Here is a 72,089-nt window from a genome sequence, read left to right on the forward strand (position 1 = left end):
CCTCCCGATCACAAGCTTTATGCTAATTGGCTGTCAACACTCCAAATCAGGAAGTGATGGCAGCCATCTTGTGCCTCAGTAGAACCGAGGCACAAGAAATCAGTCAAACTAAGGTGCAAAACGCAAAAAGGGGGCAGGGTAGAAACACCCTGACAACCTAGGCCTGCTTAGGGGGTCCCACAATGACCCCAAGGACCCAAAAAATATATATATTTTTTTTAAAACACCGTGATGCGCGCAGGGTGAGCGGATTCAGCAGCGAAAATGAAAAAACAAAGCGCGGGCTCTGGCGCATCATTTAGTTAAAGCCCCCGGGTGGGCCAGGTCCCGGAGGCATGTGAAAAAAATTGTGGCCCCCCCGACTGCCCCGGGGACTGCACCCCTGGGGCTTTTATAAAAATACCACCCCCTGGGGCATTATGAAATGAATGGTGGTGAGCTCACAGACCCCCAGCCCCGGGGACCGCCACCCCCGGGCCTTTAACAAAACAAGGTGGGAGTTCAAAGGCCTCCCAAGCCCAGGGGACCGCCACCCCCGGGCATTAAAAATACATTTGCGGGGGACTCAGGGCCCCTCGCAGCCCCGGGGACCACAAACCCCAGGGCTTCTGTTTCTTTTTTCTTTTTTTTAAAAACCTGTGTAGGGGGTTCGAGCCCCCCACAAGCCCCGGGGACCGCCACCTCCCTGGGGCTCTAAATAGTCAAAATAGGGGGTCTGTTATGGACCCCTAAGCCCCAGGGACTACCACCCTCTGGGGCTTTGTATTAAGTGTCAGGGGGGGTCGCATGGCCCCCCTCCTGGAGCCAATGATGGCCCTGGGGACCACCACCCATTCAGTCAGTAGCCAAGTACTCATGCAGTGACTCAGGCCTTAGCACATGGACTGCTTCAAACCTCTGTCCAATATGCATGCAGTCCTCTAACCACCTACACACTTATCTTTCACACCTTCAATTCCCCAGTCAGTATCCATACGCTCCAGAAAAAACCCTATCACTCCCCATGAACTCCTCTAGTGAACAATTCAGCACCATGTACTAATCCATAAGCTGCGCCAAATCCCAACCACTTATAAATTCACCCAGGCACTCTCCTTGCAGTACTCTAATCATTCAGACAGTACCCAAGTACTCATGCAGTGACTCAGGCTTTAGCACATAGACTGCTTCAAACCCCAATTCACTATAAATGCAGTCCTCTAACCACCTACACACTTTCACACCTTAAATTCCCCAGTCAGTGTCCATACACTCCAGCAAGCATACTGTCACTTCCCTTGCACTCCTCTAGTGACCCATTAGGCACCATGTACTGATCCATTCACTGCACCAAAACCCAAACACTTATACATTCACCCAGGCATTCTCCTTGCATTTTTCTAATCATTCAGTCAGTATCCAAGTACCCATGCAGTGACACATCCCTTGGCACATGGACTGCTTCAAACCCCTATCCACTATGCATGCAGTCCTCTAACCACCTACACATTTTTCTTTAACACCTTCAATTCCCAAGTTACGATCCATACACTCCAGAAAACACCCTGTCACTCCACTTGCACTCCCCTAGTGACCCATTTAGCACCATACACTAATTGATTCACTGCACCAAAACCAAAACACTTATAAATTCACTCAGGCACTCTCTTTGCAGTACTCCAATCATTCAGTCAGTACCCAAGTACTCATGCAGTGACTCAGGCCTTAGCACATAGACTGATTCAAACAACTATCCACTATGCATGCAGTCCTCTGACCACCTACACATTTGTCTTGCACACCTTCAATTCCCCAATCAGTGTCCATACCCTCCAGCAAACGCCCTGTCACTCCCCTTGCACTCCTCTAGTGACTTATTCAGCTCCATGTACTAATCCATTTACTGCGCCAAACCCAACCACTTATAAATTCACCCAGGCACTCTCCTTGCATAACTCTAATCATTCAGTTAGTACCCAAGTACTCATGCAGTGACTCAGGTCTTAGCACATAGACTGCTTCAAACCCCTATCCACTTTACATGCAGTCCTCTTACGACCTACACACTCATATTTCACACCTTCAATTCCCCAGTTAGTGTCCATTCACTCCAGCAAACACACTGTCACTCACCTTGCAATCCTCTAGTGACGTATTCAGCACCATGTACTAATCCATTCACTGCGCCAAAACCCAACCACTGATACATTCACCCAGGCACTCTCCTTGCAGTACTCTAATCATTCAGTCAGTACCCAAGTACTCATGCAATGACTCAGGCCTTAGCACATAGACTGCTACAAACCCCTATTCACTATGCATGTAGTCTTCGAACCATCTACACATGTATCTTTCACACCTTCAATTCCCCAGTCAGTATCCATACATTCCAGCTAACACCCTGTCACTCCTCTTGCACTCCTCTAGTGACCCATTCAGCACCATGTACTAATCCATTCACTGCGCCAAAACCCAACCACTCATAAATTCAACCTGGCTCTCCTTGCAGTACTCTAACCTTTCAGGCAGTACCCAAGTACTCATGCAATGACTCAGGCCTTAGCACATAGATTCCTTCAAACCCCTATCCACTATGCGTGGAGTCCTCTAAACACCTACAGAGGTGTCTTTCACAACTTCAATACCCCAGTCAGTATCCTTTCACTCCAGCAATCACCCTGTCACTCCCCTTGCAATCCTCTAGTGACCTATTCAGCTCCATGTACTAATGCATTCACTGTGTAATAACCCAACCACTTATAATTTCACCCAGGCATTCTCCTTGCAGTACTCAAATCATTGAGTCAGTACCCAAGTACTCATGCAGTGATCATGGCCTTAACACATGGACTGCTACAAACCTCTGTCCAATATGCATGCAGTCTTCTAACCACCCACATAATTGTCTTTTACACCTTCAATGCCCCAATCAGTATCAGTACACTCCAGCAAAGACCCTGTCACTCCCCTTGCACTCCTCCAGTGACCCATTCAGCACCATGTACTAATCCATTCACTGCACCAAAACCCAACCACTTAATAAATTCACCCAGGCACTCTCCTTTCAGTACTCTAATCATTCATTCATTACCCAAATACTCATGCACTGATCCAAGCCTAGGCACATGGACTGCTTCAAACCTCTGTCCAATATGCATGCAGTCCTCTAACTACCTACACACTTATATTTCACACCTTCAAATCCTCAGTCAGTTTCCATACACTCCAGCAGCCACCCTGTCACTCCCCATGCAGTCTTCTAGTGACCCATTCAGCACCATGTACTAATCCATTCAATGCGCCAAAACTCAACCACTTATGAATTCATGGGATCCATTTGAGTTCTTTGAGTGCATGGGAGATGTGATCAAATTTCTTGGTACCAGTGACCATTCTGGCTGCTGCATTTAACGTTGTTTTCAGGGGGATGAGGTGAGATTTTGATGTCCTAGTCAGGGCTGCTACACCGTAATCAATTCTGGAGAGCACTAGTGCTTGGGTGGCTTGTTGAAGGTCTTTGGGAGGGAGGAAGGGTTTGATTTTGTACAGTAATTTCAGATTGAGGAAGGCGCTTTTTGCGGATTTTGAGATGTGTTTTTTCATGTTTAGTTTTGGGTCTAAGGTGATACCTAGGAATTTTACCGAATCTGCCAGGATGAGGTTGCCATTGAGGGCATCAATAGCTTTGAGCCATTCCGCGATTTGTGGGTTCTCATCTTTATTGGAGATGAGGAGTATTTCCGTTTTCTCTTGGTTAAGTTTTAGGTGATTGTTTGAGAGCCAGACTTGTACCTCCCTGAGCGTTGCATTGAGTCTCTGGATGTCAGCAATGGAAGAGGTTTCTAGGTAGAGTTGTGTGTCATATGCATATAGGTGAAAAGGAATGTTAGATTTCTTGAGTAGGGAGGTAAGGGGTTCAATGTAGATGTTGAAAAGCTGAAGGGAGAGCACTGATCCTTGTGGAACACCCCTGCTAACCGGATGGAGGTCGGACTCGAAGTTTTGAATTTGTATTCTTTGTGAGCGGTTGTGGAGGAAGGATGAGAACCAGTGGAGTACTGTCTTTTCTAGGCCTGCCCTTTCTTGTAGAGTCTTGATGAGCAATTTGTGAGCGACTGTATCGAATGCAGCCGATAGGTCAAGGAGGATGAGAAGGCAGCATTGGTGCGAGTCCAGTGATTTGTGAAGATCGTCAATGGCATTAAGGATTGCAGTTTCGGTGCTGCAGCCGTTTCTGAAGCCAGATTGGTGGGGGTCTAGGAGATTAATGTTGTCCGGGTGTTTGATTAGCTGAGGTAGTACACAACTTTCCAGGATCTTGGACAGAAGGGGTACGTTTGATACCGGTCTGAAGTTATTGAGATCATCAGTGTCTAGCCCCGTCTTTTTCAGTAGTGGTGTGACTTGGCCAACCTTGAAGAAATCTGGAATGACTCCTGAGCTCAGGGCGCTGTTGATAATCTTGCACCATAGCGGAGCTAGGGCGAGCTTCATGTCCTTGGTCAATTGAGGGGGAAGTTGATCCAGGGTGTGAGAGGAGGGTTTAGCATTGGAGATTAGGTTGATTATCTCTGTTTCCTGGATGGGGGTGAAGGAGGACCATTGTTTAGGGGTGTTTAAGGAGTCGCAGTTGACTGATTCAGACACCTGGGTCATGGCAGAGGGGATAGGATTTGAGCCAAACGCGAGGTCTAGTTTGGCAATTTTGTTGTTGAAAAAGATGGCGACGTTTTCGTAACGTTCATTGGATGCCTTAATTGAGGATGTTGCTGGCTTAGAGGTTTGCTTCCTGATGATATTGAAGAGTTCTTTGGGTCGGTTTTTAGTGGTATCTAGTGCAGAGCAGAAGAAAGATGTGTTTTTGTTTTTAATGAGCTTTTTATAGTTCCTGCGGGCTGCTTGGAGTTGATCGCGATGAAGGGCGGTGGCATTGTTCCTCTTTCTGAGGCTCTCAGATGTCGTCTTTCTACATTGATGTCGGTGGAGAACCAAGATCTGGATGGAATGCTCCTGGATTTTTTCAGTTTTAAAGGCGCAAGGCTATCTAGGGTGAGTGACATATTGGAATGGTAAAAATAAGTAAGATCAGTAGTTGAGAGGTTATCAGTGCTGTTGGGAATGAGCGAGCTTATTTTTTCTTCTAGTGTCGCTCGGGGATCTGAGCTGTGTCCCTAAACCATTTGGGGGGTCCTGTATGGGGAGTTGAGTTGGGATCGTTTGGTTAATCCCGAAAAGGATGAGGTGATGGTCAGAGCAAACTACAGGGAGGATGTGGTCAATATTGACTGCGTTGCTGCCAGCAATGATTGCATCAAGTGTTGCTCCTCTGTGGTGAGTTTCTTCTGAGCAGTGTTGGGTCAAATTGTTTTCTAGTAGGAGGTTGTTCAGGGATTGAATGAGTGGGTTTTTAGAGTCATTCCATCTTAGATTGAGGTCACCAAGAATTATGTTATTTGAGTTACTGAGAGCACAGTGTGCAATTAAGTCAGAGAGGTGTCCCCCGAATTCAAAGGAATTGCCAGGGGGGTGGTAGAGGAGGTGGCAGATTGCTGGCCTGTTTTCAGATGTCTTGATATTGACAGAGAGACACTCAAAGGTGCTATATAGGCAGGATGAAATTTCCGTGATGGAGATGATGTTCTTTTGAATGATAGCTATACCCCCTCCCCTTTGATCTGGTCGGTCTTTGTTGATCAAAGTGAATGCCGGGGGCACCAGCATGTCCATGTTGGGGTACGAGAGATTGTTGAGCCAGGTCTCTGTGATGAATGCAATGTCTATATCATGGGAGAGGATGGCTTCAGCTAGTTTGGTTGCGTGTTTAGAGGCCGATCTGCAGTTTAGGAGCATGCAGTCAATGGTGGACCCTTCAGTGTTTGTGATCTTATTGAATGGGGCTCTGGGAAGAGAGGTTAGGTGGGCTGGAGGTCTAGGGATTTTCAGAGGAAGGTGCTCTCTTCCGACTGCTGTGATTACTTGAATTGAGGATTTGGGGGAGGAGTTAGGTGGAGAGTCATAGGATGAGGCTTGGTGTGCCACTTCTCGAAAGGAGAGTGCGTTTTTTGCTATTCTGGGTCTACCAGAGCGATTTTTCGTGGCCGGCCTGTTGGTAGAAGGCCAAGGCGGTGCAGGGGCCCCATTAGATGGTGATGCTTGGCGTGCTCGGGATAGGTGAGGGTAGGGGGTGCTATAGGCGGCTGGGTGGGCTTTCGAATTGCGGCCAGGTTGGATAAGGTTTTGTTCAAGCCTTGGATGAGGGTTTCGAGATCAGCGGAGGTTTAGGTGCTGAGACAAGATATCTACAGAGGGTGGTGGGGAGATTGTGGGGGGCGAGGGGGTGGGGACACTGACGTGCTGGCATAACACACCCAACCTCTCAGTCCTGGAAGCAATACACATGCATACCCTTCCTTTCGCTCGCTCACTCGTGTAAGTCCACACCAAATACCACCAAGTCTATGTAAGTTAAAACATTTTATTTTGAATTGACAAGCTCTGTACGTTATAATGCAGCACCAACAGGAAAATCAATAACATTAAAACAATAAACATTGTTACACTTACTTACAGTTGGGAAAAATCATGATAACTGAACAGTGGTGGAAGCACCACCATCCCCTAGGTAGGAATATAGGGGCATATTACCAAGGGTGACAATAGGCAATTATCGCCGATTTAGCTTAGATTTAATTCTATCGCTCTATTAGCAAGCGGTCGCAAACTGATGTTAGCGAAAGCTTTTAGGCGATAGCGAGCGGTTTGGGGCCCGCTTTGCATTTATCGCTAATGACATGCAAAGTGGGCGTACCCAACCGGTTAGCAACTGAAAGCAGTCGCTAACGTCGCTATTGCCTATTAGCAAGGCAGGGGTAGCGATGGAAATATTCCCGCTATCGCCAAAAACCAACGCCTGCTCAGACCAGTTCTTAGCCATGGATAATGCTTGAATATCGCTGTATTCTCAGGGATATTCACCCATTTTGCCGCTACGGCTGGATATTTTAGCACAATGGAGAAAAACTTTGCTCATAGCATTTTTTCTCCGCTAACATATCCAGCGATAGGCAGCAATAAAAAATCGTCGCTAAGCCTATTTAGCGATAAATATCGCTACTTGTTGGTAATATGCCCAATAGTTTATTTACATTTATAAATGAAGATCCTGAAGAATTCTGAGGACCCCTCACCTTAGATGAACTCAGTACTGGTAGTTGTTGCATCATAAGCTATGCAAAGCTCTGGCTCGTAGAAGGGAATCTTCCATCTGTAATGCGAAAAATTTAAAGGTGCGCGTTAGTATATTGCAAGCATTTCTCAGCTGTGCCAAAAAAGTGTAGCATTTATGGATAAGCAATATCGACTAACAGTACACCAGAACTTCATGAAAAAGTCGCTTGTTAATGTTTTGGTTGACCTTGTACGCAGTGCTTAGATATTAGCAGTATGAGGTCATGTGGGCTCAAAGGTGTCTTATACAACAAGCTGCAAAAATAAAAGACACAAAGATAAAATAGTTGCATGGCTCGGGCTAACTAAGCAAAGGCTAGAATGACCCTAGGTACCATATATAACTTCTAGTGTCTACTCTACTACTACCTGATTTGTACTAGTGATGTATGTTGTATACTATTAGCTAATTTTTCAAACTTGCTACTGACAAATAGGGGGAGGTGTATATGACGCCTAAAAAATGTGTAATGTTTTCTAGGTGCACTACTGACCACCATTGCCGGGGCCAGCGGTGAAGGCGACACGGATGGAGAGGATGCGGCAGTTGCCGATGGAGCGGTAGGGGCGGGCCAGCACCAGTGGCGGGCGGCGGTAAGTTTGATTCATAATCCTTAACTTTTAACATTACACTCACTGCAAGGGTGTACTGTATGTATACTGTACTGTTGAGACTTACGGCCCCATTAGGATGGTGGGCGGATTGCCCAACAAGGCCGGCGGTAGTCACCGCCGGCCCGGCAGGGGCAAACCTCCCGCCATCCCTGTAGAAAAGACCCCCTGTCATATTACAATGGCTGGGGGTCCGCCGCCGATAGAAACCGTCCGCCGATTTTACGCACAGTCGACATGTTGACCGGGCAGAAAAGGGTTCAAATGGTGGCTGAAACACTCCGCCAGCCATATAATGTGCATTTTGGAATTTATTTATTTATTTATTTATTTATTTTTGGCATTTATTGAGCGCGAACGAATACCCGCAGGCGTCTCGGTGCTAGATTATTCACATAATTTTCCCAGGACGGAAGGCTCCAATGATTTGGTGGTCAGTATTACTGACTGAATAGCCAGGTCTTCAATCTTTTGCGAAACTGCAAAAGTGAGGGACTTGACCTGTTATGCTGCGGCAAAGTATTCCAAAGTTTAGGGGCCGCGACTAGAAAGCGGCGATCACCCCATGACACAGTTTTAGACCGTGGGAACCACTAATTGGTTAAGAGTGGCAGATCGAAGCTGTCTAACAGGTTTATAGGATATCAACTGGTCCTTAAAGTAATGTGGTCCTTGATCATGGAGTGTCTTGTACACTATGCAAAGTGATTTGAACTTGATCCGATTCCGGATCATCAGCCAGTGATATTTCTTAATTGTGTCTGATATGGCCGAGAACTTGGGTGTTCTAGAAAGCAGACGTGCTGCTGCATTCTGTATTGTCTGAAGCTTATTGGTTACCCTAACCTGGGCATTTAAAAATAGGGCATTACAATAGTCAAGGGACGATAAAACTAACAAACTAACCAATGTTTTTAGCAGCTGCATCTGGCAAAAACGGGATGATTTCCCTAATCATTCTTAATTTGTGATGGGCTGTAGCCGCTACTCTATTCGCATGTGCCACAAAGTTGAGACCCTCATCAAAAATTACTCCTAGGTTCCTGACCTTAGGGGCCGGGCTGGGAGGGACTCCAAAGGCCGAAGGCCACCAAGTTGCTGACCAGCCTGGTGAAAGGGGTCCAAAGATGACCACCTCCGTCTTTCCGGAGTTGAGCTTAAGGCAGTTGGATGCCATCCACTCCCCGATTGCTATCATTCCGCTTTGAAAGCGCTCTGCCACCTGGTATCCATCGCCTTTAATGGCCAAAACCAATTGCGTGTCATCAGCGTATGAGGTTAGGCTCATCCCATATGCTTTGATGACATTGGCAAGGTCCGACACATAGATGTTAAATAGTGTCGGACTTAGGGATGAGCCTTGAGGAACCCCACACGGTAGAGACAGCTTGGCAGATTGGTATGGTCCCAGGATGACAGTCTGTGTTCTGTCGGCCAAGAAGGATGCAAGCAGATCTCTCGCTGTGTGATGAATGCCCATCTTTTCAACACGGTCCACCAAGATCTTATGGTTGACCGTGTCGAAAGCCGCCGATAAATCAAGCAATACGAGTACTGCTGTCCCTCCCTGGTCTCGAATTGCTCTGATGTCGTCTACGGCTTTAATTAAGGCAGTTTCGGTACCATGATATTTTCGGAAAACGAATTGTGTGTCGTCCAATAGAAGATGTTTCTCCACGTGCTCGGATAGTTGTTGGTTCATAGCTTTCTCGGTCACTTTAGCTAAAAAAGGAAGGCTTGCTATTGGCCTGTAATTCTTTAAATCGGCCTTATCCAGATTCGGTTTCTTCAACAAGGGTTTCACCAGGGTGTTCTTTAAGGAATCCGGATATGTCCCAGAGCCCAAGATAGAGTTGCAAACTAAGGTGATGACCGGAATGAGCGTATCCATCACCGGTGGGAGGACTGAAAAAGGACAAGGGTCTAGTGCCGATCCAGTTTTAATGGAAGAGACAATGATCTTTATATGGTCGGTCGTAAGAGCCTTGAACCTAGTCAAAACCTCTTCCGGGGGCATGTGAGAAGAATCTGCTATTGTCGAGTTCAAAGAAAATGCCTGATAGATATCATTTACTTTGGAGAAAAAGAAGTTGGCCAGTGCATCACAAAGTGGTTGTGAAGGAGGTGGGGTAAGATCTGGGACGTTACCTGACAGAGTTTTAGTGATATCGTATAGTTGCCTACTGAAATTTTTGGCTTTATCAATTTGTTCTGAGAAGAAGGTTTTTTTTGCATCAATAATCATGGCTTTATCAACAGTCAATTAATCTTTATATTTGGTCTTACTCTCTATATCATAAGTTTTACGCCAGTGCCTTTCCCTATTCCTGCTTAGTTGTTTTTGCCTTCTTAATTCCTCTGTATACCATGGAGCAGTTGGTGTAGTTCTATTCCTGGATTGGGTTTTAATTGGCACTAGAAGGTTGGTAGCATGGCCTAGCCAGTCGTGAAATTGTCAAGTCGCGATATTAGGTTCGGTGGACAGAGATGGACATGTACTGTCCAGTAACTTTGTTAGTTCAGTATGGTTTATATTCTTCCAAACTTTAAAGGAACCTGGGATAGGAATAGTGACCTTTTTACTCAAGATTTCGTTAATTGTCAGTCTACTGAAGATGGCGTAGTGGTCCGTCCAAGGCATGGGTAAGATATTTGATATCTGTAGACCCTCGACGTTAGAAAAAATACCGTCTAAGGTATGTCCCGCCTGATGGGTGGGAGAGGTGACCATTTGTCTGAGACCCAGTGTTTCCAGGTCTGTAATAAGGGTGGAAGTGTCTTTATCGTTATCTTGTTCCAGGTGAAAGTTCATATCACCCATAACAGTAACTGACTCTTCGGTGGCTAACGACTCCAGTATGGTATTTAGGTTGGCAAGAAAGCCAGTCCTTGTTCCTGGGGGTCGGTATAAGAGTACTCCCTTAAAATTAAAAAGGGAAGTCAGCTTAATACCGAACTGCAGGGCTTTGCATGAGGTAGCTGGAATGGGTAATGTTCTGATGGTAAACCGCTCCCGGGCTATAATAGCCAGCCCACCTCCCTTTTTTCCTGCCCTATCCTGTCGGTAGGCTTTAAACCCATGAGGTACTGCGATTACTAAATCGGAGTCTGACGAGTCGTGCATCCACGTTTCGGTGATAAAGAGGACATCCAAATTGTTATCGGTAATAAGGTCAGCTATTTCCTGACTGTGCTTACACAATGATTGCGCATTGATAAGGGTCATGAGAATATTGACTTCTTTACAATAGGCTTGTGACTTAGATTGACTTATGATGTTGTTTATAGGTATCATACTGTTACAGTGAGGACATGCAAGAGTAGCATTTTCAGATACATTTGTTGGATCAAGCCGTATGCAACGGGGTGTGGGGCGAGATCGAAGCTCCGTCAATAAAGTAGGGGAATAGACTAGCCTGTGAACGGACGACGCTCGACCAGGGGTCTTGGCCCTAGGCCCGGTCCCGGCGCGGACGGGCGCAGACGGGCTTGCCTTTGGCGCGCCTTAGGCGCGCCGCCGCGCCCGCTGCGCGGACGGGGAGGCATGATGTTTTTATACATGTTCAGCCGAGGATTAGAGGAGGGTGGGAGGCGTCCAACAACTGGACCGCAACCCTTTCCTCCCAGCAAGATGGTGGCTGAGGTGGGCCAAGTCACGGTGTCCGTGCCGTGTGAAGAAAGAGGTATTGGTGGCTTCGGTGCGACGCAAATCTCGCACCGGAGTACAGAGGAGTATGAATTAAAAGTGAGCTATTAAAATATATACAATTTTAAAAACACCTACTTCACCAATCGGAGGTCGTGCAAGTGGCCGTGAATAAAGATAGAGCAAAGAGCCCCCGGCTTCCGCCTCAGGGGAGAATTAGCAAATATCACCACAGTTCTGTAATGCGCCCCTTAAGTATCCTAGGAGGGCGGGAGGCGTCCAACAACTGGACCGCAACCCTTTCCTCCCAGCAAGATGGCGGCTGAGGTGGGTCAAGTCACGGTGTCCGCGTCTGAAATCGGCTGCGCCGTGTGAAGAAAGAGGTATTGGCGGCTTCGGTGCGACACAAATCTTGCACCGGAGTACAGAGGAGTACGAATTAAAAGTGAGCTATTAAAATATATACAATTTTAAAAACACGTACTTCACCAATCGGAGGTCGTGCAATTGGCCGTGAATAAAGATAGAGCAAAGAGCCCCCGGCTTCCGCCTCAGGGGAGAATTAGCAAAAAATATTTTGCCTAAATGCCTAAATGCCTTTCTGTGGCAGCATTGTCGCGACAGAAAGGCACGCGGAGTATGTTTGGGGGCCGTTTCGGGCCCCCATGGAGGGTACCTATGGTACCCCCCTGCCGTTCAAAGCACAACTTGGCAGGCACCGCGTGGGGCCTGTCACGTTGTGCTTGGAAAAGCACAACGTGTATTTTTAGCATTGCGGCGGGTGGCACTTTTAGCACCACCTGCCACAATGTTAAGAATATGGGATGTGCCCGCCACTGTGGCGGGCGCATCCTAATTGCCCCCACGGGATACCCGCCCTTATGGCGGGCGGTCCCTTTTAGGGTGAGGATGGCGGGCGGACAAAGTCCGCCCGCCATCCTAATGATGCCCTAAGTAAGAGTTGTTGTGAACGTTTAAAGAGTGAAGACACCCTTTATTTGGCATTAGTAAAGGCATTAGGGGCGGGAGTATTGAGTAACCAATGGCCTCATCTATCTGTGATTTCAACTCCGCTTTGAAAGTTTTATGGAGAAGACTAAAAGTCAGATCCGATCAACTGGTGTTGAACTAAAAAGTGAAAGACGGGTGGAAGGAAGAAGGACGGGCGAGATTTAATATTTATGGCTGACAGAGAGAAGGATACGTGTGATGCAAGCATGCAAATTGCAAAGGTGGCTGATAGTAAAGAATTTGATGCATGGTTGGTTGAATTCCTGAAAAAAATCCTGCAAATGTTAAAGCCCAAGCAAGTAGGAGCATAGATACATACCACAAATGTTATGTACTGTTCTTTATAGTACTACCATGCCACTATGTGTATAATTAACTTGTCTTACTGTTTTTCTAAGAGTATGTTTTACAATTGTCTTGTTTCTTTTTTTGATATACAGCTACTCCTTCCAAACCTGATCGGAAGGAGTTGGCCGCCAAGGCACGGCGCCGCAAGCTGGAGGCAATCCAGCGAGAATATCGGCGGCTGGTGGTCTTGGAAGAGGAGGAGGAGGAGGCTGCAGCACTTGAAACCTCCTCCAGTGCCCCAGGCCCCAGCCACCACCCTCCAGCGGTACGGCGCCACCGTCTGGCGGCCGCCTGCCACCGCATTGCCATCTCTGGTTCCCCCCCTACTGTGCCTGCAACTGCCGCGCTCTAAAGTGCCGCATCGCCCGACTAGAGGAGCATGTGCGTGTCCTCCAATCCCACTGCACATAGAGTCCCTGTCTATTGCCCCTTTTTTTAATTCTTGTTTTGGTGGGTGGGAATTAGGCGTTGGGGTTTTGGACATTTGGACATTTGGACTTTCTCTTTAAGGACATTGGTTGGGGTTAGGGAGAGGGGTGGGTCAACTTTTGTGTTTTTTTTACATAGTTTATTTTTGTTAGGGTTATATTAAATCCATATTTCTAGTTTACATGCAATGTTGCTAATGTTTTGAAGGTGGGGTTACTGTTTTACATCACACTGTTTCCTTGCTGGTGCAGGTCGGCCCATAGCCAGTGTTTGATTTAAATAATTGGTTGACTGTGTAAGACGCAAACAGATAGATGCGACACCCCTCACTGATTGAGTTGTCCTACTAGTACTTTCAGTCTCTCTCCTCTAGTCTATGCATTCTTTATCTGGACTCAAAGGGGTGAGTGAATTCATTGAAAACATGTCCATTATTAATTATGCCTCCCCCAAACTTCTCTTACCTTTGCTTGATGTTTAACTTAGGCACAGCGTTGGCTGCATGGTGATGATGGTTTCATTTTTCTAACATGCCATGATTGGGGTGGTGGTGGTAGTAGTAGTAGTAGACACTGGCAGGGCAGCAGCATTTGCAACAAAAAAAATTAGACAGTCAGTCGCCTTTGAGAGACTGTTTGAGGAGTAGTAGAATGAAGTACAGTACAGACCTTACCGAGCAACATTAATATGCAAATATATTTTACAACAAAACATAATGGTGGTGGGGATAGCCTACTAGACAGATGTAAAATTTAACAAATAAATAAATGATGAAGGGTCCTTGTATTGCTTTATCCAGATTTATTCTTAGTAATCAGGAATTGATATACAGGATATAAGCAAGAATATAATTCAGTAAAGTCTAAGATGAATCCCCACCGGGAGCAACAGACAGCTGCTCAGCCTCAGATGTAATCAACTGTCATTTCAAACATACACACCCAGCACTCTATGTGACATCATAGATCTATGCTGAGGTAATTATAATCAACACTAAAGAAGGACAGAAAGAAAGGAAAAGCAGAATGCAACACATCTTTCCCCTTGAAAGAAACAAAAACAATAAAAACAACAAAATAGAAAAGATAAAAACATCAATAGGTGAAAGTATGAAAGGAAGTAACGTAAATAGATAAGATAAAAACATCAAAAGGTGAAAGTAAGATATGAAGTAAAGTTATCCATAAAATAATAAATCCACATGAATGGAAATAGAAACAACTACAAAATAAGAAAAGGTAAAAATATAAAAAGGTGAAAGTATGAAAGTAAGTACAGTCACTTACAACATAACAAATCCACAAGAATGGAAATATATGGATTTGGTAAATTACATATGAATTCCTCTAAAAGTTCTGGTAGTTCATTTCAATTTCTTTTGTAGTGTCATCACGCGTAGTTTCTTCCGTAATCGTCGCCAGTGTAAAATTTAACAAATAAATAAATGATGAAGGGTCCTTGTATTGCTTTATCCAGATTTATTCTTAGTAATCAGGAATTGATATACAGGATATAAGCAAGAATATAATTCAGTAAAGTCTAAGATGAATCCCCACCAGGAGCAACAGACAGCTGCTCAGCCTCAGATGTAATCAACTGTCATTTCAAACATACACACCCAGCACTCTATGTGACATCATAGATCTATGCTGAGGTAATTATAATCAACACTAAAGAAGGACAGAAAGAAAGGAAAAGCAGAATGCAACACATCTTTCCCCTTGAAAGAAACAAAAACAATAAAAACAACAACAAAATAGAAAAGATAAAAACATCAATAGGTGAAAGTATGAAAGGAAGTAACGTAAATAGATAAGATAAAAACATCAAAAGGTGAAAGTAAGATATGAAGTAAAGTTATCCATAAAATAATAAATCCACATGAATGGAAATAGAAACAACTACAAAATAAGAAAAGGTAACAAATAAATAAATGATGAAGGGTCCTTGTATTGCTGTATCCAGATTTATTCTTAGTAATCAGGAATTGATATACAGGATATAAGCAAGAATATAATTCAGTAAAGTCTAAGATGAATCCCCACCGGGAGCAACAGACAGCTACTCAGCCTCAGATGTAATCAACTGTCATTTCAAACATACACACCCAGCACTCTATGTGACATCATAGATCTATGCTGAGGTAATTATAATCAACACTAAAGAAGGACAGAAAGAAAGGAAAAGCAGAATGCAACAACAGAGTAACAAACTATAGATGTGTTGAGTCACTTGACTAGGCGTACAGCGTAAAAGTTAGTGCTGTGTATGAGGATGACAACAAATCCAATCAATGCCGGCAATTAATGCGGAGGTATATGTTCCTTTGTTAAATAAAAATCACCTCTAAAATATACTGCTCATGGGTGGGCAAGCAGAAGAAGACCATCGCTCTGCCTTGAAATTGAAGTACTGTTGCTTTCGCCACATCCGCCCCAGCAAGCGTGTGATTAATTATTGGTGTACATTTAATTTATTCACACCTCTATAAGTCACACAGCCCGGGGGAAGAGGGTTAGGGTTTGGTAAATGGATGGGAAGGGGGCTTTGGGGAAAGGTTTGAAAATGAAAAACAGACAGTACGCATAGACAAACACCAAACAACAAACTCTGTAGACTACCATAGCCATATCAATATGTTAAGGGAGAAAAAGGAAATGCATGCATGATGATGATTGAAGGAGACCCGGATTACATACACTTCTTGTTCAGTTGTTCCGGGATTAATACTTTTACAGATAGCAAATAAAAAATTTAAATATTGGTAGGGATGAATCATAAACAGAGAGCAAACCTAATGATAATAACAACAACAAGAAGAACACACTGTTGTAAAGACTGTAGACAAAAAAATGAATCAAACTATTACAAAAATTATGCAAGTTGATACTGTTACTGTGTAACAAACACACGAAGAGAAGACCAGGTCTAAGGTGGTGTTGTGTCTAGAGTGGTGAACGTGAATCACACGGAAAAGTGTGTGAAAGAGAGGATTGAGTCTAGCTGGGCCAAGAAGAACCATCAGACCACCCATTTGGCGGTATATCATCATATGGGGTTTATTTTGGTGGTCGCTCCATATACCGCCTATACCATCAAATGACGGTGCAGGAATGTAAAGCGCCACATTTTGGCCCAGTCGTACTCAAAATGTAATCTGGAAATAGTGCAGTGCTAAAGAAAAAGAGCTTGCTAAAATTGACTACCTAGACTGAGGGAAATATGTAGGTGTCAAGATTAAAAGACACGCCTAGTAGTAAGTGAGTGAAACTACATGATGGCGCTGTGCAAAGTGGTCGACTAGTTTCAGCTAGAAGGAGTGTTGACTCCAGCTTTCATCAGGACCTTTAAGAAAAAATGTATGCTACTGCAACATAAAAAAGGGGGGTACACACATGGAAAGAAATGAAATACATCCATATCATACAGTGTACTTATAAAACTCATGTATCACCCCGAAGTTTGGAACCTCAGTTTCCAATGACGACAGGAAAGAGATCTTCTCCCTGTCAAAAAAACAGAACAGAAAATACAATGTATTTGTATTCACACAAGAAACCACATAACCCATCAGACACCATCTAAACAGAGAACACCTGCAAGAACAATTTGCGTTCTGCACAACGATTAAGCATATTAGCTACATCACAAAGAGGCATTTCCTCCTGGTAGAAAATGTGGACTGGATTTGCATCTCGGCATTCCTATTGGTCCTCCTCTCGTCTATCAATCTTGGGTGTCGCCAGTCGCCACTGTTCGCCTGGAAAATGTAGATTTATTGGTAAGGTAAGTGTGCATTGTAATGTTTTCCCAAGTATAGGGCAAGGCCCGGCCTGTAATTGTGGATGGAAAAACAAAAGGGATATTCAGAAACAAAGTTGAAAGAAATGCACAAGTTATGGTGTAGTGCAACAAGAACACTTTCCGAGGCGGCATGTATGCATCATTTCTAGTCTGATTCCAGCATTGACCTTCAACAACAACAGGACAGAGCAGGCCCACAGTGACGGCACGTCGCTTAGCACATCCTCCGTTTAGAGTACTTTTTTTAAAGAGTTGGACAAAGCACATATCTAAACATAGCATTTTACAATTTAAGTTAGTAAATCCCTCCGCTACACTCGACTCCACTTCTACACAGACATTTGGGTCTGCTGTGGTTGTTGTTGACGTGTTTACCTTTTATGCCACTCATGAAACGTCCTCTTGACTTGTTATTATTCCATTAATCATTTCCGATACTTGTACTGACTGACTGTGAAGATCAGCCTGCAGTAGAAGTAACATTTCGTTATTACACAACAAGAGTAGAAATATTATTGACTTGAGTCACTCTTTAGTGTGTACAGTAAGACTACTAGTACAGTTTGACTTCCCTTCATGCACAACAAACAAACAACAAAAACACAAACACCAATCGCTCAGAGTCAGGTGTCCAATGCATGACATTCATTTTCATTACCTGTTCCTTCTCATCTTAAGTTAACACGCCGTCTTTTTCACCATCATCATCGTGGACGGTGCTGTTGTCATACTCAGTGTGCAGATTGAGTCCCCTTCCTGTTTTCAATCAAAAGCAATGTATCAAGCTTCAGTAGAAGTACAAATTTCTTATTAAAAATATTTGCAAGAAGGGGACGATTGCCTTGAGTTACGTAGTGTGTACTGTTGAAAGATGATTAGTGCACAATGACATAACTTCATGCACAACAAACAACAACAAAATCGTTCAGTCTGCGACTCTGCGCCCAAAGCATGGCATCATCATTACCTGTTCCATCTAATTTTAGGTTAATGGGCTGTCTCTCTCGGCTCTGAAAGGAGGATAGCTATAGTAGTCATCATGTTCCACTTCTTTTGGCGGGACTAGGAACGTTTTTATTTTTTCTTCTGTTTTCCATCAGCCAATCATCAGGAGGGCAATGGATTAAGGGAGATTCAGTATGATGGAGCAGAGGAGCTGGATTAAGATGACTGTAATGTGAAATGAAGACACCTGAAACGTGTATATTTTAATAAGAAGAGTAGAAGACGGTGGTAATGGGTTTGTTGTGATTCAAAGTTTGTAACCAGAACAAAAGACACACAAATAAAGGAAAATAAGGGAGGAAGACAGTAAGTGCAAGCCTAATTGTCAGGGAAGTATAGCTCATCCTCAAACTCTGGGGGTTTAGCCAGTAGTAGGTAATCATGTGACACACTACTTCCGTCACCTTAGCCGCAGTCCTCAACTTCCTACCTTGCTTCATATATTGTGTAATTCGGTGGTATGAAGTGCTGATTCATTTTGAGCATTGTTAACCTCTCCACGTTTTTTGGGCGAGAGACTGGTCCTTCTCACTGTTACAATGGAACCAGCAGCACTGGAAGCACGTTCGGAAGACACACTTGCAACAGGGCACGCCAGATAGCTTATCGCCAACCTGCTGAGCAGTGGCCATTAAGCCCTTTTCCTATACCAATACTGCAATGGGTTTTGATCAATGTACACCTCTGTTGGGTTGTGCAGATAGGCCTGGACCATCCGCTCAATGTTCAGTGGTGCTGCTGCTAACCTTTCAGGCTCTTTTCTCTGTGCATCAGCACTGTGATTATTAATGCCTAACTGTAAATACCAATCGTGTAACGATTCGACTGGGCCTAATGATCCAGTTATTGTTGCTGTTGTCCATAGTGATGGTGAGTGTTGTGAGCCAAACGCACTGCCCTCAGCCTCTGAAGTTGCACTTGATGCCGTATGCCCTGCTGCAGTACTTCTTGTGGGTTGATCTAGCTGGCTTGTAATTAGCAGCCGTTCATTTTCCAACTTACTCGCTGCCTCAGCTATCCAAGTTTTGTAGCGGGCAACATACATCTCTGAAAAAGGAAGGAATGTCTTCAGTCCCAATTTTGCCCATGGATACAGAATTGTGGCAGAAATGTAATGTTCTTGTGACAAAATCTTATTGTGCACCCTTGTATTTTCAGCTGAGCGATGGGCTAAGCTCTCCACTAAGTCATAGGATTCCTTTTTTTCCTCTACACCGTTGTATGATTCAGACACCTTCTTCAGCTGATGCTCTAGCATTTGCAATAATGGAATAGCTTGGCCCATTGTACAGTCCTCCTCGCTGACTTCACGTGTGAAGGCCTCAAAAGGACGAAGCATCTCAGTCAGGCATTTAACTAGGCACCATTGGTCCATCTGAAGGGTCATGCCTTTCACAGTAGCATCCAGTCTTCGCATGACATATTCGTTGAGTGGCCTGTACTGCTCAAATAGACGATCAAGCATGTAATACGTTGAGTTCCAACGTGTTGCCACCTCCTGGATGAATGATTTGCCTGGCATATAATATATACGTTGAATGATCCTCAACTGCTTCCGAGCTTTAAAAGAATGGTTGAAATGAGTGCATATTCTTTGGCAGATGGTCAGTAAGTTGCTGACTATAGGTTCTTTTTTCAGAAAGTCTTGAACTATAATGTTTATGCAGTGTGCCAAACACAGAACCCTGAAATAGGAACCAGGGTCCATGGCCTTAAGTACATTACTGCCATTATCTGTGGCAACAAAACCAATAAAAAGCCCTCTTGGGTGCAGCCATTTAAAAACCTTGCTGCAAACACTTCCAAAATGTTTATAGCAGTATGAGATTTCTCCATGGCGAACATGGCTACAGTTGCATGTTTTCGAGTAGCTTTAAAAATCTCAGCTGTGTTAACAACACCTCGTTCAGATAGCTTATCTCTAACCGCCACAAAAGAGAGCTAGTGTGCAGTGATGCACATGTAATCTGTGGCTTGGCAACTGGTCCACATGTCTGTTGTCAGGTGGATATTGTGAACAGCACTCAGCTGCAAAGCTTTTCCAACCAATTCCAGCACATCATGAGTAGTGCCGGAACAGCAATCTTGCGAAATAGGACCGGCTGGGAACCTTCCATTTAGGGCAGTTGGCTGACACAAATTCAAAGAAACCCACCCCTTCCACAAATGAAAAAGGGAGATGACCCACTGCTAACATTTTAGCCAGCTTCGCATTGTACAACCATGCTGTTGGGTGGTTGTGTTGGAACTGCCCCTCGAACCTAAGCATGCTCTCAATGGTAGGCTGGATTACATTCCTTTGTGGTGCTGTTGTTTTCATAAACCCACTTAGGCTCAACGACGCAGTTTGTATCATTGCAGTACAGAGTCACCTTGCTGTCTCAGGCTGACTCTGAGTATGGCTCTTACTTTGTTTTAAGTGAAGTAGGTGATTCTCCCATCCGATGATGTGGTATATTCTGAGTTGACTCGCTTGGCATCCGGTACCATAGTTTGTACCAAGCTTACCCCGCCGAACACCTTGTCCACAAATTGAGCATATAGCAACGTTCTCCTCCTTGGTGCTAACAGAAAAGAAGTCCCAAACTGGGGAGGAGAACTTTCTGGCACTGCTGGATGTGCCACTTTCAATACCAGATGAACTGGAGGGTGTGCTTGGAATGTGACTCTGTGCAGCTACACTGTGACTTTTACTACCACTACCTACTGAGATGGTTGTGGTGGATGTAGGTCCCTGCCGGGCCTTGGAAAATATGGCAGTTGGAGGTCGCGGTGGTGTAACATGTGTTGATGGTATCCGTGCTACATCCCGCTCAGTAGCAGCCTTTCTGGATAGGGTGAGAATGTTGGTCTCCATCACCTTTGGGGCGGGAGTGATGTGCATGATGACTGGCTCGTGTTCATCAATATCATCCCCCTCTTCTACATCTCCCTCCATAATTCTAAGTTTTTCTGGAACCTTCCTATTCAGAAGCATTGTCTTGTGGCGTGCATCACTCTCAGACTGAGCTGGAGGCTGCCCAGTGGCATCACGATCATCAGAAGCGGGGCTTGAAGAAGAAGATGATGGACTAAGCCTTCTTTTCCTTGCCGGTGGCCTGGAAGACAGATCTTCCGAAACAGTGGTTTGCTCCACTTTGTTTGCAGGAAGCTTAATTTCTTGAAATGCCCCTACTTCAGGAGCAGCAACTACTATTGTGGGCTGTTCTTGCGGCTGCTGTTGTTCTTGCTGCTGCTGCTGTTGTTCTTGCGGCTGCTGCTGTTGTTGTTCTTGCGGCTGCTGTTGTTGTTCTTGCGGCTGCACACTTATCTGCTGAGTTGCCTGCTTTGATTGTGTATTACTTTGCGATAATGACATTTCAACATCGCTGCTCGTTAGTAGACTTGCTACCTCTGCGACACTCAAGGGCTTGGGCCTAGGTTGGTGGGGTTGGACCGCTGGTGCGGAGGTGCTGCTCCCAGCTTGGTTCCCGGACAACGCTGCTGCAGGCGTAACTTTTTTTGGTCCCCAAAAAAAAATTGGCCGGCACACCAGTCGTGGTTAATGGCACTTCCTTTTTCTGTTCCTTCTTCTCACCGGCAACTTTCTTGGTACTGGACCTGGTATCTTTCTTTGGGGCCATCTTCTTCAGAAGTCAGGCAGGGCGCAGATGCACAACAAGTTGTGGTCACACGTGGATGTGATGCGCAGCAGGACTTCTGTCTGGCTGGCAGTACAATGGGTGATGATGATGACACCTCCTCCTCTGGCTTTTTGTGCACCTAAAAGCAAATAAGCCAGGAGAAGAACATCAGTGAAATGTTGCATTTGTTGTTGTTGTTCAGTTACTACTGTACTAGTGCAAACAAAAGATATAGTCTAGCCATTTCTGAGACTTTGTTAACAAGGGCTATGTTATACTACTGTGTACACACACACTACACTCTCAGGAAGGATAGGAAAGAGAATAAGAACCACCAAAATAAAAATGTAATGGAAGTGGGGTGGGTTGGACACTATTTGCCATTAAATTATTTGAGCATCACATCATTCATGGAGCTGCTGCTGGCAAAGGGGGTGGATGGATGGAAGCAGTAAGCCAATAGGAAAACCATGCAGGCTTATATGGCAAAAGCAGGACACTAGTAATAACTCGCACCAGCCACATGGCCAGGCCCAACATCAGAAAGCCCACCCCAAAAAAACACACTTCCCAACTCAATCCAATGCCATCCATGCCATAAATGATGTCTAAATTCAACAGACCACACAGAAACCGTGGATTAATTAAGCAGTGGCTAACGGCTCTGAGCCTACTGGATGAAAGCAGGCCTGTTGGCAGACAAGCCCAGACAAGCCTGCAGGCCTAGGCTTCAAAATGGCCACCAGCCACATGGCCAGACCCAACAACAGAAAGCCCAACCCCAAAAAAACTAATTTCCCAACTCAATCCAATGCCATCTATGCCCTAAATGATGTCTAAATTCAACAGACCACATAGAAACTCTTGATTAATAAAGCTGTGGCTACCTGCTCTGCGCCTACTGGATGAAAGCAGGCCTGTTGGCAGACAAGGCCAGACAAGCTTACAGGGCTAGGCTTCAAAATGGCCACCAGCCCCATGGCCAGGCCCAACAACAGAACCCCCCCCCCAAAAAAAACACATTTCCCAACTCAATCCAATGCCATCCATGCCCTAAATGATGTCTAAATTCAACAGACTAGATTGTGGTATTTTTTAGACCAGTGCACAGATCGAGGTGAACAATGTCTGAATAACGAAAGTTCAAGTGTTTAGGTAGGTGCTCCCAGGTGTCGTCCTCTGCCCTGTGGACGATTAAATTAATGAAGATATAAAGTGCGATCAGAAAACTGATGGCATCCCTTAGGGCACACTATAGGGCGGTTCTTGCCTTCACCTTTCAAAAAAACATACTAATGTTCATGATCGAAGAAACTTATTTTATTCCATGGTATTCCATCTGGATAATGTTAATTCACATCATCGTGATAAAGAAATATTCCACACTTTTTTATATTTTGTTCCACATATTGCTCCAATGCATTTCGGACAATTTGTCCTTCATCGGGGAGCGCCTAGAAAAGAACGACATACAAAGCCTGTATAAATTGATGTGCATTGCATATACGTACAGTGTCTAAAAATGCTAAGCATTTTTAGACACTGTACGTATATGCAATGCACATCAATTCTAACCTATAGAGAACAGGTAGCCTTGCAGCAGTGAAAAACAAAATGGGGGTAATTCACCCCCAGGACATGCTACACATATCAAGTAATGTCCTACCTTACACACACAATGCACCTACCATAGGGGTGAGTGACATGATGCTAAGGGAAGATTCAGGGGCTGGGAAATGTGGGCACTTCACAGCCAAGGTGGCAGTTCTGGACTGCGCACAGACACGGCGAGGCAGGTCTGAGGTACACTTTACACACTGCTTCTGTGGGTGACACAAACCCGCGCTGCAGGCCCAACAGCAGCATTTGGGTTACCAGCCCTGGGCACACACAGGCCACACTACTAGGGACTAACAGGTAAACCAAATAAGCCAATCAGGGATATACCAATTCACAGTCATATTTACACAGGGAGAGCATATGCACTTTAGCACTGATCAACAGTGGTAAAGTGCCCAGGGTCATAAACCAAACAAAAATAGGTCAGGAAAAATCCAGGAGGAATGCAGAAGGTTTAAGGATGACCCTGCAAAAAGCGCCATTTCCAACACATAAATTTACCCAGGCATTCTCATTGCAGTACTCTAATCATTTAGTCAATACCTAAGTACTCATGCAGTGATCCAGGCCTTAACACATGTACTGCTGCAAACCTTTGTCTAATATGCAGGCAGTCTTCTAACCACTTACATAATTGTCTTTTACACCTTCAATTCCCCAGTCAGTATACATACTCTCCAGCAAACACCCTGTAACTCACCTTGCACTCTTCTAGTGACCCTTTCAGCACCATGTATATGCTAAGCATTTTTAGACACTGGACGTATATGCAATGCACATCAATTTATACAGGCTTTGTATGTCGTTCTTTTCTAGGCGCTCCCCGATGAAGGACAAATTGTCCGAAATGCATTGGAGCAATATGTGGAACAACATATAAAAAAGTGTGGAATATTTCTTTATCACGATGATGTGAATTAACATTATCCAGATGGAATACCATGGAATAAAATAAGTTTCTTCGATCATGAACATTAGTATGTTTTTTTGAAAGGTGAAGGCAAGAACCGCCCTATAGTGTGCCCTAAGGGATGCCATCAGTTTTCTGATCGCACTTTATATCTTCTAAATTCAACAGACCACACAGAAACACTTGATTAATAAAGCTGTGGCTACCTGCTCTGAGCCTACTGGATGAAAGCAGGCCTGTTGGCAGACAAGGCCAGATAAGCTTGCAGGCCGAGGCTTCTAAATGGCGATCAGCCACAAGGCCAGGCCCAACAAAAGAAAGCCTACCACAAAAAACACATTTACTAACTCAATCCAATGCCATCCAGGCCCTAAATGATGCTTGAGAATGAAATACATTCAAAGGAACAGTTGCTTCATCATGCACACAGCCATGAGGCCATGACGAGCTCGGGGCCTACTACTGACTACTACTACCCACAATATTTTTAAAAAAAGGAATGATATTAGTTACCCAAATTAAATTGTAGTTGCAACAACTGCAATGCCCACAATCAAACAGACACAACAACCACTTACTTGTAAAATATCCAATTCAAAAATCCTCAAATCCAATTGCAATGATGCAGCAGACAAAAAGAGTGATCTTTCCAGCTCAAAATCCAAAGGCAGAATGAGCAGGAGATGGACAAAGCACTGGGAGGAGCCTCATGGACAGGAACAGGAAGTTGGGGATTCTGTGGCACTTCCTCCCTCTCCCCCATTTTAAAAAAGGACTCCTTGCACAAAAAGGACAGCCAAATGTCAATCTGAGGAGTTTTTTTTCATCCAAATCATCATTCGCGGAAGGTTTTATGCTACTAGAGCTGATATTCTTCTCCAAATTGAACATTTTACATGTTCGAGTTCTCGAGCTTCACATTACATCCGCCGGAAGTCGATGGCGCGTCCAAAATGACGTGTGTCGTTCTCTCGCTCCCTGTCGCGTTGGATATGACGTGGTCGGGTTCTCTCGCGCCTTGTCGCATTTAATTTGACGTGTACGCGTCCTCACGCTCTCGCTCATGGTGGAGAATGACGTGTTCGGGTTCTCTCACTCCTTGTCGCGTTCGATATGACGTGATCATGTCCTCACGCTCTCGCTCGCGGTGGAGAATGACGTGTTCGAGATCTCATACTCTTACGGTGCATGATCATGAGACGAATGACTTGATCGTGCAAAATGGCTACAAACAATCCAACATCTCGTGGACCACGCGACCGGATCAGGAAAACTTGTCGGCGAACGCGGGGATCCAGGTAAGGCGATCACGCGCACAAGATTGTATTTTTACAGGGCGATCATGAATTTTTTTTTCGGTACGCTGCAGATCGCGGAAATTATGACATTTTCGCGCTCTCCGCGGAATGCGAAAATGTCAAATTATCGCAATTTTCGCGAGCAGAACGGAATTTGACGCCCAGGCCTAATTTCAGCAAGACCCATTGTAGCAATACTGTCAAAAATGAATCAAAAATAGAACCAAAAAACCTCAACAACGTATGTGGTTGCGTTATGGTCTGCGCTCACTAGTAGTGCACACTATAATTACTGTATGCGATCATAAATGCAAGTCCAGATCCTCACCGCTGACCACCAATGTTAGAAATGGGGTTCTCTAGTTGGCAGTGGCTGGCCACAGTCCAAGTAGGGACCCTTCTTCCTAAGTCAGAGTAAGGGGGCTAAACTCTTTGATAACCCCTGCTCAACCCTGTGGTAACGTAGCACGAGCAGCTAGGCTTATCTCAGATGCAGTGTGTAAAGCATTTATGATCATACACAGTAACACAGTGAAGGACACTACAAAGGGACGCCACACAAGTAGTTATAAAAAATAAGTATCTTTATATATAGACTTAACACAAGACCAATAACGGTAAAAAGCCAAAATACTGTAAAGTAGGGCTAGTCTTGAAATGCTGTAAAAATAGTTCAAAGTGTACAAATAGGAGTTCAGTTTAAAGCAGTGGTCTCTGCGACCCTTTTACTTACAAAGTAACTGGATTTTGTAGCATAACAAACAAAAGGTCGCGAAAGAGCTGTAGCGATGATTTTCCTCACGCGAGGCTGGCGATGCGTTGAATACTTGCGACAAGGGAGGATGATGCTCTGGTCCTGTTGCGGGTGCGGCCTTGTTGCGATGAAAGAAAATGGCGCCCGGCGAGGGAGTGATGATCCGGGTGCGATGCGATGAAAAGCGCCGACGCACGGTGCCCACACTGCAATGCGAGGATCCCGATGCGATGATCCGAGGTGAGAGAGCACGCGACAGCCTGCAAACATGTGATGTGCTGATCTCTGGACGTTAGCAAGCACTTTGTGGCCTGCAAGCGTGCGATGCGATGATCTTGGGTTTACGAGCGCTCGGCAGCAGCAGCACGTGGATTTTTCTTACGCTCTTCAGCTGCGGCGGATTGCAAACAGGCGTTTCAGCACTCTCTTCTTTGTAGTAGAACTAGAGATCCTGGAACTCACAGGGGCCTCACCGGCAGATAGAAATCCTCACAGGGAGGAATCAGGTGGCTGGTGGGGGAGTCAGATGTGCCTGTGACTCCAGCAGGAGGCTAGCTCTCTTCTAGCCCTTGGGTGATTGCTTAGCAAACTAAAAGTCTCTCAAAAATCCTTTTCTCTCTTCTTCCAAGTCCAAGGGGAACTACTGCAGGCCAATCCAAGAAACAGCACACAAGCACAAGGACAGTACTCTCCTGCAGATTCCTTCAATAACACGGACAGAGGTTTCTCTTGACATCCAGGAGCAATACCAAAATCAGGGATTTGGGCACAGATATTTATACCCCAAAAGTCTTTGTTCTCAGAAGTCTCTAGTCACTGAACCCAGCCAGAACCAGTTCTGCTCAGGCCTGGAGCACTGGGTTTACCAGGCTGCATCCCTCCTTTTAGAAAGATGGGGTCTGCCATCAGACACACAGAAGGAGGTGGAGCCAGCAATTACCTTGCCAGGCACAGCCCTATTCAGGTCAAGGAGCTATCCCTACCTAGTACTCAATGCAGATCTCTCTAGATCTCTCTATTCAACCCATGTCTGACTCAGCCTGCCTTTCCCCTCTAAACCCAGACAGCCAATACACATAACAGCACAGCACACTGGAAGGCTTAGGCAAGAAAATACCTACTTTCTAAAAGTGGTATTTTCAAACACAGAATATTAAAACCAACTTTGCTAACTGATGTATTTTATTATTCTAAGCTCAGGCATACTAAACTCGAATTTCCACCATGTTCCCTGGGACAGTTAGGACTATAAGATGTAATAGCCAGTCTGCCCATTCTAACCTATAGAGAACAGGTAGCCTTGCAGCAGTGAAAAACAAAATGGGGGTAATTCACCCCCAGGACATGCTACACATATCAAGTAATGTCCTACCTTACACACACAATGCACCTACCATAGGGGTGAGTGACATGATGCTAAGGGAAGATTCAGGGGCTGGGAAATGTGGGCACTTCACAGCCAAGGTGGCAGTTCTGGACTGCGCACAGACACGGCGAGGCAGGTCTGAGGTACACTTTACACACTGCTTCTGTGGGTGACACAAACCCGCGCTGCAGGCCCAACAGCAGCATTTGGGTTACCAGCCCTGGGCACACACAGGCTACACTACTAGGGACTAACAGGTAAACCAAATAAGCCAATCAGGGATATACCAATTCACAGTCATATTTACACAGGGAGAGCATATGCACTTTAGCACTGATCAACAGTGGTAAAGTGCCCAGGGTCATAAACCAAACAAAAATAGGTCAGGAAAAATCCAGGAGGAATGCAGAAGGTTTAAGGATGACCCTGCAAAAAGCGCCATTTCCAACACATAAATTTACCCAGGCATTCTCATTGCAGTACTCTAATCATTTAGTCAATACCTAAGTACTCATGCAGTGATCCAGGCCTTAACACATGTACTGCTGCAAACCTTTGTCTAATATGCAGGCAGTCTTCTAACCACTTACATAATTGTCTTTTACACCTTCAATTCCCCAGTCAGTATACATACACTCCAGCAAACACCCTGTAACTCACCTTGCACTCTTCTAGTGACCCTTTCAGCACCATGTATAAATCCATTCACTGCGCCAAAACCCAACCACCTATAAATTCACCCAGGCACTCTCCTTGCAGCACTCTAATCATTCAGTCAGTAACCAAGTGCTCATGCAGTGACTCAGGCCTTAGCAAATGGACTGCTTCAAACCCCTATCCACCATGCATGCAGTCCTCTAACCACCTACACACTTATCTTTTACACCTTCGATTCCCCAGCCAGTGTCCATACACTCCAACAAACACCCTGTCACTCCCTTGCACTCCTTTTGTGACCCATTCAGCACCATGTACTAATCCATTCACTGTGCTAAACCTAACCACTTATTAATTCACCCAGGCACTCTCCTTGCAGTACTCTAATCATTCGGTCAGTACCCAAGTACTTATGAAGTGACTCAGGCCTTAGCACATGGACTGCTTCAAACCCCTATCCACCATGCATGCAGTCCTCTAACCACCTACACACTTATCGTTCATACCTTTAATTCCCCATGTCAGATCCAGCCAAATTGTCATGTGGAGTGCCCCAGGGTTCAGCCCTCTCGCCCTTGCTTTTTAACATTCATCTTCAACCTCTGATTTCAGCCCTGAACAAATTGGACTGCAGGGTCTATAATTATGCCAACGACACACAGATCCTGATCCAGATTGAACATTCATCGGCGGCCTATTTGAGAATGCACGACATTCTCAAATTCACAATTAACTGGATGTCGGATAACTGTTCAAAAATCAACCCGGACAAGACGGAAGTCCTTGCAGTGACCACAGCAACCAACCCATGGAATGATCGGTTTTGGCCAGCCGAATTGGGGCCATGTCCAGAATCAGTGGTAGCAGTAAAAAGCCTGGGAATCAAAATTGATGCTCCATTATCCATGTCACAGCAGGTGTCGGCGGTGGTAGGCACTTGTGTTTTTCTACTACGCCAGCTTCGGAAACTTTCCCTACTGCTGTCTGTCTCCACTCTTAGGCTGGCTATCTCCGCTCTGATTTTGGCGCGGCTGGACTACGGTAACTCCTTATATCTGGGTCTACCAAACAATCTTTTAGCTAGACTCCAGGTAGTACTGAATGATGCGGCCAGGCTCATTTTTAATAAACCTCGGCGTACTTGGGCAACACCTTTACTTCAGGGCCTACATTGGCTGCCAATTGCTCAGAGAGTTAAGTTCAAGAGCCTCTGTATTGTGCATAAAGCGGTCCATGGTTCTGCCCCTACTTATATTAAGGATCGATTGATCAAATATACACCAAATAGGACCCTCCGGTCCACTGAGGCATGCAATCTGATGTGCCCTAGGTTCCACCTGGTGTCCAAGGGTGGCAGAGCTTTTTCAAGCACGGCCCCCCGAGCTTGGAACTCTCTGTCAGTCACTCTGAGAAAGGAAACTAATCTCCTTACCTTTAGAAAGAAACTGAAGACGGTGCTCTTTTGGGAAGCATGGGGGCCACTGTAGTGGGTGGCATGGTGCTCTTACTGGTGTTATGTGTCCACTGTCAGCGCTTAGAGACCTCTGGGTGATAAGGCGCTTTATAAAAAATATAATAACATAACATAACATAACACTCCAGTAAACTCCCTGTCACTCCCCTTGCACTCCTCTAGTGACCCATTCAGCACCATGTACTAATCCATTTACTGCACCAAAACCCAACCATTTATAAATTCACCAAGGCATTCTCTTTGCCGCACTGTAATCATTGAGTTAGTACCCAAGTACTCTTGCAGTGATCCGGGCCTCAGCACATTGACTGCTACAAACCTCTGTCCAATATGCATGCAGTCCTCTAACCACCTACACAGTTGTCTTTCACACCTTTAATTCCACAGTCAGTATCCATACACTTCAGCAAACACCCTGTCACTCCCCTTGCACTCCTCTAGTGACCCATTCAGCACCATGTACTAATCCATTCACTGCGCCAAAACACAACCACTTATAAATTCACCCAGTCTCTCTCCTTGCAGTACTCTAATCATTCAGTCAGTACCCAAGTACACATGCAGTGACTGACGCCTTAGCACATTGATTGTTTCAAACCCCTCTCCAATACGCATGCAATTCTCTAACCACCTACACTGTTGTCTTTCACACCTTCAATTCGCCAGTCAGTATCTATACAATCCAGCAAACACTCTGTTACCCCCTTGCACTCCTCTAGTGACCCATTCAGCTCCATGTACTAATCCATTCACTGCGCCAAAACACAACCACTTATACATTCACCCACGCATTCTCTGTGCAGTACTCCAATCATTCAGTCAATATCCAAGTACTCATGCAGTGACTCAGACCTTAGCAGATAGACTGCTTCAAACCCCTATCCACTACGCATACAGTCCCTTAGCCATCTACACATTTGTCTTTCACACCTTCAATTTGCCAGTCAGTGTCCATACACTCCAGTAAACACCCTACCACTCCCCTTGCACTCCTCTGGTGACCCATTCAGCACCATGTACTAATCCATTCACTGCGTCAAAACCCAACCACTTATAAATTCACCCAGGCAGTCTTCTTGCAGTACTCTAAACAATAAATCAGTACCCAAGTACTCATGCAGTGACTTAGGCCTTAGCACATAGACTGCTTCAAACCCCTATCCACTATGCATGCAGTTTTCTAACCACCTACACATTAGTCTTTCACACCTTCAATTTCCCAGTCAGTGTCCATACACTCCAGCAAACACGCTGTCACACTCCTTGCATCCTCTATTGACCCATTGAGCACCATGTACTAATCCATTCACTGCGTCAAAACCCAACCACTTATAAATTCACCCAGGCAGTCTTCTTGCAGTACTCTAAACATTCAATCAGTACCCAAGTACTCATGCAGTGACTCAGGCCTTAGCACATAGACTGCTTCAAACCCCTATCCACTATGCATACAGTCCTCTAGCCACCTACACACTTATCTTTCACACCTTCAATTATCCAGTCAGTGTCCATACACTCCAGAAAACACCCTGTTACTCCCCTTGCACTCCTCTAGTGACACATTCAGCACCATATACTAATCCATTCACTGCCCCAAACCCTAACCACTTATAAATTCACCCAGGCACTTTCCTTGCAGTTCTCTAATCATTCAGTCAGTATCCAAGTACTCATGCAGCGACTCAGGCCTTAGCTTATAGACTGCTTCAAACCCCTATCCATTAGGCATTAACCATCTACACATTTGTATTTCACACCTCCAATTCCCCAGTCAGTGTCCATACACTCCAGCAAACACCCTGTCACTCCCCTTGCACTCCTCTAGTGCCCCATTCAGCACCATGTACTAATCCATTCACTGCGCAAAAACCCAACCACTTAAAAATTCACCCAGGCAGTCTCCTTGCAGTACTCTAATCATTCAGTCAGTACCCAAGTACTCATGCAGTGACTCGGGCGTTAGCACATGGACTGCTTCAAACCCCTATCCACTATGCATGCAGTCCTCTAACCACCTACACACTTATCTTTCACACCTTCAATTCCCCAGTCAGTGTCCATACACTTCAGCAAACACCCTGTTACTCCCCTTGCACTCCTCTAGTAACCCATTCAGCACCGTGTACTAATCCATTCACTGCGGCAAACCCTAACCACTTATATTTTCACCCAGGCACTCTCCTTGCAATACTCTAATCATTCAGTCAGTACCCAAGTATTCATGCCGTGACTGACGCCTTAGCACATGGACTGCTTAAACTCCCTATCCACTATGCATGCAGTCCTCTAACCACCTACACACTTATCTTTAACACCTTCAATTCCCCAGTCAGTATCTATGCACTCCAGCAAACACTCTGTCACTCCCCTTGCACCCCTCTAGTGACCCATTCAGCACCATGTACTGCGCCAAAACCCAACCTCTTATAAATTCACCCAGTTTCTCTCCTTGCAGTACTCTAATCATTCAGTCAGTACCCAAGTACTCATGCAGTTACTCAGGCCTTAGCACATGGACTGCTTCAAACCCCTCTCCAATGTGCATGTAGTCCTCTAACCACCTACACACTTGTCTTTCACACCTTTAATTCCCCAGTCAGTATCTATACATGCCAGCAAACACCCTGTCACTCCTCTTGGACTCCTCTAGTGACCCATTCAGCACCATGTACTAATCCATTCACTGCTTCAAAACACAACCACTTATAAATTCACCCAGTCTCTCTCCTTCCAGTACTCTAATCATTCAATCAGTACCCACGTACTCATGCAGTGACTCAGGCCTTAGCACATTGGCTGCTTTAAACCCCTCTCCAAAATGCATGCAGTCCTCTAACCACCTACATATTTGTCTTTCACACCTTCAAATCCCTAGTCAGTATGTATACACTCCAGCAAACACCCTATTACTCCCCTTGCACTCCTCTAGTGACCCATTTAGCACCATGTACTAATCCATTCATTGCGCCAAAACCCAACCACTTATAAATTCACTCAGGCAGTCTCCTTGTAGTACTCTAATCATTCAGTCAGTACCCAAGTACTCATGCAGTGACCCAGGCCTTGACACATACACTGGTACAAATCCGTGTGCATTCAACCTGCAGTCCTCTAACCACCTACACACTTGTCTTTCAATTATAATTTCAATTAGTGCTTACAAAAGAAAGTGCTTAAATGGTTTTTATATACAACGTGTTTGTTTAGTAATAGAAAAATATAATTTATAGATGTATTAAAATACATTTATATATATTTCGTTTTTTACAGATACTGTTCATCATCATTAAAAAAAAATTATCATCCCTAAAAAAACTGAAAAAGGACAAGGACAGAAAAAGGACTATTATTTGAAGAAAAATAAACACGTTTTGGATGACCAACAACATGTGGGGAAACACAATAAGTCTTCCCGTGAGAGAACAAAACAATTTATTCAAAAACTTTCAAAGGCTACAGTGTGCAGATTCTGGAAACTACAAAAAATGCTTCGACCAGAAAAAATAATATGAATAAAAACGAAAGTAAAAATTGAAATTTATATTCAAATACACAACTCTGGTGATGCTGTCTTGGGCATGATTTCACAGCTACATAGCAGGGCAGACGGCATCCAGTGCATAGCTCTTTTCCACTTGGATGAAAACTGTTCTAAAGTTTGAGGGATTACAAGCGCCCCACCCGGGGAAGATGGTACACGCACTACTAGGACCAGAAGGCCTAGCGGAAAACCACGCCCACTGAGGCAGGTACTAATAATTAATGAATGTGCGCGCCCACAAACTGCTTCGCAATCTTTCTGAACATGCCTCTGATGAAAGGACAGAGTTCCTGAAACCCGTCAGGCTGATTTATTTTACTGAAGACTGCAAGGGTTTTGACTGTCTGCTGGCAAGCTGTGGAACCAATAAATGCGAATATTTACGAACTTCTTGTGGCTTCTCTTCGTGTGGCTTACCTGTTGTGTGTTTAATTGAAATACGGCCGTTGCCAGGCCGTGAAGAGAAGCTCACCGCTTGGTGGCGGGTTCATGCAGGCTGTGAATCTCGGCTTGCAACATTGAAAAGAAGACAAGTACGGCGCCAATTCAGGTGGTGCTGTCTTGGGCATGATTTCACAGCTACAAAGCAGGGCAGACGGCATCCAGTGCACAGCTCTTTTCCACTTGGATGAAAACTGTTCTAAAGTTTGAGGGATTACAAGCGCCCCACCCGGGGGAGATGGTACACGCACTACTAGGACCAGAAGGCCTAGCGGAAAACCACGCCCACTGAGGCAGGTACTAATAATTAATGAATGTGCGTGCCCACAAACTGCTTCGCAATCTTTCTGAACATGCCTCTGATGAAAGGACAGAGTTCCTGAAACGCGTCAGGCTGATTTATTTTACTGAAGACTGCAAGGGTTTTGACTGTCTGCTGGCAAGCTGTGGAACCAATAAATGCGAATATTTACGAACTTCTTGAGGCTTCTCTTCGTGTGGCTTACCTGTTGTGTGTTTAATATATATATATATATTCACTGAAAAAACCATAGGTTATAGACCATATATAGTTAGGAATTAGCATTTAGAAAACCTTATTTTACTCACACAAAACCATTGAAATTCCATATATAGTTAGTTGCACTAACTATATATCGCGCACCCGCAATCCACTGCTGATGATGTCACATATTACATCATTCATGACATGGTCAGTGACATCACTGATGACATCACTGATGACATCTCAAATGACATCACTGATGACATCACTGATGACATCTCAAATGACATCACTGATGACATCATGACACACCAATACCAGTTACTACATACGCACTCACTGATTCCTACGTCTACACACACATTCACTCATTCACCCATACAATCACTCATACATACAGTCACTCATTATTACAACACTATCATATGCACTCATACACCTATGCAGACAGTCACACACTGCCACTCATCCATGGAGTTACTCACACACCAAGTCAGTCCTGTAAAGAATCAATCACACTTCCATTTCTTCATCTATACAGTTAAACACAGAACACCATACTTCAGTGACATCACTGATGACATCACTAATGACATCTGAAATGACATCACTGATGACATCTCAAATGACATCACTGATGACATCATGACACACCAATACCAGTTACTACATACGCACTCACTGATTCGTACGTCTACACACACATTCACTCATTCACCCATACAATTACTCATACATACATTCAGTTATTATTAGAACACTATCATATGCACTCATACACCTAGTCAGTCCTGTGAAGAATCAATCACACTTCGATTTCCTCATCTATAGTTAAACACAGAACACCATACTTTTCACACATATACTAACACATACTTACTCTCTTATACAATCACTGATACAAGTACACATTGATATGCACAGAGTCACACACCTCCCAGCCAGCCACACACACACTCAGTCTTCCATACATCCACTCATTCTTCAATATGTAAAACGTATTTAAACTTTACAAAAACACACAGACACTAGATGATGTCATCAGTGATGTCATTTGAGATGTCATCAGTGATGTCATCAGTGATGTCACTGACCATGTCATAAATGATGTAATATGTGACATCATCAGCAGTGGATTGCGGGTGCGCGATATATAGTTAGTGCAACTAACTATATATGGAATTTCAATGGTTTTGTGTGAGTAAAATAAGGTTTTCTAAATGCTAATTCCTAACTATATATGGTCTATAACCTATGGTTTTTTCAGTGAATTTTCAAGGTTTTGTAAATGCTAATTCCTAACTATATATGGTCTATAACCTATGGTTTTTTCTGTGAATTTCATTGGTTTTTTAACAGCTAATATCTGTAGCTGTAAAATGTATTCTTCTTTAAATCCAAAAATATATTTTATATGTTTATGAATAATTTTTTTTTTAAATATTTTTTTTTCTTCGTTCCCGCTTCGCGAATCGGGAAGCTTCCCGTTAGCTGACCTTGATGCCGCGAAATAGACCGCGAGCCGGTAAACGTTTCTTTACCGCAAGTGCCGCGTTAGAAAACAACATCGTGACGCCTCCCGTCCGCATGACGTTTCACGTTGTCGCGTGATACGTCATATGACGTGCTACGTTAGCGAACTGGTACGCGAAGCGAGTCGCAAAGCGCAGGTTTCTGGAAGCAAACCGGGAGGCCCTGCAAAGCGCTTAACGTAAACACAGCAAGTCATGTGACTTGGTAATAACACTTTTCATTGGTTCATTTCACTTTTGGTTTCCTAATGATGTAAGACTAGGTCATATAATCTAAAATGAACACTTTTGATTGGTTGAGAACTCTTGTTTTTCCCAAATGATGAAAATCCCTCCTTCTTTCCTCACTCTGACTTTCATCATTGTGAGAGAAAGACCCTTTGTGATCACTGAGCAATGGCTTCTTTAGTAGCTTCAGCTGGTGCTTCCCCACCACCTCCACCACATCCAAGGAAGAGTGGACCACCTGCTCAAGTTATAATTCAACAAGAAGAGGAAGAAGAGGAACAGGACGACGAGCACGAAGAGAGGCAGTTTTTGCCTGAGCAGCCCAGGACGTCTCACCGGAAAGAAAACTTCATTTGGCAATTTTTTAAAATTCCCAAAGGTCAGAAAAAAGTAAATGCAAGATACGTAACTTGCCTTATATGTCAAGATGAACTGTCCAGAGGAACTGAGAAAAAATACAGTTTCGGAAACTACACAATGCATCGCCATATGACTAGGTGGCATCCTAACAACTACAGTGCTGCACAGTTTCGGAACGACCTAGATAATCTCCCTATTATGGCCAGAAGATCTGTTGTACCGGAAGTAACGGGACCAGAGGGCAGGGGGATGGTGCCAAATATACAAATGAAATTTGGTGAAGTAAAACACATCTGCGTATTTTGCGATGGATTCATTTCCTACGGAGAAAGAAGCATCACTCTGATCAACAGAGCTATTGACTATCATATGCAAGTTTGTACGAAACGCCCAAAATAATAAATACTTCTTTTTTTGTTTTGTTGCTCCTGTTGAGCCCTTTACAATGAATCGTTTTCATTGCCCCCTCCAAGAAAAACCCAAAAAAATATAAAACTGTTCAGAAAAATTCAAAAAAAGTAAAAAAATGTTCCGAAAAATAATAAAAAAAATATAAAACAACAAAAACAATAAAAAAAAAAGTTCTTTTCAGAACTACCTCCCCGTTATTAAAAAATTGGTACAATATTTGGAACTGTGCCAACCTCTATTTCTCTTAGTTCGCTTCCCAGTTCGCTCGCCGGTACGCGAACCGGAAGCGAACCAAAAACAGTAAGTATAAGGGAAGGAAACAGACACTTATGTTAAAAGAAAGACAGCTATAGGGGAGTAAACTAGAGATACTATTACCCGTAATCCACTGCTGATGATGTCACATATTACATCATTCATGACATGCTCAGTGACATCATCAGCAGAGGATTGCGGGTTTTTTGGCAACGTGCCTTATCCACGGTTTAATAACGCTGCCTTTTGCTTTATATAAGTTTTCAAATTGTATGAAATATATACCAATAGGTCGTTATGAACCTTTAGGTAGTGCTTTTCTTCATGAGGTCTGGTCGCTTCCATACACATACAGATGTTTCAAAGATGATCAAGAAGTTTATCTGAATGGAGAGGAATGCACTGAGACGCCAGATCATTCACTAATGTGTAGGCACATACAGTTACACGGTTCATGCAACAAACACCGACCAAATATGGCTTGCGTGTTGCAAGGCACGCCAGTTCCTGCTATCATCCCCACGTTCAAGTTGTTGGAAAATGGTAGTTATTTGATGCTCAATAATGAAGATTGTTCTGAGTTAATTAAAAGTATTCCTTTTATCGTAACAGTAAGTGAACGGGTTATTTGCTGCAGAAATGTTCTATTTCCTCCCACACATGAACATAGGGAGTTTTCAATCTGGCCACAAATACCAACCTTGGGACAGATTTCAACGGCATGGCAAGAATAAGAGCTCTTTTGTCTCAGAGAGAGGTGGCCTTGAGTTCGGCCCGTGAAACTTTCGTGCTTCACATAGCGAACACCCGTACAGAGGTGCAGACCCTTTTCAATTCAGATTTGCCTTTCAATTTCAGCAAGATGGTTCCGACTATCCTTAACGCATCCTCCACAAAGGCCCTGGCGCACTTTTTTAAAGTTGTTACCAGTGGTCTCGTGACTTCATTTCAGAAAATCTTTGGAGTCATCCCTGCTTCCTTTCATTCTATTTTCTCCACTCTGGTTCGTGGATTGGCATTTTTACTTGCATTACCAGCGGACGCTCTTGTGCTTTTTTACATTTTTAAATATGGATGTCCCTCCTATGCAACCTCCCACCCTGCAGCTGCTGACACTGTTCCGCAATCGCATGCTAGAATATTATGGCACAATGCCGTTGGCGATATTAAGCACGGCATATGGATTATCTTTTCGATTCTCCTACTTCACCTGTGTCCAGCCTGTATTTCACTGCCTGACCTGTGATTTCGATTGGGCCATTGATTTGTGTCTCTGCGGACCGGTTTCTCCTGACGTCGACTTTAATCAGCTGATGACTCCTATCATTACTCACGAGTTGGTTTGTCCTGGCGAAAGGATTATGGCTGTGGCATTGATGCATGGACTACTTGGTCCCTGGAATTTACTGGCGGCAGCACAGTCTTTCTTGGAACAGAGCTTTCTTGAAAACCCACCGAGCTGTCCTCTGATGGTGATAGAGGATCCGGTGCTGGGAGAGCACGTATGTTCTTTTCCGCTTTTAAATTGGATGGCTGAACTGTTTTCGGATGAAGACGGTGACTTCCTATTGGAGGCTGTTGCAGCTTATTTTGCATACACAGTTATGTCATAGACCTTTTTCATGTTTGATATGCTGAGTACTAGCATTTCATTGACAATTCATTGACTTATTTGTCAAGTTTTTATTATTTACCTTGCCTATTGGCTTAAGACTCGATAAAGTACTTGGCTGTTTTATTTTTCTTTAGCATTAAATTTTCCTAGTTTTTAATGCTTTACCTTGCGGACCGTCCACATATAAACTTGCAATCTGCTCTCATGAGATGGCACTTCTATTATCTTATTCAGTTCGTTTCCGGATCATGGGGAGGTGTCATCTAGGTCCTGGATATCTTTACACCGTGTTAAGTTAGCATGGGCTCATTACCGGTTTAAATGCCATTTTTCCTTTTTTGCAACTTCTGCACACGACACTTAGTTGTTGCTTTAGCTTTCCACCTAGTAGTTCATCGTGGTTTACATGAGAATAATATGTTATTGCTCTACTATCTGCTTTGCTTGTTAAACTATATCTGTACAGCGAGTGCTAAAGTTTCAAGAACAACACGATACAGAATTGTTATGAGGTCTGATCTCCACGACTTCATACTCATAACATAAGTGCAACTTCTGCCAATTCTGGGCATGCGGCGGGTTTTATATTGCTTTGCCGAACACACATACACAACAGTTGATGCGGTTCACATGAAGAGAGAGCTGGTGTATGCTGATGTGATTCCTTCAAATCTAAGACACTAAAGTATGGGCACGCCCTAAACCAACACAAAGAGACCTTCTTAGCAAATAATATAATATGTGTATTAGGGAGGGTGAGATATAAGCAGCCGCGGGCCGTGGAGGGAGTTACGGTGAGGCAGGGAGGCGGGGAGGGGGAGAAGCAGGGTGGAGCCCTCTCTACCTTGCCCCTCCCCCTCCCCGCCTCCCTGCCCCACCGTAACTCCCTCCACGGCCCGCGGCTGCTTATAAGTGTTGCTAACTCTTATTCATTTACAGCATGTTAACATACTGTCACCATTCGCTTTTTATGTACTAGTAACTATGCTGGTAATTTTGCTACTGATAATATGTGTACTTGTATTCTCCACCCTGCTTCTCCCCCTCCCCGCCTCCCTGCCTCACCGTAACTCCCTCCACGGCCCGCGGCTGCTTATAAGTGTTGCTAACTCTTATTCATTTACAGCATGTTAACATACTATCACCATTCGCTTTTTATGTACTAGTAACTATGCTGGTAATTTTGCTACTGATAATATGTGTACTTGTATTATCTAAGATACTACGCCTGAGAAGACGGCATTAGTAAATAAACATTTCAAATACACATGTGTTCTTCTTAACTCCATGTTCTGGTTTCTAAGAAATATATAACGACCGACTGTTCATGAGTTCCACGTATCCTGAGGTACTATAAGTTCATATTCTGGATTGTCTAAACATTGAGAGTTTGTTATATCCAATGTGACACTGTACCTAGCTTGCTAAGGAGTTTTTGATTACTAACGTGAGTTTTGGGACACCCTAATTCGCCGAGGTTCCAATCCTCTGTCCACAGTTCTGTGTGAGAACAGAAACCCTGCGACAGGGGCACCCCCGACCCTTGCTGGAGCTTCATCACACTTGCGATACAACTCCAGCAATGCGCCACCTTTACGGCACAGATACATCACGCATCTGTGCTGTTTTTGCCCCATGATGCGCCGCATTGTAAATGCAGCACACCATAGGTGACGGAACAGCGGCACAGAATGACTAACACATCCCTGGTGATGCGCCAGTCATCATAAATGTATCCCTATGCTTCTTATCTTGTTAGAGATGAACCGCCATATGTATCATCAAAGTTTTTTGCATTTCCTAAATAGCGAACTTTAAGGAATAAATAGCGATTCTTTACCATTCCTAGTTTGCGATTAGCTATTTGCTAATTACAAATTACCCATTCATTTCCTTCATTTCCATAGGGCGGTTGGACTCACTTTTAGCTCGAACGGCTGAATGGATTTCCACGAAACTTGGCAAAATTGTAGGGACTGGTAGCCCGATGTGCCTTTGCTATGTCTCAAGATATATGCTCCAGTGGTTTTTACGAAAATTAACTTTGAAAAATATATATTGGGCTACATTGGCCTATATATATGTTGGAGCCCAAATGTAGCCCAATGTAGCCCAATGAAGCCCAATGTAGCCCAATGTAGCCCAAAGATGGCCGCCAGACACACAAAAAAACAAATGTAGCCCAAATATCAGCCAGATGTAGCCCAACTATAGCCCAGTGACAGAATGACCAATCAGCTTCGCAAACCTCCGTTACGCGAAGCGGAGCGCTGTTACAGATATATATCTTTTTTTGAACGTTAATTTCTCAAAATCCACTGGAGCACATATATTGAGACCTAGCAAAGGCACATCGGGCTACCAGTCCCTAATATTTTGCCAAGTTTCGTGCAAATCCATTCAGCCGTTCGATTATTATTATTATCTTTTTTTTTTGCCCCGCGGGGCCCTTTTAAAACCTCCACATCAAACCTAGGGGGTCAGCGAGGATCTACTATGCCCCCTTATAGTTATTTCCCCCTTTGTTTTGACCTCCTCTTGTCTCTCGATCCTACCGAGAGACAAGATGGCGGCCGCTACGGACTTTTTGGAATGTTGACAGACGCCGGAGAACCAATCAGCTTCGCTTCACAAAGCTCCGTTGCGCGAAAAGTACGCGTCCTGGGACGCTGCCAGGTCCGCTGTTACAGATCTATATCTTTTTTTAAACGTTAATTTCTCAAAATCCACTGGAGCACATATATTGAGACCTACAAAAGGCACATCGGGCTACCAGTCCCTACAATTTTGCCAAGTTTCGTGCAAATCCATTCAGCCGTTCGGGCTAAAAGTGAGGCCAACCGCCCTATGGAAAACTCAATGTTAAAAACACGTTTTGGGACCCCCCTTTTTTCTCGGCCCCCCCTTGACGAACCCCCCCCAAATTTTCAAGGGCTGCTCAGAAACAAAATGTGCCATTTTCCTGAAAATTTCAGCCAATTCCGTCCACAAACGCCAAAGTTATTACACATAGAATTTTCAAAAATCCCATAGAGAAAAAATCCTAACTATATATACCTACTGGCGACCGCCAGTAGGTAATATATATATATATATATATATATATATATATATATATATATATATATATATATATATATATATATATATATATAATATATATATATATATAAATGCTTTAATTGTATCATTGTATATTGGTCACTGCATAGTTTTTATATAAGTTGTTTGATGCTTCTGGGTTTGTTCTATTCATCTTTCACAGTATGTAAAATATTAAATAATATCATAATTACTTTATCCGCAAGTTCTTCACTATTGAACTATTGAGGAGAAGATCAAATAAAAAAAAAAGAAAATTGAGTCATAAAATATATACAAACAATTTAGCTTCCAGTACGGCAACACTTGAAAGTCTGAGCTTATACAATACAACATTAAGTTTCAATATATTATCTTCCTTATGCATGTATACCTTTTCTATGTAGTATGCATCTATATATTTAGTAGTTTACTTTTACTGTAGAGGCCAAAAAAAACATTCACTCTCTCCAATGCACTACTCTCTCACCCTATACCGCTCTCAATATATCCTCCACATCCACTCTAACCCACCCCAAACCTCGCTCTACTACTATGATCTCCAAAATACCCCTTTCTAAATTCTTGTAATCCTCTTTTAACCCATCCCAAACCTCATCATACTACTATGATCTCCCAATTAACATTCCTAGATTATTCCCTCTTCTATCTCTCCATCATCCTAATCAATCCAACAAATAGACTTGTATGTCCACCACTCAAATTAACTCATATTTACCTCTACTAATTCATCACTAATACTTTTGTGTTCCGGAGGAACGTGCTACGTGCAGAAAAGTTAGTCGGAAAAGTACTAAATGTACTCAATTTATTCTGTCATTGCTATATCATTCAAGTGAACTAGATTAGCCTACTTCAATTTGCTGTTTCCAGGGATTTAGAATTATATTTTTCAACATATATCAGCTGTTTTATAATTTCACTTTTATACTTCCTTGAAGTGGATTTCTTTATACCTGTCCTCCATTTCCTTTCCATTTGTATGCTTTAAGGATTTCTGTTCAACCTTTGTGAAGACTACCTTATTTATTTATTTTTGTTTGTTTTATTCAGATGTGTTTCGGTAGGATGAACTATGGCCCATAGATGTTGGAGCTCTGTACAAAAATGTAAATCATTTCAATGTGTGCTTTCACTTTGGTGTAAGGAATGCTGTATGTTGTGCAGAAATTTCGATTTGGTGCCATAGGCACTGTATATTCAAATGCAGGAGCACGGGAGGCAGTATTAAAAAGCACAAATGTAGAACTTCGATTTCCAGAACATGGCATGGGAATAAGGGGGCATATTACCAAGGGCCTTATCGCCGCTTTAGCGGGAACTTTTCCCGCCAAAGCGGCCATAATTTTGTCGCCCTATTACCTAGCTGTTGCTAACACCAGTTAGCGACAGCTAGTAGGAGATAGCGTTCATCTTGGGGCCCACTTTGCATGTCAGCGATAATTTTCGCTAATAACATGCAAAGTGGGCATGCCAAGATGTTAGCGACTGGAAATACACGCTAACATCGCTATCTCCTATTACCTACTTTTGGAAATAATCGCGGTAAGCGCGATTATCTCCAAAAGCTAACGCCTGCCCAGAGCAGTTCTTAGCCATGTTATCCAATGGTAGGTGGATAACACGGCTAAGAGCATTTGCTCAGTAATGCATGAATATCGCTGACTTTTCAGCGATATTCATGCATTTGGGCCGCTTTTTATCACTTAGGAGATAAACCTTGATAATAGCAAGGCTCCTAAGCGATGAAAATAGGCAAAGCATGGCGATATCAATATAGCCGCTAACCAAGCTTAGCGATATTTTTTGCTTATGCTTGGTAATATGCCCCCTAGTCACAGAGCTGGCATTAATAACTGCACTATAATTTGAGGAGACTACGATTGCTCCCTGACTCTTTCCTTGTTGAGACAGGTGGAGGAAGAAAAATCCTCACAGTTTACTCTTTGTTTTCCTTCTGACATCAGACATGAATTTAATTTATTGTAACAGTCCAAAAAATAATCCAGTTTACAGATTGCGCTGCAAAAAAATTAAACGGATTACATTCAGTTTAAATACCTTTAACAAATGAACGAGACAGTGTCTGATTACGTTTTTCCAGATTTAAGTGTGAAAAAAGAATCAATGCAGACATGCTTGCATTGCACAAAACTCACCAAGCATAATATGTACAAAATACAGGAAAGCAAAATCTATGCAACTCATGCTCACCGACACATGCATACTTCTAATCTTCAATTGGGTACTTCGCATTCAGAGGCGTGGTCAGGAATACCCAATGCAAATGAAGTAGACACCCACAACTACAATTTTTGGGTATTCACAAACATTTTGTAGTGTACTTACTACACTTATTTGTACATCTTTTTCACACTTGAATTTTTGCAGAATATGTTCCAGAAAATGTGATGGGTAAACTTTTAAAGTTGATAATATTCACAGCGTAGGTGTAAGAACCAATGATGTCAACAGAATTCCACAACTTCTTGACACAATGCAAGCACAGTGGTTGCAATTTACAAGGTATGCACAGTTCAGTTTGCAAATAAACTAGAAGTTAGCAAGGTGCATTAATATCATATATCTACTTATATCCTGATATACATAGTAGCACTCCATACATTTTTATGTGCCTACTTGTAAACTACACATACAATTATTTACTAAGCAAAAACTCTAATTTTGGTTACAAGCAAACATTTACCACTGTCTAGGGGGCATATTATCAAGAACGGCGTTAAAAATTATCCCTGGTTTAGCGGCAAAAAACTGCCGCCGAAGCGGCAATAATGGGCTTGATAATATGCCCTTCAGAATTCCAATAGAAGTCCATGTTCTGGTGTGAACATGGGCTTCTATTGGAATTCTCCAGGGCACATTATCAAACCCATTATTGTCGCTTTAGCTGCAGTTTTCTGCCGCTAAACTGGCAATAATTTTAACGCCGTCCTTGATAATATGCCTCTTAGTTTGTAACATAGTGCTGCTCCAACTCTTCAACTGCCTAACACTCCAGTTAGGCCAAAACACTGGTAGCTAACTGTATCTTAAATTTGCAGTCCGCGTTTTATTTGATACAGCTTGAGGTCTCTGCCACAGTTTCTGGCTGACTCGCATCTTAAGCAAATGAATGGCTGAATTCATTTAGACATTAGTGGTAAATAGTTGTTTATCACAGGAAAATGTATAGACATGTGCTACTTTTGACTGGAAATATAGCAGCATGTGCTGACAGACCTAAAGTAAACCGAACCGAAAGCAAGATAATGACCTAATTAAATCATGAAAGGGTACAACACCCACAACGGAACACAACACAACCCCCACAGTAAAACACATTACATTGCAATAATGCAGCCCCCAAACACAGCAGCAAAAAAAACAAAAAAAAACAGAACACATCACCACCAAAACAAAGTACCACACACGAAAAATGAACAAATATTCTTGTCACACACCCCCAGAAACCCGGGTTTACGAGGGTAAAAGGTGTATTCTCCAAGCACTGCCTTAACTTCCCACCTATGAGATGAAAGCGCGCCAGTAAAAAATGGTCTGTGATCTGACAGGTTTTCAGATGTGTTTCTTCAAAACTTTGAAACCGGCTATTTGTGTCCAATTAAAGTTCACTGCATTTAAAATTCACAACAGCTTTGATGATTTAATGCTATTTCCTCAACTAGCAAAAGCAATGTAACTATTTTACAAACCAGAAATGCCCATTTCCAAAAGAAAAACATCAAACAGGAGTTCTATCGTAATTGAATGGAAAAAATGAAAAACCATGAGGGAAATATTGCTGCATTAATAACTGAATGCATTATCACAATTTAGCAAAGCCGCTTGATAAATGACTGCTTTTGAAACATATCAAACTGGGAGAAACAGTTTCCAAATGAAAGCTAACCCCTGGGTGCACTTGTGGAATGGAGCTAAAGGGCAGAAAAGGTCACAAAATGCAAGTGGGAGCACTCTGTAAACTTAAGAACCAGCCAAATAGACTTCTTCCACGCATTCAAGCTGCATGTGATTTTAAGACATTAATGTCTGCCAGACACGAAGAAGGTCAAGCAAAGTTAGGTATCAAAGTCAGGAAGAGGTTTGTCATATACAGAAATATTTTAGCTGATATTTGACATCATGGTGATGAAAAATTGTCCCTAGGGGCAAAAAATGTGAACTGTAAAATATTAGTTAAATTAAATAGAAGAGCTCAGTTAAAAAAGGATCGATGGATGTAAGGTGAAGGGGGTCACAGCGACTGACTTAAATACGTCTTTCTATGCAATGTCACACATAAATGGTGCTTTAGGAAGTTCACGTGTTTAGTTAATTTACGCAGAGCTGAATAAATAAACCCTTTTGAAGATCCTACAAGCTAATAGTCGCAACACACTTTGCCTAGCATCTCGGAGGATCTATGGCTGAATCAAGCTATTCTGAATAAATAGGGTCAGACTACGAATATTTACTTAGAAGGGAGGAAATAAAATGCAGGGCTGCCCCAGGCCCATGAAGTGGGCCCTCCTAAGAGGGCCCCCCCCTTAGTGCCACACGATGGCACACGAGTCAGCCGCCCAGTGTTTAGGGGACCCGCAAGGGTCCAAATGCCCTTGTCACTTCCGGGCAGGAGGAGAGCGGGGCGAGGTACTTATATCTCTCCCGCTCACTGGTCGCCCTCTTTGTTCTGCTGCCCTGACGCAGTTTGGACGGCTCTCCCTGGAGCTGTACCTCGTTGCGGTGAGTCAGTGAACTCCCCCCCTCACTTTATTAAATAGGCATGGCATCCTACGCCTGCCCATCGCCACAGCTGCGGTTTGGGAGTTGGTACAGCTCCACAGTCCATGTGTGACGTCCCTGGGCGTGGGTTGCGGCTCGGGAGGCGTCTCACGGGGTTACGAGGTCTCATTTGCCCGATACTGCGCGCAGGGCTAGAAAGCTCTTCGCTTGCGGTACCTGGTTTGGTGTTGGTTTTGTTCGCCACCCCCCGGGCTTTAAGTGGGGGAGGTCTGTGGGGAGCTGAGCCCCCCCCAGTTTTTTTGGGAGGGCCTCGAAAGGGGGCTCTAGGTGGTTCTATTTTCGGGCCTCAAAGGTAGGGTGAGCAGACATCCCGGTTTTTGTTTGGTGTTACTATTGTTAGTAACATGTCTTGATAGTGAAATTATGCCAATTTCGTTTTTCACTATTGAAAGGCTATCTTGCCCATAGGATAACATGGGGAATGCTGTGTGACATGTTTACCTGCATATCTTCCCATAACGGCAAGATAGACATATGGAATCTGGTATCCCTGAACTCAGGCGCTCAACACCCATTGGACTCCAAGGGCTTCAGCCCCCCCGCCCCGTCGTGTGTGGCAGCCCGGGATGAGGTGCTTCCCGGCACACACACAGCCGCACCCGAGCACTTCACAGGTCTGTATTTATTTATTTATTATTTATTTTTGAGATTTATACAGCGCGTACAATTGCCCGTAGGCGTCTGGGCGCTAGAAACTTTGAATGTATTCCCGAGGTTAGGCCGGTAACTATTCTTGATCAAACAACCAGGTCTGTAAATGGTCTGTAAAAGACCATTTACATATCAATGAAGAATTGTTGTTGTCCCACCCCTTCTAAGAGCCCCTGCAGCTCCACTCTGACTATTGCTTAAAGATTCAGCCCCCCCTGAAATTTTATTTTAGCCCCCCCCCCCCGAAATTTGGCTCTAGTTGCGCCTCTGCCTGAACTCAGAATTTAATAACACATCCTTTAGTGAAGATGGCTTCTAAATTCTAAGTTTGGAAATAGCAAATGTTTTTTTAAAGTGTTTGGTATTTTATGGCTTATACTTAATAAATACACTTTTTTGTCTATTTTATTATCCTTTGCTGGATGCGACTTCATGATTTTCTTAAGCACACAATGCTAGTTATCTTGATTTAGACCACGCCCCTACTCGGACAGGCCACACCCCTTTAAGAAATCTGCCACGCCCCTTTTAGAGCAAACCCAATTTTTTTCCCCACTTAAAGCCCTGGCCACCCCTCGGTTTCAGGTGCAGGGGGAACGACTGAGCGCCATGTGGGTCACCCGCCATCCCTCTCGGGGGTCTTGCGGAAGCTTAAGGCATACGGCGCGGTTTATAGGCACAATTTATAGGCACTTTGTGAGCCAACTCGTGTCTCATCCTGGCTCAGTGCGAATGCGGTTGTTGTATCGAGGCCTCGCTCAAGACACACTTCAGGGCGGAGGCAATCGCTGTGCGTTTATGCAGAGGTGGACTACGGTGTGAGGGCCAACTGGAAGGTCTATGAGACGGAAGCTGGTCTCAGCATCTGCAACACCCTGTGATCCTGGGTATGTTGTGTGATCCACTGTGCCTGGTGGGAATGGATGGGCCGACATGCATGTGGCCTCCATTGAGCTGCAGGCTATGGCGAATGGTGCCCATTATCAGAAGCCTATATCGAGTCCCGGGTTAAACTTTGCTTTGTGGGATGATGCCTGCACTTGCTATGCCAATCTCAAGCACGGTCTGTGCAGGGCCCGTCAAGTGGAGGGAAATTTTAAAGAGGTTTGGGTGCTGATTATGTGGAACCTTTGTAAGTGAACTGAGCCCCGGCTCAGTTGGATGGCTTGAGACGCTCAGTCCAGTCCTGGGAAGGGCCGGCTTGTTTTGTCACCTGGGGGTGGGAGACGTTGGGGGCGTGCGCTCCGAGCAGTTTTGTTTTAAGAAATGCAGGTTGGGGGCCTGCCCCAGCAGTAATACTAGTGATACTCTCTATTCCTCTGACAGTCAGCTTTCAGTGGTAGCGGGGCTTTCAAGGATTGTTGCGGGCACATATTAGTGTTGCATGTGCACCCGTGGACTGAAGATTGCGAGTTCGGACCCCGTCCATACCTGTGTGGGTCGCCCCTGAGGGCAAAACTGGAAACAGTAAGATGAAGTCGACAATTCTTAGGCTAGTTACTCTGATTAGCAGATACTAGGCAGCCTGTGCCTGTGTTGTGTCGTGCAGTCTCCTGTGACCCGAGCAATATCATCAGTGGTAGTGTCCGACCCCCCAACAGCGTGGTCTGAAGGGGTTACTTTCCCCAACCTCAAGAGCTGCATTAGGCGGCCAGTTAGGAGGGGGGGGGGCGCAATCTGTCAGCAATATATTTCAGGGCACCTTTGTACCATGTCAAAGCGTTGCTCTTTTAAACGGATACTTTTCTGTCTGACAGCGGTCGCAAGGGTGTATGTACATGTTTGAAACCTCTAACCCACGGCAAATGGAAGGAGGTTGTTCTACGTCCTAAAAGCCCGATCGTGGCCTCTTGTGCCTAACCAGTCCAAACCAGACTAGAAACTTAATCAAAGGTATTACCAGCCCAACACATTTATATTTAAATTCATCCACCAGCGCTGAGGCCGGTACTGTACAAAATCAGATGCCTTGGAACTAGTGCAAGGTGGATGTGATTTACTACAGCACAGATAACTTACCACCAGGACTTTAAGCGGGCCTCGATCTGCCAGTCCCGTTCTTGCTAGTGCTGAGACGGTTCCCTATCGGGCTCCCCAATGTTGCCCTCACCCACACACACAAAAAAAACTCTGCCTTTGAGGAAACTTGAAAGAGACTCATTTTATTTTGTCCAGTCTCATCGTTTCAGAACTGAAGCATTTGCAATATTATATACAAGCCATAATTGTTGCCTATTTACCTTAAGCATCTAACAACCATTAATAAAGCAAATGGTCTTGACTTGTTGTAGGTGTAATGTTAGCTGTTTATATATCGAGGCAATGGCAGAAGCAGCAAAGTGTCGGGAGGCACACTATGCTAAGCACAGAATTTTAGTAGACATGTTTTAACCAGCATATCATGATAAGCTTTATTGCATTATCTGCGATTCTTTGCAACCTGAGATTGGAAGCGAAAACAAATTCACAGCGTTTTCAGTTAGGAATTTATTAAGCCTATTTGGAGTGAGAGTAGGGGGTGTGGTAGCCAGTGTTTTGTGCATGCTCATGGGCCTCCCAGTTTGTTGTTAGAGACGGCGGACTGCTGTTTTGTGCTTTTGCGATGCGCGGGGTGGCCCGTTTACACCGCCGTAGGTCCACCAGCTGAACATGTCAGAGTAATTAGCAGGTTTGTCCGTTGGTCGCATCTCACCTGGGTGACTGGAGGTCATCGCTCTCTCTGGTACTTGCAGGGGGCTAGGGAACCCCCCAAAAGGTCAATCTGCTGTTTTTAGTGAATGTCTTGGAGGAGCACGAAAGATTGTGGCTGGTCTATCATTCCACTGTCTGTCAGTGGTTCCGCTGTTAGGAAGATGGGAGGCGTGCAGTAAAGACATTTTTGCATGCTCCCTGCAGTCGTTCTCTGACTAGGGTGATGGAGGGGACAGGTTGCAAGCATGTGCTGTGGGATGGGTCTTTCAACTTCATCCACTTGTGAACGTCGTTAGTTTCAGGCCAAGGAGCGACTGCTTGACCCTCGGGTGCCGGGGAGGGTTTGTCTGGGTGGCAGCTTTCTCAACTATTGCACAGGTTGTTGTTTACTCAGAGTTGGGGCAGGTTAGCCATGACTCCTCTTGTCAGGGTTTGAGGTGTCAGTTGGGGCATTAAGATTGAGTACGAATAGGCTCTATCTGTCAGCTGGGGTGTGAGTTACCTTTCCCAATAGGGTGCTGGAACCCTAATATTGTTGGAATAGAGGGTTCGGATCACAAAGACCGACTACTATCAGAGCACATTTGGCTTTTATAGTTAAGAAGGTACAGGTACACTGACCATAGGTTTACTCCATGTCCTCCGATCCACAGCGGCATGAGACAGGTTGCTTCAGTTAAGCAAAATATCCTTGGGAGCAGTCAGCCAACAAGTGGACGAATGTCCCAATTTTGGCCTAGGAAGAAAGGCGGGTGTGGTGCTCCCTTACAAGGGGTAGGGAGAAGGGCACATTCCGTCCAGGCTTCGCTGAAGGGTATTCTGTTACACCCATCTGGGAGATAGATGTATGGCCCAGTTTGTCTTGTCGCTCCTTACCTGGCCCTTCGGGAGAGGGGTACTCTGGTTCATGCTGACAGCACTCCCCTTACCACTTTGGGGTTGAACGGGAAAGGTCAGGCTTGCAGGTCCTGGCAGGCAACTTTGCAAGCACTCTTTTGAAGGGGCAGCAAGCCCACTGATCTGGGCAGGCTTGTCATTGGAGCACATAATGCAGGTGGGAGTAGGTGAATCCCAATGTGTTAAGAGGTACATCCATCAATAGCCACCCAGGGGAGTGGCCGGATGACAGGTTAAGTGTTTTAAGTACAGGCAAATTGTGAATATACCATAGGCACCTAAGGGTTGTTGGCGCACAGTGTTATTGGGCAAATATGTGCAAGCCTTGGCCAGTTAGCTCAGTGGGTTGGAGCTTGGTGCTGATAATGCCAAGGTTGCGGAACTGATCCCCGTACTGGCCAGAATTTTGGATTAGTTGTATAGAATAGTGTGCAGTGCTCAACAAATGTGGTTTTGCAACCTAACATTTCTTCAAGTTTCCAGGACCAACGGACTGGGGGGAGGGCCTTCTGGGCCTCTGTGAGTGGGGGTCCCAGGCATTGCCTGGAACAGCTTGCTGTAGAGGCTGCGGCACATACAAATGGGGGGTGTCTCCCCTCCCAACAATTTTGGCCATACACCTGGGAGGCAATGACTGGACTTTCCGGTATAGGAGGGCAATCAGGGGAAGCCATGGAGACCTCACGCAGGAGGGTTAACAGCACCGTGTGTAAATTCACCAAACATAGGGGTTTTTATTTCATCTGGCATGGTTTACTGCACGCCAGCTCCATAGGGTGTTTTGATGAAGATGGGATACACCTGTCCAGAGTGGGAATGGACCTGTTCTTGCTTGATCTAGGGGAGGCCTAGGAATTAGCAGCGTGTAGGTAACTAGGCCTATCGTGGTTGGGGCCCTGGGGTGACGGTGACTACACCCAGTGCTGTGGCAGAGTTACAGGCCGGTCCAGAGGCTGTAAGGTACAGAGGGATACCCTCTGCATGAGCACCACAAGAGTGCAAAGGCCTAATATCCACAGGGATGTCCTCGTGTTGGACCCTGGTGGAGCGACGGCACCCCGTTGGTCCTACGGGCGGTTGTGAAGCTGAGCAACCGGGGGTTGCCTGCAATGCACCACCCCCTTTCTGGGGGGGGGTGAGTAAGGGGTTGGACTGGCAGTCCACCGAAGGGAGGGGCTATTCCCTCCCCCGGTTGGCTAGGGACACGGTCTAATTCGGCTCATCAGGTGGGCAGGCCGCAAGGGGCTGCCTGCCCTGAGATCGCCCTTAAGGTAACCCACCATCTTGGCATATTTGTTATGCAAATAAACCTGCACCAATTTCCTCCACAAAGAAGATGTCTTGTCTGTTTATTTCTCCAAGATATTGCTGTGGGAGGGATGGAGAGTGTTGCCGATGTTGGCACTATGCAGGGCTGCCCTGGGCCAACGAATGGGGCCCTCCTAAGAGGGCAGCCCCCTTAGTGCCACACGATGGCACACGAGTCAGCCACCCAGTGTTTTGGGGACCCTCAAGGGTCCACATGCCTGTGTCACTTCCGGGCCGGCGGAGGGGCGGGGGTGAGGTACTTATACATCTCCGGCCAACAGGTCGGCCTCTTTGTTCTGCTGCCCTGATGCCGTTTCCCTCCTTACCGCTTACCAAGCGTCCAGGCAGGGGGGGGGGGGTGTTTATCTAACTTATTATTTTGTGTTGCAGGCGGAGTTACAGGACGATCCAGAGGCTGTAAGGTACAGAGGGGTACCCTCTGCACGAGCACCATGAGAGTGCAAAGGTCATATATCCCCAGAGAGGTCCGCTCGTTGGACCCTGGAGGTGCTCCGTTAGTCCTACGGGCAGTTGTGGACCTGAGCAACCGGGGGTTGCCTGCAACGCTCTGCCCCCTTTCTGGGGGGCATGAGTAAGGGAGTGGACTAGCGGTCCACCGGAGGGAAGGGATATCCCCTCCCCCAAATCTGGCAAACACCGGTTGGCTAGGGCCACGGTGTAATGCGGCTCATCAGGTGGGCAGGCAGCGAGGGGCTGCCTGCCCTGGGTTCGCCCGTAAGATAACCCACCATGTTGGCATATTTGTTATACAAAAAACCTGCAGCAATTTTTCCACAAAGAAGGTGTCTTGTCTGTTTATTTCTCCAGGATATTGTTGTGGGAGGGATGGGGAGTGTTGTCGATATTGGCACTAAGAACTAACATCAGACAGTGTGAATCACTCTTTAAAATTAAAACTAAGGGGGCGGAGCCAGGATGGCGGCAGGGTGAGAGATACTGCCAAGCATCTCCAGATGCCTGACAAGACGTTTGTTTCTTCTAGCCGGGAGCGGGCCCCCAGTTGTGTTGCAGTCAGAGTGAGGTTCTTGTGCCATCCCCTGGAGTGGCATGGTGTTAGTACTTGGGCTGGAGGGCATAGTGCAGTGGCGGCCCAAGAATGCTGTGGAGCAAGAGCCACTCAAAATGGCGGGTGCTATGTAGTAACAGTTAGCAGCCGGGAGGAGGCAACGTGTGGTGGTGGTTGCCTTGGGGGCTAACATCGATTCCCAAATGCTGGTGCCCTGCAGGAAGTGGGGATAATGGGGGAGTGGTGAGGATGGAGGCGGTACCTTCGGGGAGGTAGTTGCCTTCAGCATGGTCCCCGCGATGGAGCCACATAGGGGGCAGCTGCACTGGGAAAGACAGACGCCTTGAGCATTGTCTCGAGCACCAGGCAGACACTGAGTGCTAGATGAGGTACGCCCAGAGCAAAACACCTGTGCCACTGCCTCAGAGGAGAAGCAGTCTTGGGGTCCAGATAGAAGGGAGCGAGAGAGGAGCAGCAAGATCTGAGGCTGTTGACTTCATGGCAGGCCCGGCTCCTGCAATTTTTATTTGGTTGGACAAAGGATGTATTTGGGTGAGCCACTGCGGGCCCAATTTGTCACTTTTATGTCTAGCCAGGCCTGCTTCAGGGCCCTCGTTTATCTCTCCTTAGTCTTACAAGGGCCCAGTAAAATGCATTATTCTTTCCAAATCTCTTTCTAATGGTTACCTTTTACTACATTTTTATCTTTCGACTCATCTTTCTTATAACATCCATTTTTTACTGTAATCTTTTAACCCTCCCGTCTCCTTTTTCTCTTTCCCTTCTTTCTTCTCTATTCTTTTCTCTTTCATATATCAAATCAGTCAAATATAACATCTTCTCTAATGGAACACACTCCTTTATTACGCTATTGTATTTTATTTCTAACCTTATTTCTCTTCTGCTCTTATATATTTCTTTCTTTATTTTTATAATATTTGCTAATGTCATTATGTAATATTCTTACACCAAAATACTTATGTATCATCTCTCAGTAGCCACTCTCTCATATGCATTTCATTTGTTGTATAGCGCTATTTATGTCAGTGTAGGGTGTCACAGTACTATTCATCACGCACACATTATACAGAGACAATCAATCATGCTAGTATGTAAATCAGTCTTCAGGGAATGTCACATAAGCCAATGAGGATTACAAGGTGTAGGAATCACATGTCATCCATACTGGTGGGCACTATATTCTAAGAGAGTTTGGTCTGAAAAAGCACAAACTCAGGGTCTAAAGCATACCCCAGTGGTTGGGGGTCGGCTTTACTGATAAAAAATGTATATCTGCCCAAACAAACTCTTTTTAGCGACATTAGAATAAGGAAAGACTGGGGAAGTTCTAACTATACTACAATACAAAAAAAAGTAAGCTAAGTTCTAACTATATCATTCAGGTTTGCATGCAGCTCTTTGATGACAGTTCATAGGTCACTGTCCTATGATAGGATTGTAACTTCTGAACTGCAAGTAACACAAGAATCTCTGTGACAAAGGCAGTAACCCACTGAGCAATCCACATAAAATACAGTTTATCTGCATTTCAAAACTACCAACAGACAAAGGATTGGCAGGATCAATAATCACCAGTTATCTGTACATTTATATTGTTGTCTTAAATCTGTGGCAGAGCTGGCCTTGATAATGATAACAACTGTTTAAATAAAGCATACAGGAAGTATGTGTCTTGCTGGGCCTTCCCTGATGATTTTAAAAAGAAGATACAAATAGCCAGACATTCTCTCACCTGCTCGATTCCTAGTCACTGCCCAATCTGATAAGCAGCTGCAGGGGCCAGGAAAGGTGAATCCGAAGAAACAAACTTTTTTTCTCCATCGTGGAATAGAAAAGGAAATATCCACACAGCAGAATGGTTAAGGTTACCCGGTGCCAAAGAGAGGATTTGTTCCCTTCGCCATGCCCCTATCTTACTGGAACGAGTGGGCAGGAACACAGCCCACCTTTCTAAAAGGAGATGCATGATTGGCGGTGACTGTGAGAGAGAGCCTAGGCCCAATCATGCAACTCCCAGAACGGGAAGAAGAAAAACAAAGTTTAATTTAATGAAAGATGCCATTTACTACTGGCCCACGTGCCGTCTCTGCCAGGGCCAAGGCTCATGTTTGGCTGGGCCAGGCTCATGTTTGGGTGGGAGTGGCCCACCCGGCCCATCCGCTAGAACTGGGCCTGCTTCATGGGGATGAATGCTTCACACCAGAGAGGCAGGCTGGAGAGATGAGTGCTGGCACTCCTGAGACTGAAGAGAGATCAGAAGAGGAGGAGAGGAGTAACCTGCGTGAGCCAATTCTGAGGCTCAAGCAGTGAGGCACTGTATCCAAGGCTATTCCTGTCCCCTGGTGCAAAACCCATCCAAAGCATGGGACATAGGCCAGGGACAAACTGGTATGAGAGGCACGGGCAGGGGTGATTTGACCTGAGTGGACTACTTTGCACAACCTAAATGTGGGGGAGGAAGTATCATACCTTGTAAATGCCCTGCTTAACCACCCAACAAATGCCACAGATGACTGCCAGCAGCCCCAAGAGCCGTGACTCCACTGCAGGGAGGGGAAGCCAAACCCCCTCTATTGAGATCATTTATGACGATGCTCTCCACCACCCTGCATGAAGATATTGAATCTGTCAAACGTGAGCTTGCCTGGACGAGGGGTAAGGAGCTTGAACAATGGTGCCAGGGGGTACTCTGTCTGCTGGAACAGCGACTTATCATCCAAGACCATACAGAGAATTTGGAGAACTGCTCCTGCCAGGACAATGTTTGAATCAGAATGTGGAGCGAGCAGATATTGCAGACCTTGTAACAAGGAATGGCTGGGAATGCCTAATCTTACACAGTACTATCAAGTGGCACAGCTTCGCTCTCTTTTGTAATGGAGTCGATTTGATACTAAGAAAAACTGGTGCTATGTGGATAGGGCAATAGCTGGAGACCATCTATGAATATATCCTGGCTCCACAGGAAGTCCAGGCTGTGGGCCCTATACTCCTACCTAGTTACCAGGGACACCTTTGCTGTTTGGGATAGAGAGACCCTCAGTAAGGGGAAGACATCCTTCCCCTCACCCCTGATCCCTTTTCTGGACAACTCTGATTTCATCTCGGGACTCTGTTCCACTGATTTTGGTGCCTGGCAGCGAGCAGTTTGTAGAACTATGGGTCACCCCTTCGCGACTGCAGGGCCCGTACCCTTTGAACAACTTAAAATGGATTTCAATTTCCCCGAAAGAGAGTTCCACCACTACTTCCAGGTATGACACTGTATGCTGCACCCTACTATAAGGAACAGAACCCAGTGGCCACTTACAGCATTTGAACTGTGGTTTGTGGCCAAAGAGGGTGATAATCACCTCATTACAGAGGTCAGTATGCTCTTGGCCCAAGCTGACAGAAACAAGAGAACTCCCAACCAGAAGTGCTAGGAACAGTAACTGGGGTGCGTGTTTATGCCCAAAGAGTAGGGGGAATATCCACTACAGGGCGAGCCACATGGCGCATCCATGGAAAGTGTAGAGGCATCCACCAAGATAGTTATGTACTGGCATTTTACCCCTGCCAGAATGCATAGAGGTCATCCTGCCCGTCCTGACCATTTCTGGGGAGGGAGTGTGTAGTATCCCACAGATGACTCAAATCCAGTTGAGTAAATTAAGATTGGATTCTTTATTCCAGCCCCCACATGAAAGAACATCCAACACGAACAGTGTTCCAGCAGTAATCAACACCCAGAGAATTCTAACGACATCATACTGTTCTACAATTCTAGATTGTTAATATAGTTCTAATACTAGTAGAGAATTACCCATTAAGCAAAATGCTACACAACCCCCCCTTCAAAAGGGAAACACAAAAATACAACAACAAAAACATTAACTGCAATCAAACATTTCAAGATATTTTGGTTTCTTAACAGCTCTCTCACTCGAAGTTTTGATAATACTTTTATCACTAGAGGATACAACAGAGTTTGGAGGATATTGTAAATTTTCATCTGACACATGTTCGAAATTAGAAACAACATCCTGCGTGTCATTAGAAACAACATCTTGCATGTCAACAATTCCAGGAATAACATCAGTAATATCCGAGTTTTCACTATTCTGTGTGGTGTCTAACCTCTTCCATGCTTTTGACGTCCGGGAGCCGCCACACGTCATGGTGGGCGTGTGCGCAGGATGGTACTGGCAGTCAGAATTCCCGCCCACTAATGGAAATGACCACACAGCGCGGGAATTCCCAGCGCATGAAGGAAGTAAAGTATCCATCCACCAAATGTTTTTTTTAATACCCACATTCTCCGTTTTACTATTAGATGTAACTGGTGCCAGGTGACTAAAGTGCCAAACTTCACCATTCAGTAGCAAAGCAGTGTTATTCATGACCTTTACAACAAGTTTATGGTTATTAAATTTACTTTCTCCTTTGGGAACTTCTTTAGCGTTTTTTACATGGACCCATTGACTCTCACACAAATTTACTGGTTTGGTGCCATGCTTTTGGTCATAATAAATGTTGTTTTTCAGTTTGGATTCCTTGATACATTGTCTCACGGTCGGTATATCACAATCATTCCATTCCTATCCAACCAAACAGGATTCATTTTAGAATGAGGAATCCTACCTCTCATTAAAGAGAAGCGACTTTTACCAATGGTACTATGGACAGTGCTTCTGTATGCCCAAAGTAACTTCTTCAACTCCTCCTCCCAAGGTAAATTACTTTTATTGGCAAGTTGAAGAACTCCCTTAATACTACGGTGTGCCCTTTCGACAATACCATTTCCGCTGGGATGATATAAAGCAGTAAACTTTTGTTGAATACCAGAAGTAGCTAGGTAATTCTTCATTTCAAAAGATTAAATTGTACACCATTATCAGATAATATACATTTAGGAAACCCTTCTCTCAAGAAAATATCATCCAAGAATGAAATTACATTTTTAATATGTATAACATCCACTACACATACTTCTAACCACCTAGAAAATGTGTCTACAAAAAATAAAATGTACTTCTGAGAGCCATCTTGCCATGAGACTGGTACCATGAAGTCAAAGGCAACTACTTCCCGGGGACATATTGGGCAATGAGGAGAAGCCAAAGGTGGATTAAAGGATTTAGCAGACATTTCACATTTGATGCATGATCTCACACATCTCTCTACATCAATATAAATTCTAGGCCACCAATAAAGCTCTTTTAGGCAGAATTTGATGCGTCCAATACCGGAATGACCTTCGTGACAAAAATCAAGTATTCTATTTCTTTAACCCTTTGTCGGAATTACCTTATCACCTCGTAAGACTAATGAATCACTTAAGCTGAGTTCAGTGCACACCTCCCAGAAACCTCGAAGCTCATCATTGAAGTATTTTTTTGTCCACACCATTCCAACCTTTCGCAATCAGTTGCTTAAATACCAGTAGAATTTGATCAGAATTTTCAGCTTCAAGCCATTCTTCATTACTAAAACTACTCCGTGTATTATCAACTGAAATAGAGGCAGCAGAAAAACCATTCCAAGAATTGTTATCCAGTTCAGTTTATGGAAGAGACATACGGCTTAAAAAATCAGTAGTAAAGTTTTTGACACCGAGTACATATTTTATATCATACATGAAATCTTGTAATCTCATAGAGATTCTAGAGATTCTAGCAGTGGCATTAGTTGAACCCTCAGTGATAAGTACGTTAGTAAGGGGTCTGTGGTCATAAGACAAATTTCCTGCCCCATAAAAATGTCCTGAAATGTTCTAGTGCCCATACACAAGCCAACATCTCATGTTCTATTACAGAATAATGTTCTTCAGTGGGAGTTAGAGAGTGTAATGCAAAGGCGATAATAACCTCCTTCTTATTGTCATCCAATTGAGTTAAAACACCTCCTAAGACCTTGCTACTAGCATCAGCAGTAACAATAGTGTTTTCAAAAGGATCAAAACCCTGTAGATTAGATGCATGAGCAATAGCTTTCTTTATCTCTTCAAAGGATTGTTGACAAGAAGCACACCAAACAAATGGTACCTTGTTGTTAAGTAAAGATCTCATGACAAATATCTTCTTTGGATTTTGGTGCAATGGCATCAATAATGGCACTTACCAAACTGGATTTAGGTCTGATACCCAAAGCACTGAATTCATGACCTAAGTAAGTAACTTTTTTCTCTTCAAATTTGCATTTAGAAAGTTCTCCTGTTACACCCCTGTATTGTAATATAGTCATTACGTTTCTAAAACGCTCATCGTGGCCTTTCTTATTGGCTCCCATAATCAGGATGTCATCTAGGAAAAACACTACCCCTTGAATATCACCAAACAATTCGTACATGAGTCTTTGGAATACCGCGGCTGGGGATGCCAACCCAAATGGCATGCGGCGAAACTGAAAACAACCAAAAGAAGTACAAAAAGCTGTAAAATGTTGACTCATGGGATGCAAAGAGATCTGGAGATATGCACTGGAAAGATCAATGGTTGAAAACCATTTAGCACCTTTGGGTAATGAAAGTATTTCATCAATCCTTTGAAGAGGGAATTGATCAATAATGATATTATCATTTAAATATCTTAAGTCAATACACATTCACATTTTCCCATTGCCACATCTTGCTATCACAATAGGAGCAATCCAGTCAGAAACCTCTACTGGTTCAAACATACAAGCATCCTGTCATTTTTGAGTTCCATTTTAACTTCATCTCGCACAATTAAAGGAATATGACATACTTTGTGGATTTTGGAAATACCATCGGGTTTGATTTGAATGTTGTGTGAAAAACCATCAAGTTTCCCAATGCCATCAGCAAAAACTTTATGAAATTCTTCCATAACCCACTTTTTTGTATTTTTATCATCTAACTAAAACTTGTTCAGGACTGTTAGGATCTAAGATAATATTGAGTGAACGTTGATCTTTCCACCCTAAAACAGAAGGTCCTTCTGTAGCTACATACAATGTGCACAATGCTCTTCTACCTTTAAATTAAAAAATATGAGATCTAAAGCCTAACATATACATTTTTTGTCCAGTAAAACTTTCTGGATTCACATCAGTAGGCTGTAAATAAGAACCAATTGTGTTAGCGAATTTTTCATCCCAATGGATAGAGCAATGAGGGTGAAAGGAGATCCTGAATCAGCTGCAACCTGCAGAATTATACCACCAAAATATATCATGCATAAAGGTTTGTTGCTATCACCACCTATGATATTTACAACAACTTGTCTTACAGTACCAGCGGAAGTAATATCAATGTTTTCTGGAGATTCATCATCATCATTGCTATCCGATAAGTCTGAACCATTGTTAGTAATGCAAGTAACACGAGGTTTTTTGCAAAGTTTCCTTCTGCAAACCTTAGAGAAATGACACATAATTCCACATTCAAGGCATTTAGCTGTTTTAGAGGGACATCTGTCAAAGCTTGTGGTATGGGATGTGCTGCCACATCTATGACATACAAAGCCAGATTGAGTACTATTCTCTTCCTTCCTAAAGTTAGTGTTTTGACATGATCTCATGCTGGTTTTTTTATATGGCTTTTGCTGTTTGTACACATCTATAACATACAAAGCCAGATTAAGTACTATTTTCTTCCTTCCTAAAGTTAGTGTTTTCATATGATCTCATGTTGGTATTTTGATATGGCTTTTGCTGTTTGTAAGTTGAAGATTTTTCTTTTCTATTGTCACTGATCTTGTTTACACATGCAGCCTCATTGGAAAAAGTTACTGCTTAAGCACATCTCTCAGAAAGTTCCACCTTTTCAACTGAAATATAGACATCCTTGAGACTGGCTTCAACTTCAATTCTTAGCTTGTCTTGAATATTTTAGATTTTAGTACACATAACCACTTGATCCCTGATCATGTCATCATGTAAAGTGAAAACAATACAAGGTACACTGTTCCCCAAAGGTGGAAGAATATGAGTGAACCGCGTAATGAAAAAGTCCCCAGCAAGAGGAGAAAGGGAGGGGAATCCTCTCTTTCGGGACTAAAACCCTCACACACCCAGCAAGCTACGTGTCATGCTTCATCATTTGGGTTTTTCTCCTTGTCAAACTGGCGGTGCAATGTCTGACGGGCACCCTTAGAGGGGCTCTTTGTCGGAGTTCTTTTGTCCCTGCCAGTTAGTGCTGTGGGTGTGAGGGCCCTAGGGGAAGTGTAGATGTCGGGGAGTGGAGATAATCAAGAAAGGTTAGGTAGTCCACAGGAATACTTTAATGGTGTGGCTGTCTACCTTATTATAAGCAGTGTGTACAGGCTACTACCTGATATAACGATCTAGGCTAGTACTCTCTACTTAATGGTCGACATGTTTCATGCTTAATGATCATAAAGATTCAATGCAATTCATCAGGGCCTAAATAATGTTGTGCTATCTACACGTCGTGGTACGTGAAAATACCTACATCACAGGAGACTGAAAGACAGGCCACAGGTCCTGTCGCTTCTTAGTGGGACCTAAAAGGATGACAAAACCAGAGGGAAAGAAAGTCACAGCAGAGTATATAGTGAAATCCAAAAGTCAACCTAATTACTTTTCATCACGGTTCACATGAGCTAAGGTAAGTGGGTCCCCCATAAGGGCGACTGCAACCACCTCATAAGTGGCTATTAAAATAAAATAAATGATGAGAGGGTCAGTGTTACAAGGCTCAGAGGAGACTATGAATAGATATAATAAGAGTATTGAAACCAAGGGTACATAATAATGGTAACAAACAACCGGAAACCAGATCTCACCCTACTGTTTAAAGGAGTGTAGCTTCAACAGTCTTCTCATGTGTGGAGCACCCCAAAAGTAGGTACCCTAAGAGAGATACAACTAAAATTAAAAACAGGCACAGTTCTGGGCCACTAAATATGGCACAGGGTCCCTAAGTAGGTGCCAGATCATGGGTACCAACACTCCTAGCCATCGAGGGGTGGACGGTGATGTCAAGGAACGTTAAGTTACCAGCCAAGAACGACTCAGGGATAAAAATAACCTTTTGGAGTAACAAGCAAACAGACACACGTCCCCTGAAAACCGGTACCCTCAAATCACGTCAGTGAAACCGCGGGGTACACACTGGGGAGCCACCGGGGCCACGGTTAGGGGGCGCAAACTGTTAATCTAAATAGATACCTCTGAAACCATAAATTAGTACATTTTTATAGCCTGCAAAAATCCTTTTTCTTGATTTTGGGCAACTTTTTCTTTTGATATTTTTACTTCAAATCTTTTTTTGTCTGATGTCTCATACACCTGAAACCTTGAAATGGTGAGGGGGCGCAGCACAGGAGTGACCACGTCAAGGGCCCCTTAACAACGTGTCCAGGCTCTCCGCCGGACGCGTCAGGTCCTGGATAATCTCAGCATGTAGAGATGGGTCCGGGGGTGGCATAGGGTAGCATGGTTTGAGGAAACAGTCAGTCTGCGCATGCGCGTATGGCAGTATTCGCACGACTGAGGCATAGTAATTAGAAGGGTGCGTGTAAGGGCCGTACATGGCGTCCATCTTACAGTGTAGTGAGGTCTGATGTAGGAATAAACATTCAGACTGGTCAGGTATTGAGGGGGCTAGAGAGGAAATGGAGACAGACCTGATCATGCCAAGAAGCGCTATCCGGGAGAGGGTTAGTGCCATCAGGGGGCTAAGATCTATTGTCAGCTAACATGGAGCACCAAAAAGTGAGTAATACGGTCCAAATCGTAGGATTGATGGTGGCCTAGTGAGCGGATGCCATTCCATGATTGGGTTCCTAGTCTATTAATATGACGTAACCTTTACAAGGGTGGTACCCATGTGGCGTGGTGTACTGATCTTGTGGGCTCAAAGGGGTAAAAATAATTGGAGGTGGAGCTAGCCATACTAAGAAAGTGATGCTCTAGAAAGCATACGTGGGGACAGAAGAGACCTGTGTGGAAACACAAATGGGGTGTGTAAAAGTTAGAGCCCACTTTATAGTCTACTCAAAGTTGCCCACCGGATGAAGAGGCCATTCACGTCTGTGCCCAGGCGGTGAACCCATCTTTGCTCTGTTCTGAACAATGCCTGTTGTGTGATGTGTGGTTGTGCTTCTAACACAGGCCATCTGAGGCTGTCTGCAGAGTGGTCCATATCTTTGTAGTGGGTGTATAATCTGGTATGTGTTTTTGCGCACCTGATGTTGCTCTTATGCCCCGTAATGCAGAGTTTGATCTGTCTCATGGTCATGCCCACATATTTTTGTCACAAGGACAGGTAAGGAGATAAATGCACCTAGGTGTGTTACAGTTCGTATGTTTTGTGAGTCACCATGTAAAGGTCTCTGTGAATTTAATCTCTTTTTGGGTGTTAGTCTGATTACAGACAGCGCAGCCCCCACAGGGATAGTGTCCAGTGACAGGGGATAGGTCCCACAGGGTTCTTTTCTCTTAGGTCTCGTGTGTATGAGGTTATCTTTCAGGTTAGCTGTATGCTTAAAAGCAAATCTAGGGCGTGGGATGGCTAGATCACCCGAATTGACTATACCCCAGTGCTTATTAATTGTCTTTTTGATAAACCCAGAGTTTCTTATGAATAATGTGACAAATGTGAGGATGTCAGTGGATTCCTTTACCATGGGTTCAAGTAGTACCTCTCTGGGATTGTTCATAGCCCTCTTGTATGAATCTCGAATTTGCCTAGTTGGATAACCTGTGTCCTGGAGTTTGTGTTGTAGCAGCAAAGTCTCCGCCTTGTAGTCTGACATAGTGGAACAATTCCTCCGGATAAGGAGGAATTGTCCGACAGGGAGGTTGTCCCTAAGGGACTTGGGGTGGTTGCTCTCGTAGCGCAACAGACTATTTCTGTCTTTCTCCTTCCTATGCAGGTTAGTACAAAGGCCTCTCTCATTGAGCATAATCCTCAGGTCTAGGAAGGGAATTTTAGTATCTGGCACAGTGCTGGTGAACTTGAGGAATGGATTCTGGGTATTAAACCAGTCACAAAAAGATTTGCAAGTATTTGAGTCCCCCTTCCATAGTACCAGGATATTGTCTATATATCGTTTCCATACAGTGAGATGCTCTCTGTATAGATTGGAAGTACTCATGACAACAGTTTCTTCAAAGGATGCCATATAGACGCAGGCCAGGCTCGGCGCAAAAGTGCTCCCCATCGATGTGCCCTGGACTTGGTGGAATAATTCACTCTCGTATTCAAAGAAGTTTTCAATCAGTGCATTGGAGGCACAATCCATAATAAAATTGATAGGAGTGGGGGATGACCAATCCTCCTTTCGAAGACTAGCCTCTACTCAATCCAGTGTGGCCTACTGTGGAATGTTCGTGTAAAGTTGCTTTCACGTCAAGAGTCATCAACAGGTCAACGCCTTCCCTCCCATCGTGTAAAGTACCAAATGTGCATTTAATAGCCAAATTATTCAATGCAGAGAAATAATCTTCGATTGACTTATTAGTGTCCTGTTTTCATTTATAAAATTTGCATCTCAATACCGCCACACACACCACCGGTGAATAATGGCCATAAAGATCTGCAATAGTGATGGAGCAAGATTACGCACATAAAACGACTTGCTTGTATTCAGCCCTCTGGAAAATAATATTAATGTACTAACTAACATGTTTCATTATATTAATATAGCATATCATAACATTTCTAGTATATAGGGGAAGCTTTTCAATGTGCTTTTACTAACTATAATACACTTGCATTAAAATGGCTGCTGCTACGCGGGATTTTCTACTGCGCATGCGTCTGTCACACTCACGTGACATGACGTAGTACTTTGCTTGGTGGGAAACCTTTGCTTCTGCGCACTAGAACTAAAATGGCTGTTCTCTGTCCTAACGTGCAAGAAGCTTGTATTGCTGCTTTTGCTAAGCTGTTCGTTCTGCCTACACCTTAATGCAATAGTTAAAATAAAATAATGGGAATAGAATATAGATAAGTGGTATACAGTGCATTCATTTATTTCCGTGTTCTAAAACTGTTTCTTTTCTATTTTCACAAGTATCGCATTTGGGCCTGAAATGTGTTTCTGAACTTCATCTTTGGAGGAACTTCGCCTGCGCAAATCAATACTCCACCTATTGAAGCCATGGCATTGAACAAGTGTCAGAATCGGACATGAACTGTGAAAACTATGGGAAGCTGACCTCTCAACTCTGTCAGAGGAAGTTGAATTGAACAATTTGTTAAAACATGTTGTTATATTGATACATTCACTGCCGGGTGGAATAAACGTGCAAGGGAAAATAAAGTTATGGGAGGGAACGTAATTTAAATATGACATGCAAGTTACCTCAAATCAATATGGTGTGATGACCTCTCCTCGTTTTTTGACCAATCAAATTGTGGGATTCACACATTTGCCACATTTGGGGGGTTGTACACTGCTCTGGAAAATGGTATAACTAGGGTAGGCTTAGCTAGTTAGATTGTCCGACTTGTCCGAATAGCTGACCTGTCACTGACCCAACGCACTCAATAGGTGATTGGGAGCAGAGGTGCTGGCGAAGCACTCTGTCAGAAGATTTTTGATAAATAACCCAATTGTGGTTCTGGAAGGAGTTTGATAACCCAATCTTGGTTACGGCTCTTAGCTGCAGAGAGGGTTTACAACGCTGGCGTTTGAACTTTAGCTGTGGGTGCCGGTCTTAACCTGTGGTGGTCCTGTCCTGATTCAATTTGGTCCGTACCTGTCCTGATTCTGGTCTGCACCTGTTCTTACCTGCTGGCACCTGCACTTTGGGGTTCTGTCCTATGACCCAGCCCGTGGCCAGGGTTGGTCTTCACACCATTCTAGGTAACTATAATTAATGTGGGTTTGTCTTTTTTTGAACATCTGACATTTAAAAATGTACATAGATAAAGAGTTAAAACTTTTCCAGAGTCTGTGGTTATTCAATGAGTGCAAATGTTATTTTACTACCTATTCTCTTGCTAACTCCCTTGATCCTTAGGACTTAGGTACCGGTGATTTGGATTGGTAAGTCGAATGGTATAGGTCCTGAATGGTTAAACAAAAATTGATTGAGTGTAGGTTTACCTGTTCAATTGTGTATATAGTTTATGGGCCCAGGTGAGTATGGTAAAACAAGCAGGTGAGCCCGCGCTCTATCAGTTAATTTGGTAGCAGAGGATGGTTAGGGTTTAGTTAAAAATAGGTAGTTAGTTGTAGTTAGTTGGTTTATTGAATTGCATTTAGAATTATATTGATTTTTATGTATTAATCAAACTTGTTCGTACCTGTTATGTGTTTATTTTGGAATCCCCAGGGGCAGAATCACAGGTGGTAAATGGAAGCCACACTGTAGTGAGGTCACTTGACTGTGAAAGTAAGTGCATGGTTAGGTAAAACTGGAAGCACTATTTAGGGACTTTCTGTATAAATGTGTGAAAAATTGATAGCAAAGATTTCGCTAGTAAAACTTTGGTGTGATATCACCCAGGGAAGGTCACACTGAAGGAGTAACAGGTTCTTCTGAGCTTGATTGACAGCAAAGGGGTTCGCTGGTGAAACTTTGGCCTTATATCACCTAGAAAGGGTAAGCCGAGGGAGTAACAGGATCACCGATGCTTGTGTGAAAGGTAGACGGAAGGGATCTACTTGTAGTGTATGAAGAGTAAAACGGAAAAGGAGTTACTCACAGTGAGTGTATTAGCTTTACTTTGAATTAGTCACTCAGGCACAGTGGTGAATGTGTTTACGTTGTTAATTAATGAAAATGAGCATTTAAAAAGTGAATAGAAGTATGCTCTCGTATTACCTTGCAAAGGAGGGAGTCAGTTGTTGAGCTGCGCTGACGTCACTTAAAGCCGCGCTGGTATTGGTTGAGACAGCGGGTGTGTAGCTGATGTAATACTGTAAAGGAGGAGAGAGTACAGGAGCATGAGAAATCAACTCACGGGAAAAGCAATGCAATTATTGGTTGGTTTTATTTGAATTAAAATTGCTGATTGGTCATTGAGAATTAAGAAACGTGCTGTTATTGGAAGTCTATTAGTAAACAAACGAGTGTCTTTGCAAATTAAAAGCGGCGTAAAATTACATGTGGAATTTAGATCCAGCAATAATAGGAAATAGACCCGATAGGAGGTACTTGGGTTTTGTGCAAGAACAATACATTAGAGGAAGACCTTATATCATGTACGGAGATGAAAGAAAAATGTTGTTCATTAGGAAAGTTGAAAATTTCTTTAAAAAGGATAAACCGATTGAAATCAGAGAAGGAAATATTATTCCACCACCGAATACTCCTGCATCATACATGATGGTTGAAAGGGGCTGTCACACGTGTGTGGTTAGAGAACTGGATGGAGTACAGAAAAGATGATGGTGTTTTGGCATTTCCAGAAAATGGTACCTTCAATGGTAGAGTTTTGTACAATTTAAGAACACGCATGAATGAGCTAGATCCTAGACCTAGATTAACCCAGTACGAAGCATTAGAGGAATGGGAAACAGAGGCTTTTGAACGAGATAGACCCAGAAGTGATAGAAATTCGAGTACATTTTATCCCAGATTTCCCAAAGAAACAAGAGATAAGCAAATGAAGCACTGGAGGCAGTCCATGCTAGTGGAAGGATTATATCATGTCCGAGCCTTAGAGTAACAAACTGGGAGTAAAAATACTGAGAAAACAAAAAATCTAATGACAAGTATTGATCCAGAAGATGATTACTTAGAGGATTTGTTAATGAAAAATCCGCCACCTTGTTAGACCTGGCACCTTGGCGTGAGTTTCCCTTCCACTTTTTGCTGTTGTGCCTCAAATGTTTTGCTGGTGTCTGCTACTCAGGGCACTGCGCCACGGCCAACCCGTGCCGCAGTGCAAGTGCTCCCTACTGTAAAGTGTACCTGTGATTGATGTCCATGATTGGTTCATTGGATTTACTGTTAGTCCCTAGTAAAGTGCACCAGGAGTGCCAGGGCTTGTGAATGCCAACACTGCTAGTGGGCCTGCAGCGCTGGTTGCGCCACCCACAGAAGCAGCCTTAAAATGTGTCTAGGGTCTGCCATTGCAGAACCTACGTGCAGTCTGGTACTGTCACACTGGCTGGGCAAGTGCACACACTTGCCAGCCCCTAAACCTTCCCTTAACTACATATTAGTCACCCCTATGGTAGGCCTGAGGGCAGGGTGCATTGTAAGTGTAAGGTAGAACATGCCCTGATGTGTGTGGCATGTTCTAATAGTGAATTACTGCCAAATTCGTTTTTCACTATTGTAAGGCTACCAGTTCCCTTCTAGGCCAGTTGGGCTGCTGGAATTATTACACTCTATAATCCCAGCAGGCTCAGGGAACATGGTAGAAATTAATGTTTAGTATGCCTGAACTCAGAATAATAAAATACTTCTTTTAGTAAAGTTTATTTTAATATCCTGTGTTTGCAAATGCTACTTTTAGAAAGTTAGCATTTGCTGGCCTAACCATTTCAGCCCGCCTCTGCTTGGATGTGGATCTGACTGTCTGGTGTGTGTGAGTGACAGGGCTGGGAGTTGACAGGTAGTGATTAGCAGGAGGACCCCTTAGTGGGTGGTGGGAGTTTCCCCTGAATGATGCATCAGGCTGTGCCCCTGCCTCCACAATGCTGGCTCCGCCCTCCTGGGGAGCGACTGATGACTCAGCCTGCACCTGGCCCAGGAAGGACCGAAGCCTGTCAACAAGGTGCTCAAGCTGCCCCTGCCTTCACAATGCCGGCTCCGCCCCCCTGGGGAGCGGCTGATGTGCCTGCCCTCACACTGAATGCCGAAGCCAGAAGTACCCACAACAAGTGCTCAGAGACTGGAGCAGTTATGCAGAGGCCCCCCTGGCTTGCTAGAACAAAAGAAACTGGGTATAAAAGAAGGAGCCCTGCTCCTTGTAAATTAGATCCTGTTTGTGCTACAGAAGAAACTCTGCCCGAACAGAAGGACCTGGAAGGACTACAAGGAGGAGTACTGACTCTGGCCTGTGTCTGGTGCCTTGCTGCCAAAGGAGAGGAAAGAAAAGACTACAAGAGACTTTTGCTTTATTGAAACTTTGTGCCAAACTCTGCTGAAAGATCTCCAAGGGCTTGCCTGTGAACTTGCCCCCTGACCAGCACCCCAGGAACAGTGGGCGCTACCCCTCTGAAGAAAAGCTGCTGCTGGCGTGTGCTGTGTGTCTTTACAGCGCCAAGGAAAGGAGAGTTGAGAGCGCTGTGCCTGCTGCCACGCTCTCTGACAATTTGTGCAGCTGTGCCCCTTCCCCGACCACCGTGACTGTGGCCTGTTCGTGTGCCAGCCGCAAAGTAAGGATCAGCCCCACGCTGGTTCGAGCGCCATGACTGTCCGCGCTGAGCCGCCCTTGCAACGGAAAGGGAGGACCTGCCCGGTCTGAGCATCGCCGCCTGTGTGACCCCCGAGGTACAGGCTGCTCCGCAAAGACCGGCACTGCCAAGATTGTGCCCCTCGTGACTTGGGCGCTGAGACCCCCTTGGCCCCCGCAGCTGGAAGTGACTCGCTGCTGAGCCGTGCCTGAATTGTGCCCCGCACTCCGTGGAGCGCACCCCCCTCAGCCCCGCCTGCCTGCAGCTTTCCCCTTCAGTGTGAGCGAACCTGACCCCGGAGAAACCGGCCCCGCATCTGCACCGTCATCCCGGGTGCCCTGTGACCTGCGCTGAGACTCGCAGGCCGCCGCACCCTCCAGGAAGACAACGCGACGTGGGACAGCTCCCCGGACAGCCGTCCGCTCCAAGATCTGCGAGAGATTCAAGGTACTGTGTTCTTTGCCCTTGCGGTGCGAGCGTCCTACGACCTGAGCTCGCACCGCGCTGCCTGCTTCACAGCGCGAGCCGCCTCTGAAACCGAGGCTCGCACTGCTCCTGGTCCGCGAGGCCCACGCGGGAAGCGTGAGCTTTGGCCGGCCGGGCCCGTTCTCCTCTCGGAAGCGAGCGGAGACAGCGGAACGCGCATTGAGGCGCTACAAGACACTGAACCTTGCTGAAACCTGGGCAGAAGGCCCAAAAGATTGCTTATTACTAAGAAAGAACTGTGGCAACGTGAAACTAAGTAAACTGGAACCGCTATTGAAAGTTTGAAGACTGTATTTACAAGCCTGCTTGAAATCTATATAAAGAACATATATTTTTACAAATACAGTTTGGTGTCATTGTGTGGTGGGTTGGTTGTGATGGTGTAATATCGCAAATGTTTAACCCTAGATGCCCCAGAGATTAGCCTAAGACTGCTTAAGCCACACTACCTAGAGGGTAAGCAGAGGTTGTCTTGAAGGTAACCCTCAGCCCTGACGGGGAAGAGAGAGTCCCTGCTTGTCGCCAGTGCTGCACTGTGCCAACTAGAGACTCCCCCTTCCTACATTGGACGCAGCGGTGAGGATTCGCGAATTTACATTTGCAGTGTTTTACCTTAGCTACTGACCATTGCATAGTGATTACAGTCCAGTAACTTAGCCACAGACTTTTTGATTTTTAATTTTGCTAAAGAAGAAGATCCCTAGTGTTGCAAGCATGCCTGGCACAAACAGCATTGATGGAGGAGAGTCCATAGCCTCTGGTGCGCAGGAGCTAGAATGGGATGCATCAAAGCTGGATGACTACACAAAGAAGCAGTTGAGTTATTTTTGCAGGAAACTCATGGTTCCACACGCAGGATGCAAGAACAAACCCGAGTTCTACAAGGCCATGAGAGCCTGGATTGAATCTAGGAAGGCACCTGAGGATCAGGGTGCACCTGTGGATCCTGTGAGTCTGGAAAAACCAGACAGCGTTCTTAGCTTTGGCAGAGGCCTGTCGCCAGAGGAGCTGGCAGACAGACAGGCAACCAGGGATCATGAGATAAAGTTGGCAGAATTGAATTTAAAGGGCCAAATGGAGCTTGAAAGCAAAAGAATGGCTCTGGAGGAAAGAAAACTCCAATTGGAGTATGATGTGAAAATGAGGGAGATGAGTCTAAAAGAGAAAACCTTGGATCATCCTCCCTCTGGTGGCAGCGCAATGCCGGTGCAGGTAGAGTCAAGAGTGCACATCCCCAAAGATGTAGTTAAAGAGTTCTTTAAGGGGGATGACATAGGACAGTGGTTTAGGGCATATGAGGTAGCCATGTTTTCCCACCGGGTCCCTGAGAAGGATTGGGGAGCGGGGTTATGGGGAAGGTTCCTTAGCGAAGGGCGGGACACCCTGCTAGATTTGCCCACTGAAGACCAGAGATCCTATCCCCATATGAAAGAAGCTTTAATGACCAGGTATGGGCTTACCCCTGAAATGTATAGACAGAAGTTTAGGGGGTGTAATAAGCGGCCTGGGAGTACGTATGTGGAGTTTGTGACTTTTTTTTGCAGAGCACTGGATGGTTGGGTGAAGGGTAACAAAGTAAATGATTTTCAAGGTCTCTTTGATTTAATTGCATGGGAGCACTTGTCTGATCAATGTTTTCCTGAGTTACGCCAGCACCTGATTGATAGCAAGTTGTCCAACCCGAGGAAGCTTGCTGAGGAGGCGGACCGCTGGCTCAGCACCAGGGTCCACAAGGGTCCAGTGGGAGACTCCGCCAAGGGTGGGCAGGGTCCCCAGCAGAAGAGTGGGGGGGACAAGGGAAAACAGAAAGGGTTCCAAAAAGGCCCCCAAAGTAATCCCCAAGGGGACCAACAGAAAGGTTCTCAGCCTCCCCCACCCCCAAAGCAGAATGGGGCCCCGACAGGTAGACCTGTTCCAAAGGGGCCCTTCAATTGTTACAAATGTGGTGACCCGGGGCACATAGCCAGTGACCCCAAGTGTCGCCTGTTTGGAAAACCAGCACCCACTGGTGCTCCGCCCCGACAAGTGACCAGTGTTCACTTAGGAGAAGAAGTGATGGTCCCGGGGGGTGGAGATCCTGTTCAGATGACCCTAGTCTCACTAGGAGACAGTGAGATGGTCCCTACAAACTACCTGCCCTCTAACACTAAAAAATATGGGCAGGTGGTTACCATCAATGGT

This window comes from Lissotriton helveticus, chromosome 2_2 (assembly GCF_964261635.1).
Source record: "Lissotriton helveticus chromosome 2_2, aLisHel1.1, whole genome shotgun sequence".
NCBI classification, from domain to species: Eukaryota; Metazoa; Chordata; class Amphibia; order Caudata; family Salamandridae; genus Lissotriton; species Lissotriton helveticus.